The 72,089-nt window shown below is 44.8% G+C and overlaps 1 protein-coding gene across 1 annotated transcript; it reads left to right on the top strand.

Moving 5' to 3' along the window:
• Nucleotides 1-16,401: 16,401 nt before the first annotated feature.
• Nucleotides 16,402-60,751, top strand: LOC124711547. The gene is made up of 3 exons (XM_047241683.1): nucleotides 16,402-16,458; nucleotides 50,686-50,853; nucleotides 60,575-60,751. Exons 1-3 carry the CDS (start codon nucleotides 16,402-16,404, stop codon nucleotides 60,749-60,751), a joined length of 402 nt encoding a protein of 133 aa, XP_047097639.1.
• The last annotated feature ends 11,338 nt before the right edge of the window (nucleotides 60,752-72,089 follow it).

Here is a 72,089-nt window from a genome sequence, read left to right as displayed (position 1 = left end):
TTGATACACCCGGCACACTGTTTACATTGTGAATCCCGGAATATTGAATTCCATAACAATTTTCGAAATGGAATGCCCCATGCGTGTAACTCCAACCATCATTCCACGTACAATGTCTACTAATTCCCGTCGTGGGGCCATAATCACATCGGAAAGTCGGAAATCTTTTCCGCATGAATCACTTGAGTACAAATGACAGTTCTGACAGTGCATTGCCTTTTACACTTTGTATACGCGACAGTACCGCCGTCATGTGCATAACGCTATCCTATGACTTTCGTCACCTCAGTGATAATGTGCGGTGTGTCACATTTAATGTTCCTTTAATACATCTTCATCCATTTTACGATCCCATACGGTGCAACCGGTATTTAAAATCAAGAATTTCATTTCACAGTCTCTTGGAATTTTCGTATCCTTTTCCTTTAACTTCCCTGATTCGGCGTCAAAGCCCAGCGCAGGTCTTAAAAAGCGTATTCTTCTCATGGACTAGGTGATGTTTGAGTACGTTATTAATGACTCCTATAGGTTTTGTACACCTAGTGGCTTTTCGAGCTAGGACTGTCTCTTCCAAGAAGGACACTTTATCGCCTGAATAATGTGAATGTGTGCACTGTGAACGTGGTTCGATGAAGCCTCTGCCAGGCACTTCAGTGTGATCGAAAGAGTATCCATGTAGATGTATGCCGGTGAGCTTATATGGATGCTGCTGAGAAGAAAAAGTAGGTACCACGTAGGACAGGACCGGTTATGCCGAAAGCTAAGGCATTTACTCGGTGAAAGGGCTCAAATAGTAAACAATGCAGACTCTATAACAAAGCGTAAAAATAGCGACTGCCTTCCCCTACTATCTACTTCAATTTAAGTTTTTAAAGAAAATAAACTGTACAGTCAGATCCAAGATACTATTAAATTCTGAAACGATGTGGTAAAGAATAAAAGACCTTGTCATGAGGCTATCGACGTTCACAACATCTATTTGTCTTTAGAGATGCAGCAATACACCAAGAAATCTGATAAGTAAGTTGCTGATGCCGAGCCCTACAGAAAATCTAAAGGTCAAATTCCATTAACATAGTAACGTTAAATAAGTATCTACGAAAAAATCTTGTAGAATAAAATATTTCATTACAAACGTAAGTTTTGGTAGTCTGTGCATCACGTACCACGAGCAGGTGAATAAAATTCTGAGACGTCGTATTCAAGACTGACGTCCTAAGACCATCACTTCCGACCATGGCGAATACTACTCATTACCATGAACGAATCACTTAATCAGCTAATCAGTGAGAGCGCATGCGCTTCTCCGATACTGATGACGATATCTTCCTGTCCACTGTTGACCTTCTCTCGCTGTTCTGTGTGTTATCTTCTGCTGTAGAGCCAACGGATGTAGATAAATATGCCTTCAAGTAATCTATCAGGCATGCGAAGCGATGATTTGCCATCAGTTTATTGCCTCCAATATCTACAAACGTAATTCAATTATTAGGCTCACCGCTACGGCAGCTGCCCACACTTGTGAACGTCATTAAGTAGCGACTAGGAGCGGAACAACATCTCGCACTTGTTCGCTTCTTCTGTAAATGTCGATGAGAGACCTTTCTCTCGACGTGTGATAATGGTGACACTTTTCTGAAAATGTTATTTCTTCTGCGAGCGCCGTTCAACTAAAACTATTACCAAACTGAAAAGGGAGAGAGGGCGGCGATGATTTTGATAGTGAATGTACTGTCCCCCAACATACGCTGTACAGTATTTACACGCACATGCTTGGCTGAGATAGCTTAAGGGGCCACAGTGTACTCGTTGTTCGCAGATACTTTCAACAAAAGCTCCTCATATTAAGAACTGGATCGGCCATTACTACTTCTGTCCGATACTGTGGAATTAGGAAAGTTGTTCGGAGAACTCTGAAGAGAGTATACTATTAACACAAAGATTTCCAATTTCTGTCGACTAAGGGAGGACCTGGACTAGACGTTATATGGCTCTGAACACTATGGGACTTAACATCTGAGGTCATCAGTCCCCTAGAACTTAGAACTACTTAAACCTAACTAACCTAAGGACATCACACACATCCATGCCCGAGGCAGGATTCGAACCTGCGACCGTAGCGGTTACGCGGTTCCCGACTGAAGCGTCTAGAACCGCACAGCCACACCGGCCGGCTAGACGTGATATGGCAGCAAGCATACAGTAAGGTGGGTGGCAGGAGATGCCTTTTTTGCTTTTTTGTGTGCCTTCCCAGACGTCTCTTTCAGTTGGGTTCAAATGGCTCTGAGCGCCATGGGACTTAATATCTGAGGTCATCAGCCCCTTAGAACTACTTAAACCTAGCGAACCTAAGGACATCACACACATCCATGCCCGAGGCAGGATTCGAACCTGCGACCGTAGCAGTCACGCGGGTCCGGACTGAAGCGCCTAGAACCGCACGGCCACACCGACCGGCCCAGTTGGGAATGTACGAAGTTTAAAAGTCATCGTTTCTGCTTTCGGATTCAACATCGACATCTAGACATCGATCACCGTCAGTAATCCGGCCGATACACTCCTGGAAATTGAAATAAGAACACCGTGAATTCATTGTCCCAGGAAGGGGAAACTTTATTGACACATTCCTGGGGTCAGATACATCACATGATCACACTGACAGAACCACAGGCACATAGACACAGGCAACAGAGCATGCACAATGTCGGCACTTGTACAGTGTATATCCACCTTTCGCAGCAATGCAGGCTGCTATTCTCCCATGGAGACGATCGTAGAGATGCTGGATGTAGTTCTGTGGAACGGGTTGCCATGCCATTTCCACCTGGCGCCTCAGTTGGACCAGCGTTCGTGCTGGGCGTGCAGACCGCGTGAGACGACGCTTCATCCAGTCCCAAACATGCTCAATGGGGGACACATCCGGAGATCTTGCTGGCCAGGGTAGTTGACGTACACCTTCTAGAGCACGTTGGGTGGCACGGGATACATGCGGACGTGCATTGTCCTGTTGGAACAGCAAGTTCCCTTGCCGGTCTAGGAATGGTAGAACGATGGGTTCGATGACGGTTTGGATGTACCGTGCACTATTCAGTGTCCCCTCGACGATCACCAGTGGTGTACGGCCAGTGTAGGAGATCGCTCCCCACACCATGATGCCGGGTGTTGGCCCTGTGTGCCTCGGTCGTATGCAGTCCTGATTGTGGCGCTCACCTGCACGGCGCCAAACACGCATACGACCATCATTGGCACCAAGGCAGAAGCGACTCTCATCGCTGAAGACGACACGTCTCCATTCGTCCCTCCATTCACGCCTGTCGCGACACCACTGGAGGCGGGCTGCACGATGTTGGGGCGTCAGCGGAAGACGGCCTAACGGTGTGCGGGACCGTAGCCCAGCTTCATGGAGACGGTTGCGAATGGTCCTCGCCGATACCCCAGGAGCAACAGTGTCCCTAATTTGCTGGGAAGTGGCGGTGCGGTCCCCTACGGCACTGTGTAGGATCCTACGGTCTTGGCGTGCATCCGTGCGTCGCTGCGGTCCGGTCCCAGGTCGACGGGCACGTGCACCTTCCGCCGACCACTGGCGACAACATCGATGTACTGTGGAGACCTCACACCCCACGTGTTGAGCAATTCGGCGGTACGTCCACCCGGCCTCCCGCATGCCCACTATACGCCCTCGCTCAAAGTCCGTCAACTGCACATACGGTTCACGTCCACGCTGTCGCGGCATGCTACCAGTGTTAAAGACTGCGATGGAGCTCCGTATGCCACGGCAAACTGGCTGACACTGACGGCGGCGGTGCACAAATGCTGCGCAGCTAGCGCCATTCGACGGCCAACACCGCGGTTCCTGGTGTGTCCGCTGTGCCGTGCGTGTGATCATTGCTTGTACAGCCCTCTCGCAGTGTCCGGAGCAAGTATGGTGGGTCTGACACACCGGTGTCAACGTGTTCTTTTTTCCATTTCCAGGAGTGTACATCGATATTGTCTAACTTCGAGGTAAATTACAAATTTACTGCATGGATAAAAAGCAATATACACATGTATGAGACGTCGAATTTGTTATACAATAAGAACAGTTCTAATAACCATAAATATACACAACTTTTTGCCTGTTGGTTTTAGAGACAATATTTTTTAAAGAGTTGCTGATACTGTGTTTATGCCGATCTTGAGAGCAGTCTTCCAATGCTGACGTTCTGACTATATCACGCAAAATCTGTGTACAGTTACTACATCTTTGGACTGGTAGTACGGATGAAGCGAGTCTGAACTTCTAATGGCGCTTTTTCAGACCTTCAACTGTGATGGTAGGTCCATTTCTGGTCCAGTTGGCAGTGTTTTGTTTCGTGTTATTTTGAACAGATACAGGCATGTCCTTGATGGTTTTGATTGCTACTGAACATACTAAATATCTTGAAAGTGTAAGTTACGGCCCTTTCACTGGCATTTTAAAAATGAACCTGATAATGTGGTTTGCTATTTTTTCCCTCAGTCGGAACTTTCCAACCAGCTTTCTCCAATTACGACATTCGAGTCATACATTTTATTGATCAGTTACTGTGACCTATGATATATTCAATTCATTCATTATTTTTTATGTTTCCTGTTTTTCGCCTACAGACTTGAGTAATAATCACAACAAAATATATTAAACGAGAATATAATCTTTAGAGGTGACTTTCCTGGATAAAAGTTCCTAGGATTTCTTCATGAGTTAGATTTGTATGTAAACTCTAGCTTTCAACAACATCTCCTGTCGTCGTCAGTAGTTATCTGTCGTAATAATGGACCGTGTGATACTATTGTAGTTGGGTGGTGTGCTCTTTCAGCCGGGCAACGCACGCCCACACACGGCTGCTGTAATGCATCGAGCTACTCGTGTTGCAGAGCAACTGCCCTGGCTAACAATCTCACCGGATCTCTCGCCGATATTGAACGTGTATGGGGCACGATGAAGAAGGAACTTGCTCGTTCTCCAGAGTTTCAAACACCCATTGCTGAATTTCAACAAAAAGGGCAAGGTGATTGAGGCAAACTGTAGCAGGAAGCCATTGGGTACCTTTATGATGATTGGCATGCGAGAATTCATGCTTGCACTTCAGACAGAGTATTGATAGGACTGTCTGGACATGTTTAACAGTGACACGTGTGTTTCATTTGGTCAGAAATTCTTATCATGTGATGAATTACAATGAAGACCTACTTGTTACATGACTATTCAACATGACGACCGTTTTCTTGAAGGAGTTGCAGTTTCTTTTTTCCAACAGCGTATGTATTCAACAGTGTACTAACAAAGATAGATTCAATTGTTTATTTATCAAGGGTGTTAGTGAAGGTTTTTTACGAAACCTTTCGATACTTTCACGTTTGTTTCGCTCACGATCTGAAAATGTTCTTTATGTTGTACCCACAGGTTGGCAGGTTCCTGTTTCACAGACGGAAAGTGAATACGTTGCCACAACCGAGACACGGTTGATCGGTCTCTTGCCTTCTGCATCTTTTCTTTCCCTTCTTTGTTCTTACTGGAAGCAATCACATCCGTTAAATTTATGGGTATGTTACCCTACTGAACAAGAACCAAAAAAGGTAAAACAGAGGAAAAATCGTTAAGTCGTAAATTTTTGCACATTACTAGGAGGAAGTGTGCTGGACGACAAACTAGAAAGCCTGACCAGTGGCATGTGACTCTTCGGATGGGAATGAGGCGAGTAACGGAAACTTTTGATGTTCTTCTCGATTAACTCGAAATCCGCTGCTCCTAACGAAAATATTTACAGTACAGAATTAAAACACATTAAATTACTCGTATCAACCTACCACAACACACCAAATTGAAGCACTGCCGACGCACTGCACATTATCACCGTCCAGTGGTTATTTCGCACAACATGCGTTAACACTACATGGAAAGCAGATAACAGGTATGAATACCACTGACGCAAGTAACGCATAAGGACAGAAACTATGCAAATCTCTACACAGCTAGAGATGACATTGATTCTTAGTCATCCTGTACGGCATCTGTAGTGTTTTTCCAGTAAACACGTCTTTCCCACCCGATTTTCAGTTCACAGACACAATATACCTCCCCAGCATTTCCTGTCCAGTTCTCTTATGTGAGTTGATAAGCACCGAGCTCTTTTTTATGTACTGGAGCTATTTTCAGTTTAATAAGTGAGTACTTATTTCGATTGTTTCGAACACTGTAACGTAAAAATGTCTGAACAGTTGCCAGAAATTCAGTAAATTATTTTGTAAGTTCCCTTTACTTAACTTTTATTCAACCTTTACCAATTTCTACTGAAAGAACATCACCTCAAGCCACTTCTCCCTGTTTTGTAGATCAATTTACTGAAACAATTTGAGCAGCCGTCTTCGGTTGTTTGCAGATGACGCTGTCGTTTATCGACTAATAAAGCCATCAGAAGATCAAAACAAACTGCAAAACGTTTTAGAAGAAATATCGGAATGGTGCGAAAAGTGGCAGTTGACCTTAAATAACGAAAAGTGTGAGGTCATCCAAATGAGTGCTAAAAGGAACGCGTTAAACTTCGGTTACACGATAAATCAGTCTAATCTAAAAGCCGTAAATTCAACTAAATACCTAGGTATTACAATTACGAACAATTTAAATTGGAAGGAACACACAGAAAATGTTGTGGGGAAGCAAACCAAAGACTGCGTTTCATTGGCACGACACTTAGAATATGTAACAGACCTACTAAGGAGACTGCGTACACTACGCTTGTCCGTCCTCTTTTAGAATACTATTGCGCGGTGTGGGATCCTTACCAGATAGGACTGACTGAGTACATCGAAAAAGTTCAAAGAAAGGCAGCACGTTTTGTATTATCGCGAAATATGGGAGAGAGTGTCACAGAAATTATACAGGATTTGGGCTGGAAATCATTAATAGAAAGGCGTTTTTCGTTGCGACGCAATCTTCTCACGAAATGGCCGGCCGCGGTGGTCTAGCGGTTCTAGGCGCTCAGTCCGGAACCGCGGGACTGCTACGGTCGCAGGTTCGAATCCTGCCTTGGGCATGGATGTGTGTGATGTCCTTAGGTTAGTTAGGTTTAAGTAGTTCTAAGTTCTAGGGGACTGATGACCACAGATGTTAAGTCCCATAGTGCTCAGAGCCATTTGAACCATTTTCTCACGAAATTCCAATCACCAACTTTCTCCTCCGATTGCGCAAATATTTTGTTGACACCGACTTACATAGGGAGGAACGATCGCAAAGATAAAATAACGGGAATCAGACCTCGTACGGAAAGGTATAGATGTTCATTCTTTCCGCGCTATACGAGATTGGAATAAAAGAGAATTGTGAAGGTGGTTCGATGAACCCTCTGCCAGGCACTTAGATGTGATTTGCAGAGCATCCATGTAGATGTAGATGTAGATGTAGATTTAGGAATGGCAGACAGTTTTCCTGAAATATCTTTGGAGGGGGGCGGGAGTAAGAACCGATTTTGCGGTGACACTCAACTACATCATAAGAGCTAAATATCCCGGAACATGGAACCAAACATTAATTGTCAGGCGACACTAATAAACTACTTACGGTGTTCAGTAAGTAAAGCAACAAATTTATTTCCTGAAAGCAGGTTGATTTCTTTCAGGGCAAAAAACATCATGTTTTTCCCCACACTTTTGGCTACAAACCCCTGTTTTTCAACGTAATCTCCGTTCACTGCGACGGCCTGAAGCCACATTACTGGGAGGGTCTGTATGCTCGCATGTTACCACTCTTTTGGTCAACGTCGGAGGCAACGTCGTGCTGCCTCAGTAAACTGCCCCTCATCCTCATACTGCTTCCCGTGGAGTGCTTCGTTCATTGGGACAATCAGATAGAAATCGGAAGGTCCGAGATCCGGGTTGTAGGGCCGATGAGACAGAACAGTCGAACGAAGATTTGTGAGCTCCTCTCGGGTGTGCAGACTTGTGTAAGGCCTTGCGTAGTCATGCAGAAGGAACAGTTCGTTAGCGAAGCGCACGCTCAAGTCGTTTCTTCCATTTTCTGAGGGTAGCACAATAAACTTCAGAGTTGACTATTGCACATCAAACAGAATGGTTCCTCCAGAGTCCCAGAAGATCCTCGCTGTGACTCTACCGGCTGACAGTGCGGCTTCAAACTTTTTCTGCCTAGGAGAAATGGTGTAGCGCCACTCCAGGGATTGCTGTTTTCCTTCCTGTTCGAAGTGCTGAACCTATGTCTGATCACCTGAGACGATGTTTGACAAAAATTGTTGCCATCAGCCTTTTAAAGCGCAAGCAGTTCCTCACAGATGGTCTTTCTTGCTCTTTGTGGTCTTCGGTTAGACGGCGGGACACCTAACGGACACACACCTTTAAAAGAGTACCCCATCTGGTACACGGTTATGTCCGCACCATCAACAGAGTAGCGAGGTTGCTGGTTGTGATCCGTCGATCTCCTGGAATGAGAGTGTGCGCACGTACCAACACCACAAACGCGGCAGTTGTGTGCGGCCGGCCTGCATGCAGGAGATCGCACAGATTTGCGCCACGTTTTTGCGATGAAGATAGAAGCCTCGCCCAACAAGTGACCATACTTTTGTTCACTGCCAGATTTCTGTAGACGTTCTTTAAGTGCCTATGAATACCTGAGATGCTCTGGTTTTCTACATCTACATTACACTCCGCAAGCTACCTAATGGTGTGTGGCGGAGGATACTTTCGGTACCACCATCTGATCCCTCCAACTCTGTTCCACTCGCGAATAGTGCGTGGGAAGAATGATTGTCGGTAAGCCTATGTATTGGCTCCAATTTCTCGAATTTTTCCTCTTGGTCAATACGTGAGATGTATGTGGGGGGAAGTAATATGTTGTCGGACTCTCATTGAAAAGTTAAAAGCGGTGGCTCGTTATTTTCAGGCTACTATTCCTTGCTGTAGGGGCTGTAATTTTTGATATTATTGTCTAAAGCAGCAAGATAAAACAGAGGCCACTACATCCACCACATCAAGTGGATTTAGTGCTCACGTACTCACACTGAGCCGTGAACACTTCCCAGTTTATCAATGGGGAATAGTTTAACATGATTACTACTGTTATCGGTGCCATGCGTGCAATGGTCGTGCCAGGCGGGCGATATTGAATCTTTATACTTTCGTTAGTGTCGCGAAACCTGCACGACCTTATAAACGATGGCTGTATTATCAAATAGGGTCCAATTTACTAAAGGGGGGTGTTGCAGGCATGCAACGACCACCACCATGAATCAGCCAAAGACTAAGAAAGATGCTACCTGCGTGAATCGCTAGGTAGCCTCCCATACTAAAGCAATAAAACCCGCAAGACGCGAAACTATTCAAAATGACCTATCAGGTTCCCTCCGGGCCGCAGGGCGAGAATCTACGGTGCACGTCGGCGCTCATGCTTACCGAACTTCATCTCCTGGAAGCAGCACCTCCGGTCTCCGGCACGATCACACTAGAACTGACCTACTGCCCCTTTTGTCCACTCTCCACCCGCGGATGGCGGTCGGCGCGTACCCGCGAAAAACGGGCGCGCACCTGAACTGGCCAATCATAGGGCCAGAATCTCACAGGGAGGCGACCTCGTGACATTAAAATCGAGCAGAAATAGCAGTCACAAGGTTGGTAAGGTAGGTTGGGGAACTGAGAACAGGAGAATCTTTGACCACTACTGAACTTTCAAACGACACCACGTGCTACACTGGCGATCGGAAAAGGGATGGGAAACGGGGAGCCATCATGGCTGCTAGGAAGACTGCTGCCCTCGCCCATAAATAAAGAAAATTTCTAGCGCCAGGCTCCTCTCACAGATCAGTGTGAGACAAGCTGTAAAAATGGTCAAATAGAACCCACAGAAATTGTTAATATTACCTGAATTATTATTTTACCGAGTACCAGAATGCTGGGATTAGAAATATGAAATACGAGCACTGAATGGTGAATGAGGTGCACGTCTTTCAAAGTGCTGTCCCGGAATTTCAATAGCAAATCTCTCCGTGACGCACAACGTCGCTCTTGTATCGTCTGCCAGTGGAGTTGGAAGCATCTCTGTAACGCTGTCTCGCCAGCTAAACGATCCCGTGACGAAATGCGCCCCTCTTCGTTGGATCTTCTCTAACTCCTCCATTAGTCCTACCTGATAGGGATCCCAGATAGATGAACAATCTTCAAGAATCGGGGAAACAAGCGCCTTATAAGCGAATTTTTTCGTGGATGAGTTACATTTCCTTAAGATTCCTCCGATGAATCAGAGGCTGGTGTCTGCTTTTCCGACTATCTGTTTTACATGGTCATTCCTCTTAAGAGAGCTCTGGATAGATACGCCTAGGTATTTTATGACACACGCTGTCTCCAGCTGTTTGTCATCAATAGCAATAGTGTAGCTGTACAGTACTGGAGTTCTTTTCCTATGTATGCGCAATATGTAACATTTGAAACTGTGTGCCGTACCGAGACTCGAACTCGAGACCTTTGCCTTTCGCGGGCAAGTGCTCTACCAACTGAGCTACCCAAGCACGATTCACGCCCCGTCCTCGCAGCTTTACTTCTGCCAGTACCTCGTCTCCTACCTTCCAAACTTTACAGAAGCTCTCCTGCACAGTTTTAATCTGCCAGGAAGTTTCATACCAGCGCACACTCCGCTGCAGAGTGAAAATCTCATTATGTTACATTCATTTACGTTCAGGGTCAACTGCCAGTGTCTGCACCATTCATCAGTTCTGTCCAGGTCGTTCTGCAAATTCTTACTACCTGCTGTCGTTGATACTTTGCTATAAACAACTGTATCATCTGGGAATAGCCTTAAAGGTCATCCGACGCTTTCTACTAGATTATTAGTACATAAAGTCCGAGAACACTTTCAATTATTTATTGCACAAGAACTAAACATTGCACAGATGTCAAACGTATTGCATTTTGAAGATTATTTTTTTTTTTTTTTTTTTTTTTTTTTTTACAATCATTCTATATGTGAACCATGAGTGACCCGGCAGACGTCAATAGGGTAATGGAATTCTAGCCATACCTGTCCGAGTATGGCATCATCGACTGTGGCAGTCGCTTCCCGTATTCTCTCGCGGAGCTCTGCTACAACACATGGTAGAGGCGGTACATACACCAGATCTTTAACGTGTCCCCACAGAAAAAAAGTCACACGGAGTGAGATCTGTTGATTGGGGAGGCCATTTCATGAAACAGCTTTCCCCTTCTGTAGCACGGCCGATCAATCGATGCGGCAGCTCCGTGTTCAGGCACCCACGAACGTCACCATGCAAATGGAGTCGAGTCCCATCCTGCTGAAAGATGAACGGAGAGTCCGATTGCGTTTGAGGCATCATCCATTGCTGCAACATGTCCAAGTAGGAATATCCAGTGGCAATGCTCTCGGCGAAGAAGAATGGCCCGTACAGTTTTCGACGTGAAAAGGCACAAAAATCATTTAAATTTGGAGAATCACTTTCAAATTCAATGCATTCGTGTGGATGCTTTGTGTCCCAGATTCGACAATTATGTCTATTCACTTTCCCATTATTGTGAAAAGCGACTTCATCACTAAAAATTAAGCGATCGACAATGCCACCCCCATCCTCATTTGACCTGTTGCAACTGAGAACAAAACTCAAAACGGTGGTCATTGTCGTCGTCACTGAGCTTCTGCACTAGCTCCCATTTGAATGGTTTCATAGACAGCTTCTGTCGCAGGACTTTCCACACTGTCATTGGAGCCACTTCGAGTTCACAGGATGCACGACGCATGTATTTCTTTGGACTCTTTACGAATATCTCTCGTACGTGCTCCATGTTCACTTCCCTGACACTGGGAGGTCCGCTTCTCTTTGCTGGGCACAAGCAACCCGTCGTGCAATGTTTGGTTCTTGTGCAATATATATTTAAAAGTGTTCCCGGACTTAATATAAACCCTGTATATATTGTGAACAGCAACTGTCCTATGAAACTTCCCTGTGGTACTCCGGATATTACCTGCCGATTTTTCGCCAAAAGAAACTCACTGCCAGCTCTCGGCTTAGAATGCATCTCCGTTATAGGTGCCATTTTGAAGGCTATGTATAGCATCCTGCCTCCGGCATGGATGTGTGTGATGTCCTTAGGTTGTTGTTGTGGTCCTCACTCCTGAGTTTCATGCAGCTCTCCATGCTACTCTATCCTGTGAAAGCTGCTTCAATTCCCAGTACCTAATGCAACCCACATCCTTCTGAATCTGCTTAGTGTATTCATTTCTTGGTCTCCCTCTACGATTTTTAGCCTAAACGCTGCCCTCCAATACAAAATTCGTTATCCCGTGATGCCTCAGAACTAACCGATCCCTTCTTCTAGTCAAGATGTGCCACAAATTCCTCTTCTCCTCAATTCTATTCAATACATCATCATTGGTTATGTGGTCTACCCATCTAATCTTCAGCATTCTTCTGTAACGCCACATTTCGAAAGTTTCTATTCTCTTCTTGTCTAAACTATTTATCGTCAATCTTTCACTTCCATACATGGCTACACTCCGCACAAATACTTTCAGAAACGACTTCCTGACACTTAAATCTATACTCGATGTTAACAAATTTCTCTTCTTCAGAAACGCTTTCCTTGCCATTGCCAGTCTACATTTTATATACTCTCTACTTCGAACATCATCAGTTATTTTGCTCCCCAAATAGCAAAACTCCTTTACTGCTTTAAATGTCTCATTTCCTAATCTAATTCCCTCAGCATCACCCGACTTAATTCGACTACATTCCATTATCCTCGTTTTGCATTTGTTGATGTTCATCTTATATCCTCCTTTCAAGACACTGTCCGTTCCGTTCAACTGCTCTTCCAAGTCCTTTGCTGTCTCTGACAGAATTACAATATCATCGAAGAACCTCAAAGTTTTTATTTCTTCTCCATGGATTTTAATTCCTATTCCGAATTTTTCTTTTGTTTTCTTTACTGCTTGCTCAATATACAGATTGAATAACATCGGGGACAGGCTACAACCCTGTCTCACTCCCTTCCCAACCACTGCTTCCCTTTCATGTCCCTCGACTCTAGTATCTGTCATCTGGTTTCTGTACATTTTGTAAATAGCCTTTCACTCCCTGTATTTTACCCCCACCACCTTCAGAATTTGAAAGAGAGTATTCCAGTCAACATCGTCAAAAGCCTTCTCTAAGTCTACAAATGCTAGAAACGTAGGTTTTCCTTTCCTTAATCTATCATCTAAGATAAGTCGTAGGGTCAAATGGTTGAAATGGCTCTGAACACTATGGGACTTAATTTCTGTGGTCATTAGTCCCATAGAGCTTAGAACTACTTAAACCTAACTAACCTAAGGACATCACACACATCCATGCCCGAGGCGTGGAAGTTCTTGTCAAAATTACTGTGTGATCTGATTTGTGAGTAAAACAAGTAAAACAGTAGCAATTTTTCTAGTAAGCTAATACCACCACTTTCAAAGTAAGTTAGAAATTAGATTAATAATGTTGCTCACGCAGCATATGTTCGCTTTATCAGGCAACAACAAAGTTATTGAGTGTGGATGGTATCGACAGAATTGAAATAATGAAGTCACTGCAAAAAAGTCATTAATTTTGGCACTTATCTTGAATGGATTCCCAAGTACATTTCATCGAAGTTGTTATGGCTCATCTTGTTGATTCTAGGGTGATTCCACTTTGACTGCTAGAAGGTCCAGATCTGTATTTTAGCAATATTTGAAGACCTAACAAATGCGTTTTTCAGAAAATTCTTATTGATCAAACAATCCCAGATCAGAACAATGGTATGGAAGAAATAATTTTTGACTTGGTGTTCACGATCCACATTTTTATTAAACTTCTTGTAAATTCACATATACTTCTTCATGATTGTCACGTTATCAAGAAAACAGTTTTGTATCAATATTTAATTTCCACTTCAACCAAACACAAGACTTGACTGTTCTTTTACAAAGCGAAATAACAACTTAACTTCTGCAAAGTGAAGCAAAGACTGCTCTGCGCGCATTCGCGCCAAAACGGTTACAAGTCAGTCAAAGATTATGACAGTCTCACGGAAATGAATACATACAAGAACCATATCACTGTAATATATCGATACATCGGAGTACCTATACATTAATAAAACCAAATGTGAATATTATCACAAAAATATGTCTGTTACTTCGCAGAAAAGTAGTACGATATTGCTGGTATCGGGAACTGGGGTTGGTGTGCCGTAATGGTCACGTAAATAAAGAACCATTACAACGTGCAAAACACACTGGTGTGCAAAACCTTACAACGAGAGTAAATTTCGCATGACATGTCACTACGCAGTAACATAGCTCGACAAAGCTTAGACAGTGCTAGAAACAAATGTTACATTGTAGTACAGAAGGTAACTGGGAAAAATTGCTATGAGATGAAGAGACATGCCACTTTCATTCTAATGCAATAATTACACTGAAATCACTGCGATTTGTGAGGGACCAATGGACATTACGAAAGGAAGGGCTTTGTTCTCAACAGGGTGTATGATCATCACAGACAACAGAGCATGCTCTGCAACACGGTCCGAAGCTGGCCACAAGGTTATTAGTAAAGAGCTGTAGTGGTAGGGCGTTCCATTCCCCACGGGCGCTGTTAACAATTGCTGGTTGGTTGGTGGTGAATGTGGATGTGCTGCAGTATATCTGCCCAACGTGTACAAGTGCTTGATGGGAGGGGCATGCCAGACCTTTCGCTGAATATCCTCTGGTCCCACTTACGTTATCCGATGTGATCGTAGAGTTTCATCCATGTATACGAAGTCAAGGCCGAATGGACCACTGAAAAGACGCACCTGGGCAAGGAGTATAGTATCACAACGTTGACCTTTGAGTGTACCGTGTTCAAAGGTCTGTGAAGGTGCCAAGAACATAGGGACTGGCCCAGCAAGGAGTGGGGCCACGTGCTCTTACTAGATGAGAGCAGATACAGTCTGCTTAGTGATTCTGGATGAACGCTCATACGTCGAGAGGTCAGAAAACGTAATTGTCGAAATTTCTCATTTTGGTGGTCCAAGTATTTGGTGTGTGGAGGCGTAAGGTTGCATGGGCATACTAACCACCTAATCTGGAGAAAACACACACACACACACACACACACATACACACACACACACACACACACACATACACTTGGAGGGTGTAAAGGGTATAAGATATTTCTATTTGTGAATGAGAAGGGTATACTGAACAACATTACACCATTATTAACGTCATTTGCAAACCAATGACTATAGGTAGTTGCGTCGTCCTGTAGCCAACCACAAACATTTTTCTGTGAAGTCATTACTCGTCTCGTTTCGCAGTGGAATAAACGTATTAACAGTTATGGCGATTACTTTTAATATCGTGAGCAGCTTACTTAACTTTTTTCCATGTGTCTCGTTTTCATTTGACTGCGAATTATGCGTAAACTAATGCTCTGGATAGTAATTTACTATACTACTCTCAGTATCATCTCGACATTTCCCCGTTGAAGCTCTTTAATTCGTTGTATAAAATCTCCAGACTCTCGTATATAGTCATCTTCAACTTTTTTAGTCATGTCTTCCTCAGTTGCGTGTAATATTACGGTATATTGATAATTTTTTCTTATGGACCGTCTGACAGTAACTGAATAAAACACAATTTTAGTGTCACACGCGTTTCGCCTTTATTTTCTGCAAAGCATCATCAGTGACCTGGAATATGTAGATATATTTGCTATTTAATTTACAGTTTTGTCACTGTACCTATAGGTTATAAACAATTCTGGTGGTTGGTATTTCCTGTTAAGTAGTAATGTTTTGAACTGTACTTACACGTTGCGTGCACAATTTCTTACATATTAAGCTCCTGTTGCATTTTTTTGTGTTCTTCTTCTTATGAATGCAAATTTGCGGTTTTTTCCCACATTCCACAGCACTATGAACTGAACGCTTCTTTCAATGCAATGTTTTGGTTTCTGTTGCCGACTGTCAAATGCTTCTGCCAAAGATCGAATGTTATTGCCAAACTTTCGAGTGTAATTAGTAAAAAATAAGTAAAAATTATCAATATACTCGTGTATAATGTTTGCCCTTTATGACGTGTGGATCTATATTGCTGTTTAAGTGGCCCGTATCACAGACCTCCGACGTTATTTATACTAAACAACTCGCCCGTTTTCAGTTACACTTCAATTGAGCAGACGTCTTAATGCAAGTGTTAAACATTTTAGAAGGAATCCAGTGTCTGATACCCTCGAATATCCATATTTGTCTCAGCTTCTAACTTAACTTCTTGGACTTTTCAAACCCTTTAACAAATGTAAAAAGGAATAGCAAACATAACTCCAGTTTTAAAAATCTAAAAATATTGTATGTTGATAAACATCTTCTCTTCCAGACATGGCTCTCACGGAGGTTGTCAAGGGCCCACCCTTCATAATTAAAGCTGTCACACTGGTGAGTTTTCTTCGACCATCAATGTTCAGAATGCTACTTCCGAAAATGATGATTAGTTTTAACAAGTAAAACTAAAAATTAACAACGAAGGCTACATGTTACATTAATTACCAGTCGTAAACGAATCTACAGGCAAGTACTACACGTTTTATTTACGCTATCGACTGATATTACTATAAATATAGTGTACCTACCACTAGCGAACATTCACGTGTGAATTCGTTTAGGAGATATCCACGCTGTCAGTAACGTGCCAGTGTGTTCAACGTAAATCGTAAATGTAAGGTTTCAGCAACTCAAGTGTTGATAAAGAAAATTATTGTTTAGTTAACAGCTAGATACTAAAAGCTGTAATGTACTGCCTGAAAGCACTATGAAAACACTTTTCTTGACGCACTACACTGATTAAAAATATAGCTGTTTGTAGCCGTTAGTTCAAGTTAATTACAGGAGGTCCTAGGTTACGAGGTTATAAGCAATTTCTGGCTGTAAGGGCCTATTGCATGCCTGAAGTGGTGTACTTCTCCATAACTTTGCGATACGACCTGATGTGTCTTGCGAACTTTTGCCTGAATGCCTGTTTCCTTTACTTTCTCGCAAGCGGTTTCCCAGTTACCACCGAATACTACATTCCTAGTCAACAGCAACTTTGGGCGCTCATAGTTCACTTAATAATGAATCTGTTTCTCCCTGTTTATTACTTTCAACGAATGTCAACAGGGGCTGCAGTGGCCTAGAGGGTAGTGGGTTCGATTCCCGCCAACGGGTCCCAAGTTCAAATCCTGGGAAGGGGATTTTCATCGTTGCAGTCCACCCAGAACAGCTTCAGATCCACTCATCCTGCTGTCGGAATGAATACCAGAGGCCTTTTCCATGTGAAGAGTACGGACAGTCCAGGGACTCACCAACAACCAACCCTACTCCTACTGCCACGGCGTACAGAAAGGAAATGTATTCAAGTGGAGTCTGCCCGATAGGTCGGATACGGGTGTGCCCCACAGGAAACAAAAATGAACTTCTTCGCTGCAGTTAGCGTATAATAATGACGCAGCCATTGCACAGAACTGGTATCACATACTGTGGCCTCTAGTGCGATCTACCTGTTTGAGCTACTGAACGACAGTTTTCTATTCGTAAATATTTTTTCTCTCTTTCCCGAAGTTAGAAATCATCAGGCGAAAGGCGTGCTTGTGGCTAAAAGTGAAGCCTCTAGAGGCTCTTTGTGCATTGCTTTAGATACCTCAAGTCGTGTTCATTACGGTTATCTCCAAGTAAACGTTTGTACCCAAACGCATTGAATTGGTGCATAACTTCATAGAGTTTTTCCATAAGGTTTGTAACCACAACAGATGCACATAACAGACACTGTCGTCATAAATAATACATACTCCTTTACTCTTCACAACAGTCTACCAGCGCTGGGTAACTTTTCGATTCCGCGGTTGTAGACGTCATGTGGTTTCAAGGTGAAACCATGTTCGGAGCTCATATTCATCTGTAAAGGAAGTTCCTTGAAGGTTGTTTGTTGTAACCGCGACAGGAACGGTCGCGGGGGTCGCCGCTAACGAAAGCGCAGTGGGACCGAATGGGAGCGGCCCGCGAACAAACAAGACTGACGAACGAGAACTGAAGGACAAGCACGACGACAGACAACCGAGCAAGACACCGAGATCAACAACAAAGTATTAAGCAACGGGGTCACAAGAGATAACCTCACGAAATCAAAAACAACGTCCGCTCGTAAACGGGGAGTAAGGACACGCAACGTAAACACTATGTCTGTAAGCGAGATATCAACCGACTCAACGCGAATACCAGACTGACTCGCTGAGTTTTTTTTCCTTTATTGTATTTGGATTCCCCCTGAAGAGGGCGGGCTAGCAGCAGCTTATTACGCTGCTCTGCAGCCTACAGACTTTTTAAAACGTAAGAAGAAGATAAGAAACAATAAACGCAGGCGAGAAAACGCTGACTGAAATTATAAAACAGCGGAAAATTGCTGAAAGTTAAAACATAAAGCAAAGGGTTGGCAAAGCTAATAAAATATACAGGAAGCAGAGAGGGAACATAGTAGACAGACAATTAAAAAACATGGCGACAGTCTGGTTTCTGTTCGCAAGAGATATAAAAATCACACCCAGCGACAGTATGATGTCCGTTCGCAACACTTCGGAGAAGACACACAACACTGAACACTCACTGTAAACACTGTACTAAAATGTCGGCACAAAGATAACACACAACACACCATAGCCGAGAGCAGATGGGGGTGGGGGACCTGGATAGTTGGGGGGGGGGGGGGAGGAAAACAAGGAGGGAGGAGAGGAAAAACGAAAGGTGGGGGAACCAAAGGAGGGAGAGGACTCATAAGGGGGGAGGGGCAGGGCAGACGCGACAGGGAATGGGAAAAGGCAGAGGAGGGAAATGCAAAAGGACTCAGGGGAGAGAAGGGGGCAGAGATAGGCTAGGTGGGGAAAAAAGAGGATGGAAGGGGGGAGAGGGAGCCCAGGAAAAGGACAGAGGAAAGGAGAGGAGGTGAGGATCAGAGGTGATAGGAGGGATAAATGGAGGGAGAGAGTGTATCATCTGGGAGGGGGAGTTGATGGAAGCCACCTTGGGAAAGGAGATGGTGTAGAGATGGAGGGTAGGGGGGACACAACAGTGAAGACATCATAGGGAGTGGGGATGGGAGAGGAGAGGAGCAAGTAGAGGGTGAAGGGGATCAAGACAGTGGGAGGTGTAGAGGATGTGGATATGTTCGAGGAATAGGAGCAGATGGGGGAAAGGAATGAGGTCATAGAGGATCCGCGTGCGGGACGGGAGGCGTATACGGAAGGCGAGGCAGAGTGCATGATGCTCAACGATCTGGAGGGACTTACAGAATTTGGGGAGGGGGGGGGCAGATATCCAGGTGGGACTGGCATAACAGAGGATGGGACAGATTAAGGATTTGTAGGTGTGGATGATGGTAGAGGGGTGCAACCCCCATGTCCAGACAGAGAGGAGTTTGAGGAGTCGGAGGCAGTTGTGGGCTTTGGATTGGATGGAGTGGAGATGAGGGAACCAGGTGAGGTGACGGTCAATGGTGAGGCCAAGGTAGGTGAGGGTGGGGGTGAGGCGGGCAGGACAGGTTCAGACGGTAAGGGAGAAATCCAGGAGACGGAAGGAGCGAGTGGTACGACCTGATGATTGCCTGGGTCTTGGAAGGATTGATTTTCAGGAGCCACTGGATACACCATGCAGCAAAAAGGTCAAGGTGATTCTGGAGAAGGCGTTGGGACCGTTGGAGGGTAGGAGCGAGGGCGAGGAATGCGGTGTGATTGGCATATTGCAAGAGGTGTACTGGAGGGGGTGGTTGGGGCATATCTGGCGTGTACAGGTGGTAGAGGAGAGGGGAGAGGACAGAGCCCTGGGGCACACCTGCAGAGGGATAGAAGGTGTGGGAATTGGCATTATGGATGATAACATAGGAGGGGTGGCGGGAGAGGAAGGAGGCTATCAGACGGATGTAGTTGACAGGAAGGGCGTAGGTTCAAATGGCTCTGAGCACTATGGGACTCAACATCTTAGGTCATAAGTCCCCTAGAACTTAGAATTACTTAAACCTAACTAACCTAAGGACATCATACACACCCATGCCCGAGGCAGGATTCGAACCTGCGACCGTAACAGTCCCGCAGTTCCGGACTGCAGCGTCAGAACCGCACGGCCACCGCGGCCGGCGAAGGGCGTAGGTTTGGAGTTTAAGCAGGAGACCGGGATGCCAGACACGGTCATAGGCCTTTTCGAGGTCAAGGGAGACAAAAATGGCGGAGTGATGGGAGTTAAGCTGGAGGGAGAGGAGATGAGTGAGGCGGAGGAGTTGGTCATCGGCAGAGAAGAAAGGTCGAAAGCCACACTGGGTGCCGAGGAGGAGGTGGTTTTGGTGGAGGTGGTTATGGATACGCCAGGTAAGGATGGATTCCAAGAGCTTGTTGAACACCGATGTGAGACAGATAGGACGATAGGAAGAGGCATCAGATGGAGGCTTGTTGGGTTTGGAGAACATCAGGATACGGGAGGTTTTCCACAGGTCGGGATAGAAGCCAGTGGCAAGGATGACATTGTGGAGGGTGGCAAGGACTTAAAGGAACGAGGGAGGGCAGTGTTTGAGGTGGCGGTAGGTAATGCAGTCGTGGCCGGGAGCAGTGTTGCGTTTAGTGCGGAGTGTGAGTGTCCTGTAGAGTGATGGGAATGTTAAGTTCAGATGGTGGTCTCGCTGAGTGAGAGGTAGCCGCCTAAATACACGACAGGGTATGTCGCTATTGGCCACTGGGATCACGTGCTCCGCAGTTGCGCTGTCACGTTAGTCTCGGGCCAGGAGCTCGCGCAGCAACGGCTTACGGTGCGACTGCTGCAGAGACCTCTAGTGGTCATCGAGTTTCGAGCCGTATGGAGCAGATTCGAAACCAATGGCGCTTGGTACTAGATTGTTCAATAGAGAGTGGGAAAGGTGAAAATGTGAGGGCGCAAGATCAGGTGAATAAGGTGGGTGCGGAATGACTTCCCAACCAAAGAACAGTGTTTTTCTGAGTCTAGCTGAATGCAGGCGGTCTTTATCGTGGAGTAGCATCACTTCGAGCAGTATTACAGGCCGTTGTTATTGGACTGCATCTACAAGACGTCTCAGTTGCTGACAGTAAATTTCAGCAGTGATGGTTACACCTCGGCGAAGAAATTCATAGTACGCCACGCAGTCGCTGTTCCATCAGATCCATGATATTATCTTTTGTCTGCGCAAGCAGGTCTTTATTCGTGCAATTGCTGCTTTATTTGGGCTCAACCATACCTTTCTTTTCCCATGTTAGCATTAAGACACCATTTCTCGTCACCAGTAATGATACAGGACAGTAATGGTTGGTGTTGATCATAAGTCAATTGACGATAAGCAAGCAAAACACATACGGCCACACGCTGATTTTTGTGATTTTGGCTTAGAGCATGCGGTACCCATACACCGGATTTATTAATCTTCCCCAGGTCACACGATGATGGAATCATCAGAGATCATCAGATTCTCTAGTTCTCGAGTACACTGACGTGGATCATTGCGGATTAACATGTTTAAACGATTTCATCCGACCGGGAAGATCTTCCTGAATGTCGAGAGTCACTAAAGTCAGGAAGATCCTCCTCAAAACTTGAAAACCGTTTTGTTGCCGTGCTCTGTCCAGTGACATTGTCCCCGTACATGGCGCAAATATTTCTGGCTGTCTCCACTGCTCTCATCCCTCTACTGAAATCAGGCAGAAAAATATGTCAGAAATTTTCCGGTTTATCCATTTGGCACTCCATTTTCTAGCGTCCACAGCTCCACTCACTGTCTCCAAATGAGAAAGTGACAACATGTACACCCAAATAGCAGTGAACTACAAACAAAAAATAACAATTGATAAATGAACCCACAGACCCATAGCAATCGGAATACCAAAAATACAAAACAAAAACCCTACGAACGTATGCACCAAACTAATTCGAGCTGTACAGCGACGATGCAACAGTGTTTGACAGTTAGTCGGTGGACCCTAAGAACATTAAATTTGATTATAGTGTGACATTTATAGGAGCAATATTTATCGCAACAGTGGGATCAGGTCGAAATGTTTGTCAAGGTATTCCTCCAGCAGTCGGTATCTTGGTATGGAGTTGTGGGGTACATATACATATGCACTCGATAAACCATGTTTACGTATGTAGGTGGTGGAGGGTACCACTACGATTTCCCTATTCCAATCACGAATGGCGTGAGGGGTGAACCAGTATCGCTAAGCCTCCGTATGAGATCGAATTTCTCTTCGTGCCGATTTTGGGAGATTCATGTGAGAGGAAGTTGTAGAATTTAGGAACACGTGTCATGGTGGAATATAATGACTTTTCTGGAGACTAGAAATCTACTCTGTAGGAATCATCATGGGTTTCGAAAAAGACGATCGTGTGAAAGCCGGCTTGCGCTATTCGTCTACGGGACTCAGAGGGCCAGAGACACGGGTTCCCAGGTAGATGCCGTGTTTCTTGACTTCCGCAAGGCGTTTAATACAGTTCCCCACAGTCGTTTAATGAACAAAGTAAGAGCATATGGACTATCAGACCAATCGTGTCATTGGATTGAAGAGTTCCTAAATAACAGGACACAGCATGTCATTCTCAATGGAGAGAAGTCTTCCGAAGTAAGAGTGATTTCAGGTGTGCCGCAGGGGAATGTCGTAGGAACGTTGATATATGACCTTGTGGATAACATCGGAAGCTCACTGAGGCTCTTTGCGGATGATGCTGTAGTATATCGAGAGGTTGTATCAACGGAAAATTGTACTGAAATGCAGGAGGATCTGCAACGAACTGACGCATGGTGCAGGGAATGGCAATTGAATCTCGATGTAGACAAGTGTAATGTTTTGCGAATACATAGAAAGAAAGATCCTTTATCATTTAGCTACAATATAGCAGGTCAGCAACTGGAAGCAGTTAATTCCGTATATTATTTGGGAGTAGGCATTAGGAGTGGTCTAAAATGGAATGACCATATAAAATTAATAGTCGCTAAAGCAGATGCCAGACCGAGATTCATTGGAAGAATCCGAAGGAAATGCAGTCCGAAAACAAAGGAAGTAGGTTACAGTGCACTTGTTCGCCGACTGCTTGAATACTGCTCACCGGTGTGGGATCCGTACCAGATAGGTCAGATAGAAGAGATAGAGAATATTCAACGGAGAACAGCGGGCTTCGTCACAGGATCATTTAGAAATCGCGAAAGCGTTACTGAGATGATAGACTCCAGTGGAAGACTCTGCAAGAGAGACGCTCAGTAGCTCGGTACGGGCTTTTGTTGAAGTTTCGAGAACATACCTTCCTACGTATATCTCGCGAAGAGACCATGAGGATAAAATCACAGAGATTAGAGCCCACACAGAGGCATACCGACAATCTTTCTTTCCACCAACAATGCGAGACTGGAATAGAAGGGCGAACCGATAGAGGTACTCAAGGTACCCTCCGCCACACACCGTCAGGTGGCTTGCAGAGTATAGATGTAGATGTATATGTAGATGTAACGCGACCCGCCAGGAATCCCTTTTCTGTGGTGTCCTCTTCATCAAAGACTACCACTTGCAACCAACGTCTTCAATTATGTGTATGGATATATTCTGATCTCTGCCTTCACGTAAAGTTGCTACTCTCTACAACTCCCTTTCGTGCCATGGAGGTTATACCGCGGTTATTCTCTGAACCCTCCACAGATTTCGTACCATCCTGACCCTTCTGCTTCTCAGCGTTTCTTTCCTCGCCGATTCTGTGGGGAACCTCCTCTTTTCTGATCTTATCCCTTTACATAATTTTCAACATTTTTCAGTAGCACCACATCGTAACCCTTTGTCTTCTCATCCAGTTTCTCCACAGCCCATGATTCACTTCCGTTCGATGCTGCGCCCCAATCGTACCTTTACAGTAAAATCTTTCTCTAATTAAGTATAATGTTTAACACTACTAGACATCTTTTACAATCCCTTTAATACACTGTCCAGTCATATTAATGTAACCACCTGCCAAAAGCCTGAATAACCAATTTTTCAGCGTGGACCGATGCGATAGCTGCAGGAAGAGAGAGTCATTGGGGTTCTGGAAGGAGCGGACGTCTACATCTACATCTACATCTACATATACATACATGCTCCTCAATCCACCATATCGTGCGTGGCGGAGGGTACCTCATACCACAACTAGCATCTTCTCTCCCTATCCACTCCACAAACAGAACGAGAGAAAAATGACATCCTATATGCCTCTGTACGAGCCCTAATATCTCTTATCTTATCTTTGTGGTCTGGCCGCGAAATATAATTTGGCAGCAGCAAAATTGTTTTTGCAGTGAGCCTCAAATGCTGGTTCTTTAAATTTCCTCAGTAGCGATTCACGAAAACAACGCCTCCTTTCCTCTAGAGACTGCCACCCGAGTTCCTGAAGCATTTCCGTAACACTCGCGTGATGATCAAACCTACCAGTAACAAATCTATCAGCCCGTCTCTGAATTGCTTCTATGTCCTCCCTCAATCCCACCTGATAGGGATCCCAAACGCTCGAGCAGTACTCCATAACAGGTCGTATTAGTGTTTTATAAGCGGTCTCCTTTACAGATGAACTACATCTTCCCAAAATTCTACCAATGAACCGAAGACGACTATCCGCCTTCCCCACAACTGCCATTACATGCTTGTCCCACTTCATATCGCTCTGCAATGTTACGCCCAAATATTTAATCGACGTGACTGTGTCAAGCGCTACACAACTAATGGAGTATTCAAACATTACGGCCTTCTTTTTCATATTCATCTGCATTAATTTACATTTATCTATATTTAGAGTTATCTGCCATTCTTTACACCAATCACAAATCCTGTCCAAGTCATCTTGCATCCTCCTACAGTCACTCAACGACGACACCTTCCCGTACACCACAGCATCATCAACAAATAGCCGCACATTGCTATCAACCCTATCCAAAAGATCATTTATGTAGAGAGAAAACAACAGCGGACATACCACAGTTCCCTGGGGCACTCCAGATGATACCCTCACCTGCGATGAACACTCACCATTGAGACAACGTACTGGGTTCTATTACTTAAGAAGTCTTCGAGCCACTCACATATTTGGGAACCTATCCCATATGCTCGTACCTTAGTTAGGAGTCTGCAGTGGGGCACCGAGTCAAACGCTTTCCGGAAGTCAAGGAATATGGCATCCGTCTGATATCCTTCATCCATTGTTCGGAAGATATCATGTGAAAAAAGGACGAGTTGTGTTTCGCAGGAGCGATGCTTTCTAAAGCCGTGCTGATGTATGGACAGCAACTTCTCTGTCTCAAGGAAATTCATTATATTCGAACTGAGAATATGTTCGAGAATCCTGCAACAAACCGATGTTAAGGATATTGGTCTGTAATTTTGAGGATCCGTCCTTCTGCCCTTCTTATATACATGCATCACCTGTGAATGTGGAGCCAGGCCGATTCCAGTACCGTGGGCAGTTCTGCTAGGTTTCTCGGCTAAGAACCATGGCCGAAACTCACCGATCCAGCTGGTCCCACATGTTCTCGATTAGGTATGAATTCGGGAAGTTTAGTGGCGAGGGGAGTACGGTAAACCCATCCTCTTTCTCTGTGAGCTGTGTGACACATTGCATTGTCCTGCTGGCAGATGCCATCGTGCCGAGGAAACACAAACTGCATGTAGAACTGGGCATTGTCTACAAAGATAGATGCACAATTCCGTTGATCCTTTGTGTCTTCCAGAATTGGGAAAGCACCCAGATAATGCACGAAAACATTACCCAGACCGTAAGGCATGCAGTGTGCCTGCTTTCGGACGTTTCGCGCCATACACGCCAATGGCCATCCATCTGATGGAACATAAAATGTGATTCATGTGGAAAAGCCACCTTTTGCCACTTGTTGGAAGGCCGGCTCAGTAACGCTGTGTAAATTCCAACCTTCGTCGCCAGCATGGTTGCATGAACCAGCTACCTGTGTCGGAGGCCCATACGCACGAATGAACAGTCGTTGAGGAGACACTGTTGCTAGCCTCTTGGTTAGTCTTGGCCGACAGTTGCTGAACAGTTCCACATCTATTCGCCCGTAAACATTTCCGCAGGCGTCGTTCCCCCATTTCATCCTTGGCCCATAGTGCACCGCAGCTGCATTGGTGATGGTTTTGGATGCCACCATTTTCCCATCATCGGTATTCTTTAACCACGGTGGCGCGCGAACAGTTTACAAACTTAACCGTTCCGAAAATGTTTCCACCCTCGTTTCGAAAGCCAATGATCATGCCCTTTTAAACACCAGACAAATCGCATTACAGCAACGACTACCCTGTTTTTGTGTCCCTCTGACACGCTTTATACAGGGTGAAAAGTATTTAAACCGACAAACTCTGGGAGGTTGTACGGGACATCAAAACAAATATTTTTTTCCCTAATGTCATTTTTTTCCTATGAGGAGCATTTAAACCGGGAGAGGGAGATTTCTCTGGCGGCAAATTAATTAAATCAACAAACATTTTTCCATTTTTTTATGACCAAGAGACAACACATTAACACAACCCAATTTCAATTACAGTAGATTTTCAAAAATTCCTCCATTGATACGTAAACAAAGGTTACACCGTCGAATCATTTTCTGTCTGACACGGGAAAAAACCCCAGGAGTATCCTGAATTGTTCCTGTTGCTGCTACTATCTGGGCAACCAGATCCTCTTCTGATGCAACAGGAGTTGCGTAAGCAAGGTTGCGCATCTCTCCCCACACAAAAAAGTCCAGAGGGGACATATCTGGGGATCGAGCAGGCCATGGTACAGGACCACCTCTGCCAATCCACGTTTCTGGGAACCGTCGGTCCAGGAATCGACGCACACGACTACTGAAATGTGCTGGCGCCCCGTCATGTTGGAACCACATGCGTTGTCTTGGAGGGAGCGGGACGTCTTCCCGCAATTCTGGCAATGCTCTGGCGAGAAAATTGTAATAGTGCCTGCCATTTAATGGCCTAGGTAGCAGATACGGCCCAATTAAACAGTCCACAGTAACACCGACCCACACATTAACGAAGAACCGCACTTGATGAGCGCTTGTAACTGTGGCATATGGGTTATCCTCACTCCAAACATGCGAATTGTGCATGTTGAAGACTCCATCACGCCCGAACATTCCTTCATCAGTAAACAACACAGAGGATGGAAATGTAGGATGTATTTCACACTGCTCCCGGTACCACTGAGAAAGCCGTGGTTTGGGTGGATAACCAACTGGTTCCAGGTTGTGGACACGCTGTTAGTGAAATGGACATAACAATTGCTCTCGAAGGACTGTTCTTACAATCGTCTGATTCATCCCCGTGTTACGTGCAGTTGCACGAGTGCTGTTGAAGGATCCCGCTCCACATACTGCAAGACTGGTTTCTCAAATTGCAGCGTTCTTACCGTACGACGGCGTCCCTGTCCAGGTAATCTGCCAAATGACCCGGTCTCACGCAGACGTTGGTACACAGCAGTAAAGGTCGTATGATGCGGGATACGGCGATTAGGATATTTTTGTTGATAAACTTGCTGTGCAGCTCGTCCGTTGTGGTGCGCTACGTAGTAAGCACCAACCGCATCAGTGTACTCACTCCATCTCTATCGCTCCATTAGTAAATAGAGACAATGCACTACTGTACTGGTGGACAACAGTTGCCTACAGCTGAAGAGCGTAATAAGGCCTCTAACAACTGAAGAGCGTAATACGGCCTCCACCGGTTTAAATAATCCCCATAGGAAAAAATGACATTAGGGAAAAATATTTGTTTTGATGTCCCCTACAACCTCCCAGAGTTTGACGGTTTAAATACTTTTCACCCTGTGTACCCTCCACTTCTAGCGCTACCACCTACCGTCTGTGTGTGGTTATTTCGTTAATGTGACTGGTCCGTGTGCTACGTGAGCGCTAATTTTGATGCTAAATTTATCATAAATTACATTTCTGCTAATCCTGATTACTTTCTTTTTTCGGTTTACTCCCAGTACATATAATGTGCTTAGCAGACTGTTCATTCCACGCGTCCCGTAATTCTTTCTCATTTTCACTGAGGATAGCAATGCCATCATAGAACCTTACCGCTTTTGCCTGAAATTCAATCGTACTCATGACTCTAACTTTCATTTTCGCCATTGCTTCTTCGATGTACGGATGAAACAGTAGGGAAGAAAGACTACGCCTCTGTCTTACACCCTTTTAAACCCAGCTACATCGGTCTAGGCCTTCCGTTCTTATATGTTCCTTCTTGGTTCTTACAAATATTGGGTATTACCCGTCTTCCCCTGTAGCTTACCTGAGGATTTCTAACATATTGCACCATTTTACATAGTCAATAACTTTTTCTAGGTTGACAAATACTATGAAAGTCTCCATATTCAGAAAGAGATTTTCACTCTGCAGCAGAGTGTGCACTGATATGAAACTTCTTGGCAGATTAAAACTGTGTGCCGGACCGAAACTCGAACTCGGGACCTTTGCCTTTCGTGGGCAAGTGCTCTTCCTACTACATACAGTCGAATCACTGATACGCAGAATCGGTGATGTACCTCGTTCCAAACAGGGACAGACAAGCTGTCAGGCAGGTGATCGTAATGTTTTGGCTCATCAGTATATATATTACTGAAGATCGTCAGATAAGCACAGTATCCTTGCTGTACTCCTTTGTGATCATTCACTGTGTTGTTACATTCCCCATATCTATGACATTTTCGGTAGTTGTGTATAGACTCTTAATAGCATTTATGAGGTGAGGTGGGTAACCTCGTTCAACCACGATACTCCATAGCATTTCTCCATTCACATCATCTAATGCTTTCTCAGAACCACAAAAGCATGATGGGTGCCCCTATTGAACTCTCCTCGCTGTTCAGTAACTTCTTGCAGCGTAAAATCATTGTCAGTAGTTCCTCGTCCTTTTCTAAGACCTGACTGTTCTTCAGATATTAGCTTTTCGACGCTATTTTTAAGTCTTGCTTTTAGGACTTTGGCATTAATTTATATACTGATTCCAGGAGGCTTATATTTCGATAGTTACCACCTTTATTTTTACGACCCTTTGTAAAGATGGCCATTACTTTGGCTTTCAGCCAGTCCTTTGGTACTTTCTTATTTCTCCAGTACTGATAAAATGTGTCAAGAAGTCTTAGATGTAGGAATAACCCTCCATTTTTCCACATTTACATACACCAGTAGCTTTCCTATTTTTTGTAGCTTTTAGAGGTTGCGACAGTTCTCTCGTATCAATATCGTCTATGCCTTTTATGTCATTAAGTTCAAGTAACGTCCCAATTATAGTACGCCTTACAATCCAGTATCTGATTTCGATATCTGCCTGGCCATGACCATCTAACAGGAGCTTTCCCGTACCTCCCAACCTTTTCCAACTATACCTTCTTCTTTTGTGATTCCTGAACAGAGTATTCGCTATTACTAATAGATTTGTTGCAGTACTCAGTCATTTCTCTCTCCCGTCCGTACTTCAAAGACCATGCTCTCTCGTAACCATTGCTTCTATTCCCTCCCCTACAACCGCATTCCAGTTCCCATGACTATTATATTTTCAGCTCCCTCTAGGTACTGAATGTCCCATTCAATATCCTCATATACGTCGTCTATCTCTTCATCCTCTGCTTGCAATGTCGACGTGCGTATCTGATCTATGCTTATCAGTGTAGGTTTATTGTCGAGTCCGATGATAACAACCCTATCACTAAACCGTTCACAGTAACTCACTCTCTACCCTGTCATCCTGTTAATAATGAATCCTACTGTAATTATACCATTTTCTGCTGCCGTTGATATTAACCTAGTCGTCTGACAAGAAATCCTTGTCTTCTTTCCATTTCACTTCACAGACCGCCCCATTCCTCCCCCCCCCCTCCAACATTTAGATTAAGCGTTAGCGTTTTCCGTCTCAGATTTTCTAGCATCCCTATTACGCTCTAACTTCTGACATTCCACGCCCCGACTCGAAGACAGCTACCCTTTCATTCGTTATTCAATCTTTGTCTTATTGTTACCTCAACTTAGGCAGTCCTCTGCCGGAGATCCGAATCGGGGATTAGTCAAGAGTGCTTTACTAATGGAGAGATCATAATGACACTTTCCAATTACACATTCTGTGTCTCTAATGTAGAGGTTTTCATTGCCTTCCCATTGTTGTGCCACTGATCATTGGTCTTTCTTCCGCATATTAGGGACGTTTAACCACCCCAAGAGCAAGAGAATGCCCTAAACCTCTGTCCTTTCCTCCGCCCTCTTTGATGAGGCCGTCGGCAGACCAAGGATGACTTCTTATGCCGGAACACTTTGGCTGCCATTCCTAACGATTTTCATTCAAAATAAATCAGTGGCGATGATCGAAACTGACAAAGAGAGCAGGGGTCACAATCCGAGGACTGGCCACCATGTCCCATTCCCACGTCTAGGGACCGACGAAAGCGAAGGGAACGTGGTGCAGAGGTCAAGGCAAATCAGTTCGCCACATGGTTTTTCGGAGAAGAACATTGCAGTGACCAGAGAATAGCAAGTACTAAGAGTGCAGCACGCATTGATCAAATCCTCATTGTAGGAAAGCCCCAACTCTGGATTCGGTTAAGCAAAACACAACAAAGAAAATTAGAGAATATTATCTGCATTTCGGATTGCGGACAACAGCACAATGTTATTCGTTAAGAAAGTTCCAAAAGTAAATTACAACTTTCTAGCCGTCAGCAAACAAGTAGTGAAGTACTTGTCCACAAATCAATTTCATGGAGGTCCATCTTTCTTTGTGGGAAGCATCCGAGTTCGGAACGAGGAGCAGGTGTGGAAAGTATCCGAGTCCAGAATGAGGAGCAGGTGAGGAAGTATGTGGTGGGGAGAGGCACGGCATTTGTCGCACCAAAAACCAGACACCTGTCGCCGTTCCGCACACCACGCGTTGTCCGCGTCCAGAAAATCAGTGGCGGCACATCACATGGCAACAGGGTGTCTGCAAGATGAATCCCCCGAAAGCGTGACTGGCACACTTGTTTCCGTTGATGGCCTAGCGGTTCTAGGCGCTTCAGCCCGGAACCGCGCTGCTGCTGCGGTCGCAGGTTCGAATCCTGCCTCGGGCATGGACGTGTGTGATGTCCTTAGGTTATTTAGGATTAAGTAGTTCTAAGTTCTAGGGGACTGATGACCTCAGATGTTAAGTCCCATAGTGCGCAGAGCCATTTGAACCATTTGCTTCCATTGATTGTACCACGCAGACTGAACGTCAATGGCAAGAGAACTAGCGCACACCGATCCCCATATGGCTCGCCAGTCGACGTAGGGATGCTGCTGAAGAAAGCCATAGAGCGCCTTCGTGGACACCAAGCGCGCTGGCAGTATCGCAAAACGGACATAGCTGAGTTCGAAGAAAAAATGGGGAAAGTAAAAGAAGGGCACCGAGACGTCCGAAAGTTGGATATGGGCTGAGAGAGAGCGTGGTACAAGGATCTCCAGCAACAGGTCGGTAGGGCACGTGGAACAATGGTGCCACAGCACCATTTGAGCACTGACAAAAGGGGCTATCGCTCTGTCAGGAACATGACACAGGCCTAAACTGTCCCTGTACCGGCCGGCCGCTGTGTTCGACCCGTTATAGGCGCTTCAGTCCAGAACCGCGCTGCTGCTACGGCCGCAGGTTCGAATCCTGCCTCAGGCATGGATGTGTGTGATGTCCTTAGGTTGGTTCGGTTTAAGTAGTTCTAAGTGTAGGGGACTGATGACCTCATATCTTAAGTCCCATAGTGCTCAGAGCCATTCGAACCATTTGTCCCTGTACCGCCGGAGGGTGAGGGTGTCGTACTTTACCTTGGACAGCAAGCCGTGACAGAGTATGAACTCAGTGTCGCTACCTTGAGGTGGGCCATGGATTGGAGAATGGGCAGTGTCTGTGCCATGTGAGGGATACGTGACACCCAATGTACTTATGTATGTATCCATGCAGCAGATCGAGGGTTCTTAAACGTTGATATAGGCGCCCAGCTCGTAATTGGGGCAGTAGGCGCCGACAGTTAGAACAATCCTGCGCCACAGAGCACTCGCGAACTATAGTTTTAAGCATTGGATAGCAGCCTTTACATTTCACATCTAGGTTTAAGGTTTAACTATTTTTGATTGTCTTTAGGTTTATCTGGTGGAGTTATTGTTACGTTTATTTGAGACAGAGAAGTTGCTGTCCATGCATCAGCACGGCTTTAGAAAGCATCGCTCCTGCGAAACGCAACTCGCCTTTTTTCACATGATATCTTGCGAACAATGGATGAAGGGTATTAGGCGGATGCCATATTCCTTGACTTCCGGAAAGCGCGTGACTCGGTGCCCCGCTGCAGATTCCTAACTAAGGTACGATCATATGGGACTGGTTCCCAAGTACGTAAGTGGCTCGAAGACTTCTTAAGTAATAGAACCCAACGAGTGTGAGCAAGAGTGACTTACGTCTCGACATAATTATCTCTCGACAGCGATAGAGATCGGATGTTACTGGTACCTCCCAAAGAGGTTTGAACAGGGAAAGTCACGTACTCGGCCGTCTGTTTAAGCCCTGCAGTCAGCTGCCAAGTAAAGACCTTTGTGTTACTGTTCAGAAACGTCAAACGGCGATAGTCGCATAAATTTGATGTACCGCGAGGCTTGTTGATGGTAATGGGGATACCGTTGAGGAGACCGTCGAGGATACAGTCTGGGATCTGCACGATAGGCAACATAAGGTATCGACAAATATCCGTCCACACCGACGCCAGTATGGGACGAAATGTCCGATAAAACTCCAGTGCGAGGGCGTTGGCGATGGGTGACTTGTTCGTAGAACCCGCCTGGATGGCATCATGGACTTCGTCTTCCATGACGTCGACAAGCAGATCCATCGTTGCATCCCCACGAACCGAGCCAAAGAAGAGTCGGACCATCACGGTAATGTAGGAAGGGTGGTGACGTTGGGCAGAGTACAGCATCACGTTATGTGGGTCGAGGGCAGATCCCAAATCGGTTTGCATATTTAAGGGCCGCCTGTTATCAGTCGTAAGAACATTAACTGAAGTCTTCCGATGGTGGCGCCGTTCCGCTATCACACGGTAAACAGACGGACGCTCCTGTGCTAGCCCGTCGGGTGTGCAGGCCCCGACCACAGCTCCTCCGAAGCAACATCGAGAGAGGCCAGTGACCAGTGCCTTGGCATGATTCGCCATCGCCTGACGCTCTGGATAATACGGTTTCATAGTACATTCCCAAATAATGGTGAAGTAGAAATCCTCCCTTCCGCATCAATCAATGCCTTGCGGAAGGCAGGCTTCGCGCAGAGGACCCACCATGGCAGGGCATATTGACACGCATCGCAGAGTCGACGACAGGCTGTCCGCATGGTCTCGATGAGCTGCCGACCTGACAGTCGGCTGAAGTGAGATGGATTGTGTTCATTTTCCACGGTCCCAGGCCGGACTACACCCTTTGGCGGAAGAGATTGAAGGCACAAACATGCGCGTCGTGGCGACAGAAAGCAACAGGCCAGACTTCAACAGCCTCCACCCTACCAGCAATACTGCGAGAGATATGAGCACGATCGAGGCGACTTTGAAGAATGTATAAGCCCCAGACGCTCGACATGAACATCCCCAAGAGTCCACAGAGTGAAGTTGCGGTGCTGGACAATTGCAGCAGCTAGAGAGTGACGACGTAGTTGGTTTTTGGATGCCCGGGTGGATTTGAAGTAACCTCACCCCAAGGTCAAGGCGTGCTGCCGATCCAGAAGGAGGCGCGTGACCGTCTCAGAGAAGAAAGTTCTTAATGGCGACCCAAACCAGATGGCGCATAGACATCGATCCTGACACGACCAAAGATGAGAGCCATACATCTCGCATTGGGGAATAGGCAACTGCATGAGAAACGATACTGTCACGTAATAGGATTACTAACCCACTACCAGTAGGGGAAGCATGAGAGACTTGTGCCATAAAGCCATGGGTAGTAAAAAAGTCGCGACATGCACCTCCTGAAGAGGGCGCCACCAATGTTCGTCACAGGGTTATTTGGTAAGCGTGATAGCGTTAAGGAGATGTTTAGCAAACTCAAGTGGAACTATTATTAAGATCGAGCTGGCTGCATGGGCCATCGCCCACGCCAAGCTCGAAGGCCGCGCAGAGGAGTTAGAAAAGGAGAATGAAAGATTAAGAAGGCAACCAACGAAGACTTGGGCTGGAGTGGTCGCGCAAGCACCGTCAAAGCCACAAACTACGAAAGAAACGGTCGTCAAGGTGACCAAGCGGCCAGACACAGCGGTCTTCCTCAGAACTCTACCAGGCCAAGACACGAGTGTGAAAAAAATACAAGAGTTGCTGACCAAAAGTATGGATCCAGCAAAAGATAAAATCAGAATAAATAAAGTTAAACCTAGTAGGAACTCAGTGATTGTGGAGGTGACTACAAAGGAAGACAAAGAAAAATTGTTAAAGAATCCCAAGCTGAACTTGGTGGTCAAGTGTGAACCGCCGAGAAAAAGGAACCCTTTGGTCATCCTATACGATGTACCAGCAACAATGACAAAAGAAGAACTGTACCAGACTATAAAGGACCAAAACTTTGACCAAATGAATGAAAATGAGTTAAGGATTTTTTTAAGCTGAGATTTAAAACGGGGTCTCGGGATCGTGATGTCGTACATCACGTCGCCGAGGTCACAGCACAAATGTGGAAGCAGATAATAACAATGGGCAGACTGTATGTTGGCTTCCATGCCATTAATATTAGGGACTACCTTGTGGTACCTCGTTGCCATAATTGTGGAGACCTGGACCACATTCTAAGGCACTGCACCAGGGGGTCGGCGTGCTCCAGGTGCGGCGAAGTTGGTCACACATGAAAAGAATGTAAAGCTGCAAGTGTATGCATTCCCTGCAAGAGACGTGGGAAGAAAAGCTGCGGAGCCTCAGGACGAAATTGCCCTACGTACCGCATGCTGGAGCAGAGACTGATATCCAGAACGGACTATGGCTGAGTACGTCAAACAAAACAGGATACCAAAGCGAAAATCCCCTAGCAAAAGGAGGAGGGATGCCATCAGGGCAAATAGGTTCAAAGAATTTATAAAGTCTCTTTCGAGAAATCCGATAACTGAGACAGCTGACAAAAGTATCCAAACAGATCCGCCGAAAATCGATAAATGTATCCAGACGGAATCTATCCCTATGGCTACTCCCTCCTCTCTCAGCAGGGAAGTGAAGCCGATAAAACACCAGCAACGGCAAAGGCATCCTGTACCTGTAATCCCAATAGATGAAAGCAACCTGAAAGAACAAAAGCCTGTGCAAGAGAGCACAATAACAAGCTCTCAAGACACCCCAGTGGTAAGACTACCGCCAGTAGATCCGGTTCGGATATATCCAAATCTAGAATGTACCATGCAACTGGCAAGATTGGAGCAGCCGGCTACCCTGACCATTGCCTTACGACATGTGGTCCGCGTAGGACACGAATATGGAAGAAGAATCACCTTCTCGGTAATGGAGGCTGTAGACAAAATACAGCTTAAGTCAGTGAATCTCCCCACCGACTTCGGAGCCCTGCGAGACTTACTAAAGAAAGTATTCGAGAGAAGAGGAGAAAAATTTGACCTAAAGGACATTTACGAACAGTCAGTTCTGGCTAATGGACGTATTACGTTTGATTGGAACAAGACATGGCCAGAAGACCACATACATACATACTTTCCGTAGATGACAAAAATTACCATTGGCCAACTCAACACACATAACAGTCGACTTGTAATGCAGGAGCTACGTAAGGAAGTGGAGGAGAGGAGGCTGGATGTGCTCTGTCTACAAGAGCCGTACTCCCTAGCTGGAAAAATTGCATTTGTAGCCGCGACGTGGCAGGTCATCAGCCAAGGAGATAATCCGAAAGCGCCAATAATAATCACGAACAAAGCCCTGAAAGTACCTACACTATCACAGTTCACTAATAGTCACTGCAATGTCGTGGAGCTGCTATCTCCCGGTGGAACAATAATACTAACTAATATGTACTTTCAGTACGGGGATGACATTGAAACACATCTTCACCATCTAGCTACAGTAAGCACGGCATTGCAAGGACGAAGGATGATAATCACTGCTGATATCAACGGAAAATCCCCCCTGTGGAACAGCGGCACAAGGGACACCAACGGAGAGAAAGTAGAGGATTTTATCATGGCATCACAACTAGTGATAGCTAACAAGCCTGGCAATCCTCCAACCTATGCCGGGGGAGGAGGACCAGGCACGAACATTGACATAACTCTAGCCACCCCCAATGCAATTAACACAATACAAGATTGGAAAGTAGAAGAAAACGCTACCACAAGCGACCACAACCTAATAACATTCATTGTAGGTGGAAGAGTGTCCCGCTGGGCCATGGGGTGGGAAACGCAGTTTAATTACAAAAGGGCTGATTGGGAACGACTAGCGAGGGAGTGCGTCATTCCTGCTTTGCCAGAAGGTGGCGCACACTCTGACATAGACGTAAACGACCGAGCAGAGGAACTGACCAATGCAATAACTAGCGCGGTGAAAGCTGCCGTACCGACCAGGAGGAAGGCCATAGCAGCCTCTCCATAACCATGGTCGCCTGAACTCGAGGATATGAGCCGGTCTGTTAGAAGGTTGAGAAGATATTACCAGCGCAGTATCGTCTGGCCGGAACGGCAAAGATGGCTGATGCAGTATCGGGAGGCTAAACTTCGTTTCCAGAAGGAACTCCAGGCTGTTAGAATACAAAGCTGGGAAAACTTCGTCCAGAGCCAATTGGCATTGGACCCCTGGGGTACACCATATAAATTAGTACGAGAGAAGATCCACTCTCCACTGGAATTATCAACAGTCAGGCACGGGGACAGGATGACGGAATCCTGGCAGGAAACTGCTGAGGTCCTCCTCCGGTCCCTGCTGCCTGATGATAGCGCGGATGGGGAATCTGATCAGCAACAACAACTAAGACATGACAATCTCAACGAATACACCAACAATACGGCAGTCTACCCTTTCTCGGAGGAAGAGGTGGCTGCCCACATAAAATCACTTAAAAGGGGTAAAGCTCCCGGGCCAGACGGCATTGTAGCCGAGGTGGTGCAGTTCCTAGCTCCCCAGCTAACTGCACCACTCACTCACTTATATAACGAGTGTCTGATACAACAAAAAATTCCAAGGGGTGGAAGACCGCGAATGTAGTTATTATTCGGAAAGGGTTAGATAAAGATCCAACAAATATAAAATCCTATAGACCAATCTGCTTGATTAACATACTAGGGAAAATTTTAGAAAAGTTACTAGCTGACAGACTGGCTGCACATCGGGTGCTGCGTGGGGTGAGCGACAGGCAGTTCGGCCTCAGGCCTGGGCGATCGACATCTGATGCAATTGCCCTGGCTGCTGAAGTCTGTGGCTCTACCCCACATTAAGTACGTGGTGGGCATCATGGTTGACATCAGTGGCGCCTTCGACAACCTGTGGTGGCCTTCGCTCTTCTCCTGCTTGCGGGAGAAGGAGTGCCCAGGGTTGCTATATGGTTATCTGAGGAGCTATTGCGAGGAACGGGAGGTCTGGCTATCATCTTCTGGCGAGAGAATTGGAAAATCTATAACAGAGGGCTGTCCTCAGGGTTCTGTGTTAGGGCCCCTGTTCTGGGACATCCACATGGAGCCTTTACTAGACGCCCTACAACAAAGTGAAGAAGTGCTAGAGGTGATAGCCTATGCAGGTGACCTCCTCCTGTTGGTCGGCGGCCGCAGCTGCGAAGACATTGAACCTAAAATAGAGAGTGCCCTGGACAAGTTACAACTGTGGTGCCAAAACACCAAAATGACGGTTTCACCAAGTAAGTCCACCTACTTACTACTGAAGGGACAATTAATCCGTAACCCGACTGTACGAATCGAGCGCTCGCCGGTTCTTCGGAGACGTGACGCACGATACTTGGGCATCATCATTGATGAGAAGTGGAATTTTGGGAAACACATCGAAACCGTAACCCAGAAAGCCCTCCAAACACTGAAAAACCTCATATCCATAGGACATAAAAGATTTCATCTTCCACCTCATCTCATAAGACTCTATCATAATAGTATATTAACATCGATAGTGGGTTACGGCTCGGGAGTCTGGGCACACAGGCTCACGAGGGTGGTGCTCGCCATGACAGTGAGAAGGGTTCAAAGGAACATGATACTTAGATCGGTAGGGGCTTACAGAACATCACCAGGGGGAGCACTACTAGTCATAATGGGGCTTTGCCCCCTGGACATTAAAATCAGGGAGCAGGCTGCATGGTTCTGGATTAAGAAGGGAAATGTAACAAAAATAGAGGAGATCTTAGGCATTGGGGTAGGGGACAAGGGTGAGATTCGGCAAAGGGGGGTACAACTATGGCAAGAACTGTGGGACACGGATGAAACAGGGCGCAGGACATACGAGTTGATTCCAAGCATTAGAGAACGGCTAAAAATGAAATACTTTGAACCCACAAGAGGACTAATCCATTTTCTCACTGGACATGGGCCTTACCCGGCATACTTATGTCGGTTCGTGAAAAGGGCCACACCCGCGTGTGAATGTGGTGAACCGGAGGGCACTCCCGATCATGTGATTTACGAGTGCCCCCTCTTCAATGATGTTGCTTCCACACTACGTGGCCAACTACCCGACCATGACACATACCACCTGATAAGACAAGAAGACACCTTCCAAACACTGAATAGACTTGCCAACGAGGTATCACAAAAAGTTCTAAGAGAATACATGAGGGAACAAAACTAAATAGCACAGATTACGACAAATACGCGCCCTACTCCCGTACCTCCTGTGCGTGGATAGGCCGACCCTATAGTCTGGAATCCGCCACGTACGGGATTAGGGGGAGGGGGGAATAAAAACAACCAGGATTTGACAATGCACTGGAGTTGACTTAGGATAGAATTAGTTAGTAGAAATTAGACTAGAAATCTAGATTTAGGAACCTGCAGCGATTAACATCCTGGCCTGCCCAGTGTCAGCGGGCACGCTCATCGGGATTAGCTCGATGGGCAAGGCTATAAAGTAGGTTTGTACATTGCTGACACATCTGTGACGCTGCAGGAAGTAGTGTGTAGGTTTAGTTAAAAAATCTTAGAAGTTAAAAACAAATAGGTGTATATAGCTGCCCATTGTAATTAGATTATAGCTGTAGCTCACGACTTAATATATTGTAATTAGCTGCTAATTGTAACAACAGTAGCAAGTAAGACCCACTAATCAAATAAGGTAGTGGGTTATGATCTATAAATATTATTGTTGATGGTAAATAAAGATTTTTTTTTTTAAAAAGACTCAAGTGGCAGACTCTGCAAGAGAGGCGCTCTGCATCGCGGTGTAGGTTGCTGTCCAGATTTCGAGAGGGTGCGTTTCTGGATGAGGTATCGAATATGATGCTTCCCCCTACTTATACCTCCCGAGGAGATCACGAATGTAAAATTAGAGAGATTCGAGCGCGCACGGAGGCTTTCCGGCAGTCGTTCTTCCCGCGGACCATACGCGACTGGAACAGGAAGGAGAGGTAATGACAGTGGCGCGTAAAGTGCCCTCTGCCACACACCGTTGGGTGGCTTGCGGAGTATAAATGTAGATGTAGATGTAGATACAGCATTACATGGAGTAATGCTAGTTTATGGCGCACGCGAATTTTATTGTGTTTGACTGTGGCCATGCGACAAGTCTGAAAAGCTGCCATCGAAAGGAGGGCAGGAAATGCAAACAGGACGTACAGGGCACTCCCCGCTAGGCCCCTGTGATGGGGAGGAAGCCGACCTCACCAAGGGGATTCCATTGCCCTGTATACCTCCCAAACGTCCATGCTCAGCATCGACGTCGCCCACCCAGGAGACGGATGTCTCACTGGTCCGGTTCAGTGGAACGCTTTCAGAGGTGCGCCAACAGATAGCATGAGACACAGAAAAGGGGACAGCCGCATCAGATGCAGAAGGGAAGGATCAGTGTCCATAGGTGGATGCTGACGAGATGTGAAGACAGGGAGAGACGTCGCTCCATCTACTTCCAGGGCGTCGGAGGATAGTGCATTATCAATAGGAGAGTCGTTGGCATGTGGACACACATCACAAAGAGTACAGCGCTGTCTCTTCAGTTTTCTCGGCGATCAGTGCTTCCTAACATGTTGTTCCATGACGGAGTGCGAACGGATGTCGTCCAGCATGTGGCCAGACGGCAGAAAGCCGGTACAGCTCCATGATCAACTGATCAACAATTATGGGGTCGGGACAAACGTCTCGTTGCTGCTGATGGCCTCCGGCAGGAGTGTAGGGGAGACAGGTAAAACGTCCATCGCTTCGTCAAGAGGAGTCGCCGCTGGTGCTGAATGATTCAGAGTAGGCACAACAGGAGGTAGTCCTGCAGGGTGACACAGTGGGCGCCCCAGGTAGAGAGACGTCCCCGAGCGGCGTCTGAACCGGTCTACATAGGGGACATCCACCACAGAAGTGGCCTTCCTGGCCATAACCTGAACAAGTGCGCGGCTGGCCATCGTACACGACTACAGCCCTTCAGCCGGCAGTAACAAAGTAAGAAGGCGTTTCTTTCCTCATTTTAATTTCTGTCTGACGGTCATCATTGAGGACACGGCAGGTTTCGAACGTCTTCCGCGTTTCAGTGACGTGACTGACGACGTTGTTGCAAGGTTGAAAGGCGGCCATCACAACATCTGACGGCATCCCAAACGGGAGTACGAACATCCTCAACGCTCGGAGGCCAAAGCCACCGTGATCAACCGCGACATTCCCCCCCCCCCACCCCCCCCACTGGACATTTTTTTTTTTTTTTTTTTTTTTGAGTCACCAGTCTTCTGACTGTTTTGAAGCTGCCCGCCGGAAATCTCTCTCCTGTGCCACTTTCTTCATCTCAGAGTAGCAGTTGCAACCTACGTCTTCACTACTGGATGTATTCCAGTCTCTGTCTTCCTCTACAGTTTTTGCCCTCTACAGCTCCCGCTAGTACCATGGAAGTTATTCCCTGATGTCTCGCCAGATGTCCTATCATCCTGTCCTTCCCCTCGTCAGTGTTTTCCACATATTCCTTTCCCCTCCCACTCTGCGCAGAGCCTCCTCATTCCTTACCTTATCAGTCCACATAATCTTCAACATTCATCTGTAGCTCCACATCTCTAACGCTTCGATTCTCTTCTGATCTGATTTTCCAACAGTCCACGTTTCACATCCATAAAGTTCTGTGCTCCAAACGTACATTCTCAGAAATTTCTTCCTCAAATTAAGGCCTATGTTTGATGCTAGTAGACTTCTTTTGGCCAGGAACTCCCTTTTTGCCAGTGCTGCTCTGCTTTTGGTGTCCTCCTTGTTCCGTCCGTCATTGGTTATTTCACTGCCTAGATAGCAGAATTTCTTAACTTCATCTGCTTCGTGACCATCAGTCCTGTTGTTAACATTCTGGCTGTTCTCATTTCTGCTAATTCTCATTACTTTTGTCTTTCTTCGATTTACTCTCAATCCATATTCTGTACTCATTATACTGTCCATTCAGCAGACAATGTAATTCTTCTACACTTTCACTCAGGATACCAATGTCATCAGCAAATCGTAACACTGATGTCCTTTCACCTTGTATTTTTATTCCACTCCTGAACCTTTCATTTCTTTCCGTCATTGTTTCTTCGATGTACAGATTGAACAGTAGGCGCGAAGGACGACATCTCTGTCTTACACCCTTTTTAATTAGAGCACTTCGTTCTTGGCCGTCCGCTCTTATTATTCCCTCTTGGCTCATGTACATTTGTACATTACCCGTCTCTTCCTATAGCTTATGCCTATTTTTCTCAAAATTTAAAACATCTTGCACAATTTTACGATGTCGAAAATTTTTTCCAGGTCGACGAATCCTACTAACCTGTTTTGATTTTTCTTTAGCCTTGCTTCTATTATCAACCGCAACGTCAGAACTGCTTCTCGGGTTCCTTTATCTTTCCTAAAGCCTAACAAACTAATTTTCTTTTCCATTCTTCTGTATATTATTCTTGTCAGCAACTTGGATGCGTGACTTTTAAGTGAAAATCACTGACTGTGCTGCGTGAAGGCAGTGGTTGGTTTGCATTGTTGGAGTAATATTCGCCATTGTAGCGTTGGGCAGTTGGCTGTTAATAGCGCGTAGCGTTGCACAGTTGGAGGTGAGCCGCCAGCACTGGTGGATGTGGGGAGAGAAGTGGCGGTGTTTTGAGAGCGGATGATCTGGACGTGTGTCCATCAGAAACAGTACATTTGTAAGAATGGAGGGCAGCGTGCAGGGTAAAAATCGTAAAGGGAGACCAAGAGATAAATCCACTTAACAGATTTAGAAGGATGTAGGTTGCAGTAGGTACTAGGAGATGAAGAACCTTGCACAGGATGGAGTAGCATGGAGAGCTGCATCAAACCAGTCTCTGGACCACACCAACCAACCAACCCATGGTTTCTTCGCAGTTACCTTCCTTGGTTCTATGTTTCCCTTTCCAACTTCTGTGATTGCCATTTTTGGAGATGTCCATTCCTCTTGAGCTGATTGCCTACTGAGCTATTTCCCAATGGCGTTTCTATGGCCTTAGAAAACTTCAAGCGTATCTCGTCATTCCTGAGTATACCGGTATCCCACTTCTTTGCACACTGATTCTTCCTGACTGATCACCGAGATGTCAGCCTACTCTACATCGCTACTACATTGTGTTCTGAATCTATATTTGCTCCTGGGAACGCCTTTCAATCCAGTATCTGCTTTCGGAATCTCTGCCTGACCATGATGTGATCTAACTGAAATTTTCCCGTATTACGCGGCCTTTACCAAATCCCTATATGTCCGTTAGAGTATCAGAACATAAGATCGTTAATATGGCGCCGCACTAACTCGGTGCACAGCTCTTCACTAGACAGCTTTATGTTTCCAGTGGTACTAACGTTCCAAAAACGAATTCCGAGAAGATGCTGCGCCGGGAGAAGCATTTCGTCCAATATAAACTGCTCTACTTCATATTCTTTTGGTCGTTCATGGCCCAAAGGACGAGTAAATTTAATTGTGGCTCGGCGTTAGGAAAATGCATGATGCTCGATGAATTCAGACACGAGGAATAGCCGCTACGCAGAAGTAAGCAAACGTGTGCTCGTTCGCAAGCAGCACAACAGGCGAGAAACAAACCGCACGTGCTCGCCTCACCACTGCCAAAGTCATACTATCCCTACACCACACGTGTTCAATCAGTAAAAAATGGGATTCGAAATCCTCTGTTCATTCTCTTAGTAACCACAGTTGCATCGAAAAGGAGGATAACGGAGGGAACGCCGAAAATCTGCATTCGGTCTTCAGAAATACACTACTGGCCATTAAAATTGCTACACCAAGAAGAAATGCAGATGATAAACGGGTATTCATTGGACAAATATATTATACTAGGACTGACGTGTGGCCGGCCGAAGTGGCCCAGCGGTTATAGGCGCTACAATCAGGAACCGCGCGACCGCTACGGTCGCAGGTTCGAATCCTGCCTCGGGCATGGATGAGTGTGATGTCCTTAGGTTAGTTAGGTTTAAGTAGTTCTAAGTTCTAGGGGACTGATGACCTCAGAAGTTAAGTCCCATAGTGCTCAGAGCCATTTGAACCAATTTGAACTGACGTGTGATTACATTTTCACGCAATTTGGGTGCATAGATCCTGCCTTGATACGCCTGAGCATTGAGTCAAACACAGCTTGGATGGCGTGTACAGGTACAGCTGCCCATGCAGCTTCAACACGATACCACAGTTCATCAAGAGTACTGACTGGCGTATTGTGACGAGCCAGTTGCTCGGCCACCATTCACCAGACGTTTTCAATTGGTGAGAGATCTGCAGAATGTGCCGACCAGGGCAGCAGTCGAACATTTTCTGTGTCCAGAAACGACCGTACAGGACCTGCAACATCCGGTCGTGCATTATCCTGCTGAAATGTAGGGTTTCGCAGGGATCGAATGAAGGGTAGAGCCACGGGACGTAATGCATCTGAAATGTAACGTCCACTGTTCAAAGTGCCGTCAATGCGAACAAGAGGTGACCGAGACGTGCAACCAATGGCACCCCATACCATCACTCCGGGTGATACGCCAGTATGATGATGACGAATACACGCTTCCAATGTGCGTTCTGCGCGATGTTGCCAACCACGGATGCGACCATATTGATGCTGTAAACAAAACCTGGATTCATTCGAAAAAATGACGTTTTGCCATTCTTGCACCCATGTTAGTCGTTGAGTACACCATCGCAGGCCCTCCTGCCTGTGATGCAGCGTCAAGGGTAACCAAAGCTGATAGTCCATGCTGCTGCAAACGTCGTCGAACTTTAGTGCATATGGTTGTTGTCTTGCAAACGTCCCCATCTGTTGACTCATGGATCGAGACGTGGCTGCACGATCCGTTACAGCCATGCGGACAAGATGCCTGTTATCTCGACTGCTAGTGATACGAGGCCGTTGTGATCCACCATGGCGTTCCGTATTACCCACCTGAACCAACCGATTCCATGTTCTACTAACAATCATTGGATATCGACCAACGCTAGCAGCAATGTCGCGATACGATAAACTGCAATCGTGAAAGGCTACATTCCGACCTTTATCAAAGTCGGAAACGTGATGGTACCCATTTCTCCTCCTTACACGAGGCATCACATCAACGTTTCACCAGGCAACGCCGGTCAACTGCTGTTTGTGTATGAGAAATCGGTTGGAAACTTTCCTCACGTCAGCACGTTGTAGATGTTGCCACCGGCGCCAACCTTGTGTGAATACTCTGAAAAGCTAATCATTTGCATATCACAGCATCTTCTTCCTGTCGGTTAAATATCACGTCTGTAGCACGTCATCTTCGTGCTGTAGCAATTTTAACGGCCAGTAGTGTAGTTTGACCGCGGAAAATCGTAGCTGGGTCCCTCATTTCAAAACATCTTGGGAACTTCGAAATGCCAGATACTGAGATAGCCGTTCGCCGAATAGAAAAGCAACTACAATCGCTAAGTAGTAGAAAGGCATCATGACCAGATGAGATACTTAAAAGAATCCACAAACATTGTGCAAAAGAACTTGCTCCCCTTCTGACAGCAGTTTATGTAGATCGCTGCAGCAACGAAGGGTACCTAGCGGCTGGAAAAATGGAGCTGGTCATTTCCATTTTCAAGAAGACCGTACGACAGATGCTCGTTATTATAGGCCTATAACATTGACGTCAGTCAGTTGTAGAAATATGGTACACATTTTATGCTCAAGAACTATGATATTTTTGGAGAGCGAAATCACTTGTCTACAAATCAACACCGATTTAGCAAACAGAGATCTTGCGCGTCTCAACTAGCTGTGTTTCTCCATGAGATCCGTAGAGCAGTAGACTACAGCGCTGAGGTTAATCCCGTGTTGCTTGACTTCAGGAAAGGAGTTTGACACTGCCCCACGCTGCGGTTAATAAAAAAATAGGGAATTATCGAATATGGGACCAGAACTGAGACGGGATTCATGACTTCCTTGCAGACAAAACGAGTCGCCTTTAGCGTAACAAAACTGACAGATGTAAAGGTAACTTCTGGAGCACCCCACAGAAGTGTGATACACTGTTATTGCATATAAATGATCTATTAAAAAGCGTCGGAAGCTTTTTAAGAATGTTTTCGAACGATGGATGTCTATAAGAAAGTAGTCAGAAGACTTACAGATTTGGAGAATGATCTGCAAAGGATTGATTACTGGTGCAGGCTCTGGTAGTTGACGCAGAACGCGAATAAATGAAACATATTGCGCATACGTAGGAAAATAAATCCACTGCTGTGCAAATGGCTCTGAGCACTCTGGGACTTAACTTCTAAGGTCATCAGTCCCCTAGAACATAGAACTACTTAAGCCTAACTAACCTAAGGATATCACACACATCCATGCCCGAGGCAGGATTCGAACCTACGACCGTAGCGGACGCGCGGTTCCAAACTGTAGCGCCTAGAACCGCTCGGCCACTCCGGCAGGCACTACTGTGAAACTGCACTATTGATGACAAACTGCTGTAAAGCAGTATCCACGTTAAAATATCCAGGAGTAACTATCCAGAGCGACCTCAGGTGGAGTGACAGCGTATCAGTTATTGACGCCAGAAGTACCCTTTGCCATTCACCGTTTGGTGGCTTGCGGAGTGTTACGTAGATGTAGCAGAGAAACTCACGGCGAAGCTACCTTGCGAGAGTGACATAAACCGAAAAAGACAGAAAATGAAATACGATGCTGGGTTCAAATTAAAATTAAACTAACGACGCTCTTATGATTTTAAACGACTCTCAAAAACTGTAAATTTTGCTGATGGCAGAAACATTAATTAAGAGCTCAAGATCAAACCATACCTGACATGATTTAGATGCCAACTAAATAGGGATTGCGTTCACTGGAAACTTTTAAGATCTTTATATACAAAAAACATTTATATTCTTCGGTTACAAGCAAATAAAAATATTGTGCTGGCACCCGCTTACAAATATAACTTAATGACAACTTAATGGTCGTACTTTGAAACAAATGTTGCAGGCAGTACCCTATTTGTCCAGTTTGATAATAAGCCTTTGTGCACTCACAAATAGTTTTTCATTGAGTTTAATTGCACATGAAGTCGCTAACTTATTTTATGAACTGTCACTCACTGTTATCCAACAGTTGGTAATGTAACTGAAAAAAATCCATGAGAAATGAACAGTGAGAATATTGTGAGAATTAGTTACTAAATTTTCCAAGGGGTCCACAAATTACCTGAAGAAGTAGATGCCAGAACTGGAATCCCTACAGCGACGTAATTCTCCATACGTATTGTAAATATACTATTGTTCTTACAGTATTTAGATATCTGCATTTTTGAGAGATAAACCTAAAGATAATCAAAAATAATTAAACCTTAAACCCAAATAAGAAATAACCTTTATAACACGGAAAATTCCATAACTACCTAACTTCAATAAAACACCAGCAAGAATTATTCTACCTGCACACATAAATAATAACGCCTTAAACAAAGCGTGAGCCAATAAATGAAAGAATGCAAGCTTTCGATAACCTGTAGCAAAAATTCTTATTAATAAACCAAGTTGTCTTAAAGTAGAAAGAGCAATAATCTTCCTTAAATCAAATTCAAAATTATCACCCATTCCAGCCATAAATATACACTCCTGGAAATGGAAAAAAGAACACATTGACACCGGTGTGTCAGACCCACCATACTTGCTCCGGACACTGCGAGAGGGCTGTACAAGCAATGATTACACGCACGGCACAGCGGACACACCAGGAACCGCGGTGTTGCCCGTCGAATGGCGCTAGCTGCGCAGCATTTGTGCACCGCCGCCGTCAGTGTCAGCCAGTTTGCCGTGGCGTACGGAGCTCCATCGCAGTCTTTAACACTGGTAGCATGCCGCGACAGCGTGGACGTGAACCGTATGTGCAGTTGACGGACTTTGAGCGAGGGTGTATAGTGGGCATGCGGGAGGCCGGGTGGACGTACCGCCGAATTGCTCAACACGAGGGGTGTGAGGTCTCCACAGTACATCGATGTTGTCGCCAGTGGTCGGCGGAAGGTGCACGTGCCCGTCGACCTGGGACCGGACCGCAGCGACGCACGGATGCACGCCAAGACCGTAGGATCCTACGCAGTGCCGTGGGGGACCGCACCGCCACTTCCCAGCAAATTAGGGACACTGTTGCTCCTGGGGTATCGGCGAGGACCATTCGCAACCGTCTCCATGAAGCTGGGCTACGGTCCCGCACACCGTTAGGCCGCCTTCCGCTCACGCCCCAACATCGTGCAGCCCGCCTCCAGTGGTGTCGCGACAGGCGTGAATGGAGGGACGAATGGAGACGTGTCGTCTTCAGCGATGAGAGTCGCTTCTGCCTTGGTGCCAATGATGGTCGTATGCGTGTTTGGCGCCGTGCAGGTGAGCGCCACAATCAGGACTGCATACGACCGAGGCACACAGGGCCAACACCCGGCATCACGGTGTGGGGAGCGATCTCCTACACTGGCCGTACACCACTGGTGATCGTCGAGGGGACACTGAATAGTGCACGGTACATCCAAACCGTCATCGAACCCATCGTTCTACCATTCCTAGACCGGCAAGGGAACTTGCTGTTCCAACAGGACAATGCACGTCCGCATGTATCCCGTACCACCCAACGTGCTCTAGAAGGTGTAAGTCAACTACCTTGGCCAGCAAGATCTCCGGATCTGTCCCCCATTGAGCATGTTTGGGACTGGATGAAGCGTCGTCTCACGCGGTCTGCACGTCTAGCACGAACGCTGGTCCAACTGAGGCGCCAGGTGGAAATGGCATGGCAAGCCGTTCCACAGGACTACATCCAGCATCTCTACGATCGTCTCCATGGGAGAATAGCAGCCTGCATTGCTGCGAAAGGTGGGTATACACTGTACTAGTGCCGACATTGTGCATGCTCTGTTGCCTGTGTCTATGTGCCTGTGGTTCTGTCAGTGTGATCATGTGATGTATCTGACCCCAGGAATGTGTCAATAAAGTTTCCCCTTCCTGGAGCAATGAATTCACGGTGTTCTTATTTCAATTTCCAGGAGTGTAGTTATACAATCAATTAAAAGTAAAAATCAACCACAATTATTAGTATTTACATGTTATTATTAAGCAAGCAGAAATAAACATCCAGCAGAGTAGAAGCTTTCCTGCTAATTTCATTACTTATGTTTATAGTCTTTAATTTTTCTAAGGATGAGCATAGCATTTTTGTCACCGTTTATGTGACCTGAAGAAGTATCTTCTAACAGGTACTTCTCGCACTTAATGCATTACTCAATTTATTATTCATATCTGCCATATTTCTTTCATAAAACGGTCTTTGGAAAGTATAAGACATCTAATGGAGCATACATCATAATTTATTTCTATCAGTGAATCGTTTACTTTTTTTTACAATTTAAAACGTCAATTTAAATCTATTGGATGTTTTTTTTATTTACTTATTTATATAGTGCACAACACATACAGGACTTCAAAGTACTGCATACTATAAAAATACACTGAGGTGACAAAAGTCATGGGATAGCAATATCCACATATACAGATAAAGTACACGAGATATAAGACGACAGTGCATTAACGGAGCTATCATTTGAAGTCAGGCGATTCACGTGAAAAGCCTCCCGACGTGATGACGGCTGAACGACGGCATTTAACAGACTTTGAACGTAGAATGGTAATGGGAGATAGACGCGTGGGACATTCCGTTTTGGATATCGTTAGGGAATTCAGTACTCCGCGATCCACAGTGTCAAGAGTATGCCGAGAATACCACATTTAAGAAATAACCTCTCACCATGGAAAACGCTGTGGCCGACGGACTTAACGACAGAGAGCAGCGGCGTGTGCACAAAATTGTCAGTGCTAATAGACAAGCAACACTGCGTGAAATAACGGCAGAAATCGATGTGGGACATACGATGAACGCATCCGTTAGTACAGTGTACCAAAATTTGGCGTTAATGGACCAGCACAACATCGCCCATATGGAATCTCCTGTGCTCGTAATCATATCGACTGGACCCTAGACAACTGAAAAAAAAATCCCGCTGCCTGGTCATACGAGTCACGATTTCAGTTGGTAAGAGCCGATTGTAGGTTTCGAGAGTGGCGCAGACCCCACGTAGCCATGGACCCAAGTTCTCAACAAGGCACTGTGAAAGCTGGTAGTGGCTCCATAATGGTGTGGGCCGCGTTTAGTCGGAATGGACTGGGTCCTGTGGTCCAACTGGAACGGTCATTGACTAGAAACGGTTATGTTCGCCTGCTTGACACCATCTGAAGCAGTCCACAGACTTCATGTTCCCAAACAACGATGGAATGGGTCCTCTGGATGTTCGGTTACTTGAAAACCATTTACAGCCGTTCATGGACTTCATGTACCCAAAAAACAATGGAATTCTTGTGGATGACAATGCGCCATGTCACTGGTCCACAAATGTTCACGATTGGTTTCAAGAATATTCTGGACAATTCGAGCGAAAGATTTGGCCATACAGATCGCCCGACATTAATCCCATCGAACATTTATGGAAGATAATCCAGAGGTCAATTCGTGCACAACATCCGGCACCTGCAACAATTGAACTGTTATAGAAATTATGGGTGGTTATAGAGGCAGCATGGCTCAATATTTCTGCAAGGAGCTTCCAGCGGCTTGTTGAGTCCATGCCACGTCGACTTGCTGTACTACGTCACACAAGAGGAGGTCGACAAGATATTGGATGACCATGACCATGACCATGACCTTTGTCACCTCAGTGTACGTCTGTTAGCATTTCTATATGAACATAGTCTGTTTGCACCTGCGTCTCACTGCATATTGACATGAATGAATTACCTATTGGTCTTTGTACCATAACAAACTGTGTATCACTCATGCTGTAAATATATGATTGAATCTACTGCCTACCAATACATTTGCGTCCAACAGAAATAAATGTCTTGAAAAAATCACCCTGAACAGGATTTTTGTATGTTGTCTATACGTAGCCCACTAATATTTGTATGATTTCTTTTCAGGTTATATCCATTATCATAGCCTGTCTCACAACTAACCAGCAAGTTGGCTTAGGTCCTTCTACTCTTGTGCGTACGGCAGTTGTCGACGGCACGATAGTAGCTTTTATCATTCTAGGTATCCTAATCCTCATTGGCTATTTAATCGGGTCTCCTCTACACCTCTACCTGGTGAGTTTACCGAAAAACATTTTCTCTTCGGCTAGATTCTAAGTTAGATGCAGTTTTTCTTTTTTCTACTAAACGTGTGACATTTATGTATATCTGAAGAAATATCGACTCTACATATAAGCTGCTAGGCAAAACGTTATCGTCACTCAACACTTTGACGTAAAAACACTTACAAATACGTCAGATTACAAAACTGACCGTTAATAACATTGTTTTGAACGTTTGTGCCGTGTTTTATTTGATATTACCTAAACATAAGTACATATGGTAAAGACGCAGGCTTAGAGACATATTTACACGTTTATTGTAATATGCTGATGATAATTACAATACATAATGGTAATGAAAGAATGAAGTGTTATTTCCTGTACAGAAAGATGGATTTTCAATTTTTGTGTGGGGAGGAATCTTACAGTCATCCAGATGTTCACTTTCTCCTCTGATATCTGTTTTGCTGTAGACTGTTTTGACTTTTCTAAACAAATTTTACACTCTTCAGGGTGGAGGGAAAATCATCATGTCTAAAGCAGAACTCTGATTATAATGTAAAGTAATATATAACATATACATGGACACAGGCGTACCTTCAACTTAACACGCTGGCAACGTTACCAGTTATAAGTGTACATCACCAAATACATCCGTTTGGAATTTATTTCAAAAGAATGGGAATAAATGGTTATTCTACGCAACAACAGTATATCAGCTGACGTCCTCCTCTCTTAATTAAAATAGAAGAGGAAAGACGTTATTCATTCATTTGTTTCTTACAGTGTACTATATCTACGTAATTCTTTATTGAGATTGAAAGTACAATATTCATTATTAAAAAGTAGAAATAGGAATAATACGTGATACCCATCTTCATGTTTGTTGTTGACTACTCTTTAAACCATAACAGAACTAATTGGGTCCGAAAGACACCATGCCTCTTTTATTTTGCGCGATGAAGGGAGATGGCTTTGAAAACAGTCGACTCTCAGCTTCCATCAGTCTTCTAATACTGGAGGTAACGACCTGTAATATTGCTGTTTCAAGTTGAAATAACAAAAGATTTTTTTCGTTTGGGTTCTACCACACCAAAATTTATGTAGCTATCACCTTTAAGGTCAAGTCCCACTCAGTTCCTCAAATCTCTTCCTATCTTTTGTTTTATAAGAGTTGTCATTAGCTATTAGTCTTATTACACGACCTGATAGATATAAATAATTTTTTATATCACAATGGCTTCACGATAACTCTCTAACAGATATCTTACTGATGCTGAAGTTCTTGCTCAATGGTTTTCACTTCTGCGATTTAGAAGATGAAATTGGCCCTTAGTTAAATGATATCATCATGTTTCTGAGCAAGAGTCATACAATGATTTTTAAATGAACACACCGCCATTTCATTGTATTGTTGTGTATTTAATTACTATCCAGGTTTCGGCCTTTTATACCATTATCAAGTGGCTGAGTTTATATCATTAATACCTACTGCAGGACATAGAGCTCAAGATACAAATCAAGTACATGAATCTGAATCCGACGAGTGTTCATATGGACTTTCTGAAGGCAATGAAATCAAAAATCCAGATCCTTAAACAAGGTTTGGTTTTGGAATGTAACGGAGTAAGAATGTAACCATGTATTCGAAGTGGAGTAAAAATATTACTGTTCCCATTCCAGGTCTGAAAAGTATTTCTAGAAAATCTGAATCTACAGCTATCTTGGATGTCTGGTATTTGTTTTGACCCCCTGTTGAATATCATATTGTTATACACGAAGGGGAAGATAAAAGCAATAAGAGACAGTTTTAGGAAACCACATCTATCTTAGGCAAAAGCGATATTTCTGAAAAGATGACTTTTATGTTACTGTTGTATTAGGCAAATAAATGAAGTCATGCCATGAATGTGTTTTCACATTGTTTGCTTCATACAGGGCTAGTAGGAACGTACTTCGTCACAGTTTTTGTTAATTTGTCTTCCTTGAGATCAGTGGTACTCTGCTAAAACATTTCTAAAAGAAATCGTGTAATTGTACTGTCGTCACGATCAAGATATGAGCCCATAAATGTAAAGCTAGATGTGGCAGACGACTAAAGCCACGCTTAAGGTTGGGTTGACAACCTGGATCAACCGTGCAGCAGTTATTCAGTATCCTGACGAATCACACTTAACATTGCTTTGGTAAAAGCTGTCAGTAGTGTGAGGTGCAGAGGGAATATATTATAGGACGTAATGTCCGTCTTTCGAAGTAGCACTGAATTCACTGTATTACAATAGCGTCAGACAACTAGTCCGACAACTTATATGTGAAAAAAGTATTTTAGATTTCCGGGCTACAAACACAGACAAACAACCGACCATTATGACTTTACATAAACGATGGTCACGAAAGGCAAAATAAATAATAAATAAAACGTGGAGAGTATTTTTCTTTGCTCTGACAAGCAGTCCACTATCAGCTTACTTGAAGGACGAACTGAGAACATTTAATTTACATCTGCAAAATCAGAATAATTGTGCGTAAAACTGGAAGACGTCATAGAAAGGCGGCCCATATAAAATCGTACCAATTGAAGTATTAAATGACGTCAGAGACATACCGTGGTTTATTTGTGCGATTCAGAGGATGTTGCGAAAACGAAGACTACCATACCTTCTCTATAAATGAGACTACAGGAAAATCTTTAAGGAGGGTTGTATGTGACATTTCAATAATTCTCGCAGTTAAGTCACGGGGGGAGAGCCATCATGTAATAAATCAAGCCTGTACTGAATTTTTACCTCCAACATCAATATAAGATACTACCTAATTTATGGTCCTATTTGAACTTAGTTTTCTGGTACACGGATGAAACTTTGTCACATACGTATTTTTCCGTTTGTATAACGATAACTATTTATGGTACTATATTATACCACGAAAATTAGTTTTCCAATAAATGTCAGAAACACCCGATAGAATATTATCATTTACTCTTATTTTGCAAAGTTATTTTAAGCCATTTAAGACAATTGTATGTATTTATATTGTTATTGACTTATAGTCAACATATGATTAAGTTATTAACTTAATATAAAGCCAATAGCTTTAGGGATATTTAGTCCAATTTTAGAATGCTGTTATTACCTGTCACTTTCATAAATCTCTAAAAGGATTTAAATTTTGGAAACACAAACTTTAAATTCAGCATTAATTGTACATGGAATTTCATGGAACCTTTCAGAACTAACCGCGAGATATATACTACTCTTGTTTGACATTAATTCGGTCACACTCGTTCTGCATCGGAGGACGTGAACACGCTGTGAAGGTCTTTGACTTGTGGCTAAAAAGACATTGTACCTCTTCGTAACTTTTATGTGTATTCCGAGTTTACATTTTCCTTGTGATTTTGGACAGTATCTGTGATCACGGACTGATTAATGTTAAATAGAAATAAAACACCGTAGTCAGAAAACAAGTTATTAAGCTTCTGACATGTCATTTCAATAATGCGAGATATGTCAAAAGTAATTACACAGCAGTATTTCTTGTCTGCAACAGAATCTTAGACTGACGAGCCAAAACATTATGGTCACAGCCAGTGTGAGACTGAATGCTTGGCGTTGTGGGCACTTGGAAGTGGCAAGGGTAGTGTATACTCGGCACAGAGGTCAGTGAGGCATCACTATGGACACGGGCTTCAGATGTGGAGGTCCACAAACATTAGCGACTATGACAAACGGCCCACTGTTATGGCCCGGCACCTGGCTAAGAGCATTTCGGAAACGCCGCAAATCGTTAGCTTTTCGCGTTGTAATGTCGTCAATATCTAGGAAAAATGGTTGAGGGATGGTGACAAGGTAGTGGACGTCAATGTCTGGTCACGGAACGGGGATGTCGGAACTTGCCCGTACTGCAAAGGAGAATTGGCGGCGATCTGTAGCATACCTAAAAACAAACTACAATAATAGTGCGGGCACACCCTTCAGTATGAATTGTTAAATATATGGCACCACAGCAGACGACTCTCTGTGTTCACAAGGTGACCCTACAGTAGCGTCAGTTACGACTGGAATGGACACGAGGTCGTAGAGTTCAGTGTGTGGATCAGTGGAAACGTGTCCCCTGGTCGGATGAATTACATTCTTGTTGCACTAGGTCGATGATCGTGCTCGGATACGCTGTCTTACGGGGCAACGTGTGCTCGAAACGTGCAGCACACCATAGACACCGGCGAGTGGGAGCAGTATTATGCTATGGTGGACATTCACTTGGACTCTATGCGATCTGTGGTAGTAATCGACGCCACCATGAATCCTGTGGACTACGTTAACATTACTGCAGACCACTTACATCGTTATCTGCTTCCTAACGTGGCCATTTTCTGCTGAAACTGTCCACTGATATATTTCAGAGGTTGGTTGTTGGGTTGTTTTTGGGGGAGGACACCAGACAGCGAGGTCATCGGTCTCACCGGATTAGAGAAGAAAGAGGAAGGAAGTCGGCCGTGCCCTTTCAAAGAAACCATCCTGGCATTTGCCTGCAGCTATTTAGGGAAATCACGGAAAACGTAAATCTGGATGGCCAGACGCGGGATTGAACCGTCGTCCTCCCGAATGCGAGTCCAATGTGATAGCCACTGCGTCACCTCGCTCGGTTCAGAGGTTGGTATGCAAATTCCCTTGATCGAGTACTCCTTAAGTACACTGCTCTGTAATTACACATCTCCATTAGGTTTCCCAGAGTCTGCTGTTCGTTTCGGTTTCACCCTTTTTATGTGGTTGCTGGTGGTTCTGATGACTGAAAACCTTAGAAGATGGATGCGCGAGTTTAGAGTCTCTGTTAGGAGGAATTTGCCGCTATAAATCTGTAGCACTTCGGCCAGTGGCTCGTTGGCATGTAACGAGCCTGGCATTCTCATCCCCCTGCTAGCTCCCTAGAAGGGATGAGGAGAATGAAATCGTTCATAAAATATCGAATTCTTCGCCGAAGCACTTTTAGCCAGATAAGAAATTTCTAGGCACGTGTGCCTCTCTCAAGGCGTGTAAGTATTTGTTACGAGGCCTCGGAGTAACGTCCAGTTCAAACTTTCAGTATACGTCCTCGTAATTGACTCACCCTGTCATTTTCGACGGTGCCCTCGTGCGCTGTGCCCACATGCTGAGCTTCTCATTTTACCATTTCAGAATCACTTAACGGTGCGGGAGAAATCCTCTGGTTCCTGGTGCCTGCCTCTGAGCGGCTGCCTGAGGTATAACGTGATGAAGACGAGTAGAGGATTGTTTAAACGCTGTTACGGAGTTTTCATTCATCGGAACCCGAAATCTCCACGCTCATTGGGCAATCATTTTCCAGTTCCGGCAGAAAGAAAAGCAAGTTTCAGCCAGCTCTTGGAGAACTCAATGCTTGTAAGGTTGTTGTAGAGAAAACACTTAGCTTCAGACCTTCGTTCAGTGATGACTCCGCTTGAGGCCGGATGAGTGACTGAAGAGCAGGACCTTGCTACCGCCGAAAACATGTCTGTACTTCAGCTCTAACTGTAAGTACTAAAGGAGGTCTGAAATCATCTCTTCTAGTCGCTGCTGCGGCCAGCCTGTTTATGGTGAAATCTTCTCCGGTTATCAGCCGAGTGGTGGCGTCGTCTTGTCTCAACGTTTCGATGAGTTTCGTACCCATCATCTTCTGGCGAAGTGTCGGGATCCTGCACTCACTCACTCACTCTCATCTAATACTTTCCCCTCTTTAGGGAAGTGTGTGGGGTAGTTTGTAGCCTTGCGGCTTTTATTCCACTTTGTACTTGCGTGTGTGTTTATTTCTGTGATTTTTGGGTATCTGCGTGATGTGATGATTGTTCTGTGTGTGTCTGGTACTTGCCTGGGGTTGGCGAGATGATTGAAATTATGGGGGAGTGAGGAGGATGAGGACTTATATATAGGGATGTTCTCTTCGGCTTACAAGGGGAGGCCGCCAATTGTGAAATTCAGATTCGATTCACACTGCGCATAATAAAAGCTCATGGCCAGAGGTGTAAAGTGGCAATGCACCAAGATACACTTCTCAGCCGTTGTCGAGAAAATCGACAGTTAAAAGAAACCGTTGCGGTGAAATACTTTCTACGCTTATTAATTTTTTACAGCGTCGTGGCGCAGCGGTAAGCGCTCGGGTTCGTAATCCGAAGGTCGCCGGATCGAATCTCGCGCCATACAACATTTTTTTTATTATTTGTTTTTTGTAATTCAGATGTAAACACACACACACACACACACACACACACACACACACACACATAAACTATTAATGAATTGCTTATGCATGTTGGTGAAGGCGGATCGCTCTCCAATTGTACCGCCTCCATTTTTCCGTTTGTTTAACAGGGTGTACCAAAGCTCTCACGTACGCACTGATTTTCGACGATGTTACAAGTTGCGCTAGGGACCGCATCTACCTTCTTTCGAAGTTAGCAGGCAACTACGCTGTTATGCTGCGGCTAGTTTCGGCCCATTCAACATCTGTCCTTCAAGTGTAACGAGCGAGTAACGGAGTTTATATTTAATACCTGCCACACCAAATTTGTGTTCGTGGGGTCTCTATTCTAATTCGAACGATTGACTTACACTATACGTATTCGTTTCGTAATATCGTTTCTACGTCTTCCGTGAACTATACGTGGTAAACATTATGAAGACAATTAATAATATTTGTGAAATACAACTTTGTTTGCGGAAAACATAATGATGTTCGAAGTCGCCAGTTCTTCCACGACAAACGACTTTCAACAACTTATTATATGCATAATTGTTGCAACTGATTGCCGGGAATTATATATATATATATATATATAATTTGGATTAAACAAATACTAATCTTACCGCTGCGCCACGACGCTGTAGAAAACTATCAATCGTGGAGAGTATTTCACCGCAACGGTTTCTTTTAACTGTCGATTTTCTCGACAACGGCTGAGAAGTGCATCTTGGTGCTTTGCCACATTACACCTCTCGCCATGAGCTTTTATTATGCGCAGTATGAATCGAATCTGAATTTCACAATTGGCGGCCTCCCCTTGTTAGTCGTCGAAGATCATCACTGGACGTTTGTGCTTGTCGCGGGACATGTCATACCGACCTTGGGAGTGGATGAGGACGTTTCCTGACCTGGAAGAGCCTTCACCGAAGGCCTTTGCCAGATCTTGGAAACTCTCTTTTAGGAGTGGAATTTCAGCTGCGGCGTGCAGATCGTCCATAGGGAATCCGAGGGGTAGACGTGATGCCCTCCCGAGGCCGCGGTTCTGCAGCCTCTGGAGTTTGTCCAGGTGCTGCTTCGCCGCGTATCCCCAGACAAAACATGTATATTCCATCACTAGTCTTGTCAGGGCCTGATACACATTCACACCCACAGAGCAGGGAAGGGAGTTGCTTGAGTTGAGGACTGGGTATAGGATGGACTTTCTGGCATAGACCTTCCTGTGGACCTCGTCTATGTGGGGTTTCACGTAAGACGAGGGTACAAGGTTACGCCAAGGTATTTGGCGATTCTGCGCCAGAGAAGTTGGGTTCCGTTTAGGTGATGGTTGGGGGGGGGGGGGGGGGGCGTTGAGGAGGTCCGCGCCTTCTGAGCCTCCAAGTCATCAGCATAACCTGTCTGTGTCTTTTCAGAGTTGATGGTAATGCGCCAACGACGGGCCCAGGTTTCTGTGTCATCTAAAACCCTTTGTACCCTACAGATGACCAAGTCCTTGTAGAAGGCTGGTCGGGATGCTGTGTTCTGCATATCTATATAGGTGCTTGGCCGTCGTCCGCTACTGTAAACCGGCCAATCACGTTCCTCTGGAAGGGGATACCGCGTCGATGGGGGTTATTATTATTAATGGATCTTCTTCTACATCTACATACATACTCCGCAATCCACCACACGGTGCGTGGCGGAGGGCACCTCGTACCATAACTAGCATCTTCTCTCCCTGTTCCACTCCCAAACAGAACGAGGCAAAAATGACTGCCTATATGCCCCTGTACGAGCCCTAATATCTCATAACTTATCTTTGTGGTCTTACCGCGAAATATAGGTTAGCGGCATAAAATTGTACTGCAGTCAGCCTCAAACGCTGGTTCTCTAAATTTCCTCAGTAGCGATACATGAAAAGAACGCCTCATTTCCTCCAGAGACTCCCACCCGAGTTCCTGAAGCATTTCCATAACACTCGCGTGATGATCAAACCTACCAGTAACAAATCTAGCAGCCCGCCTCTGAATTGCTTCTATGTCCTCCCTCAATCCCACCTGATAGGGATCACAAACGCTCGAGCAGTACTCAAGAAAGGTCGTATTAGTGTTTTATAAGCGGTCCCCTTTACAGATGAACCACATCTTCCCAAAATTCTACCAATGAACCGAAGACGACTATCCGCCTTCCCAGCAGCTGCCATTATATGCTTGTCCCACTTCATATCGGTCTGCAATGTGACGCCCAACATTTAATCGACGTGACTGTGTCAAGCACTACACTACTAATGGAGTATTCAAATATTACGGGATTCTTTTTCCTATCCATCCGCATTATAATTTACATTTATCTACATTTAGAGTTAGCTGCCATTCTTTACACCAATCACAAATCCTGTCCAAGTCACCTTGTATCTTCCTACAGTTACTCAACGACGACACCTCCCCGTACACCAGAGCACCATCAGCAAACAGCCGCACGTTGATATCCACCCTATCCAAAAGATCATTTATGTAGATAGAAAACAACAGCAGACCTACCACACTTCCCTGGGGCACTCCAGATGATACCCTCACCTCCGTTGAACACTCACCATCAGGGACAACGTACTAGGTTCTGTTACTTAAGAAGTCTTCGAGCCACTCACATATTTGGGAAACAACCCCATATGCTCTTACCTTAGTTAGGAGTCTGCAGTGGGGTACCGAGTCAAACGCTTTCCGGAAATCAAGGAATATGCCATCCGTCTGATACCCTTCATCCATGGTTCGCAAGATATCATGTGAAAAAAGGGCGAGTTGCGTTTCGCAGGAGCGATGCTTTCTAAAGCCGTGCTGATGCATGGACAGCATGTTCTCTGTCTCAAGGAATTTCATTATATTCGAACTGAAAATATGTTCGAGAATTCCGCAACAAACCGATGTTAAGGATATTGGTCTTTAATTTTGAGGATCCGATGACAGTGGGTAATTCTCGCGTTTGAGATCAACAAACGACCATTCCAGGTGGTTTCTCAATCTGTTAGGCACGACAATTTGGTATTGTGCATTCCAGGGATGTGCTCCGACCACACCCAACATTCCGCAGCTTGACATCTTCGTCAACGCCGACGGCATCTTCCAGCGTGATAACTAACACAGTCACGGTGCCAGAGTCCTGCTACAGTAGTATGAGGAACGTGATAGTAACTCCTGTCGTAGTTTGGCAGCCGAATTCACTTGTTCCGAGCACGATGGAACACATTTGAGACGCTGTTGGGACCAACTCTGCGCCTGGAATCTACTGGCCCGTTAATTTCCTTGTTGTGTGAAATATGTGTAGACATCTGGTGCTACACGGTTCCGGGAACCTACCAGGCATCCATGCCACGCGAAATTAAACACTGATTACATTTCAAAGGTGGATCAACACGCTTCTAAACTGATGGTCGTAATGTTTTGGCTCATCGGTGAATATTATTAATAATTACTAGTTTCGTCTTAAAATATTGTAGCAGAATAATAGACAAAATTCTTATTTTTCAGATACTACTTTCTTCAGCAGCGGGAGCTATATTGTTCTTGGTATCTGGAGGACTTATGTTGGATTCATACGTCCGAGATACTTATAAATATGGTGAAGTATGCGGTGCAGGAATACTAGCCCTTATTAATGGACTCGTTTACGCTGGTGATGTATTTCTGACATGGAAGTACAGCTAGATACTACCCACCCCGTGTTAATACGTGGCAATACGTCTTAACAGTGTGTATATTAGAATTATCTGCTGTTCTGGTGAGGAGCACCCAGAGCTGTTTGAAACATCATCATATGAACTTGACCGAAAGCACCCTCAGCTTAATTTCCTAACCGTCTCTTCACCTAAGACAGATATTTGTTTTCAAACAGTTACATTTATGTATATAATGTGTTGAATAAGTTATTAAACAGTAGTATTAAGATGTGTCGTTAAGTGTTTATATCAAAAAGATTTCATTCAGGTTTCTTCTCTTGCTCTCATATTGATTAAATTATTAGTCAAGCAGTCTTGATTGAGAAGAACTGATCTCGAAGTACCTTTACATATGGAAACATTTTCTTACAGAGATAGTCATAAGGTGTCCTACTAACATTTTCAGTGAGATGACATGAGCAGTCGTAGCCAGTTTGTGAGCGTTGGATATTCTCTGTCCACAGACCTCCTTTTGTAATTTTTATGTCTAACGAAAGAATGAAAATCTGAGTCTACAGAAAATTAGCTAATAAGAGTGTGATGTTATATTCAAAGAGGTCATAATGTAATGCTTTCCGATCCTCCCAAAATTGTGAAAATCTCTATATATAATTTCTGTAAGCTGATTTTTCTTTAAACTCATTTTCTTCAGAAAATAAAGTAGACCTGCTACATGTTTTACTTTAAACAGGTTACACTTTATGTAGAGGTCTAACAAGAACAAAGTTTTGAATACGGAATCACCTTTTCCTTTATTTCTTGATACGTGCTTCTTGAGAAGTGTTGTATACCTATATCGTCTATGACAAGAACTAAGAAAGTTTCAGCTAGAAACATTCATGTGCCTAACCCAACGGACTGAAAGATAATGGTACGTACACTTAAATTGTAGCAGTGTATTTACATTGTTCATGATGACTTACTTATTAAAGCCTTCATTCCCCCATTATATTCTGTAGGTTACATAATTTTACAAAAACTATAAGGGATGTGCCAACAGCCTTACGAGTAGGTGGCAGCTCGTGTTACAGCAGCGCCACAGGTGAGTACAGTGGGTTTGATTGTGAATTACCCTACTGGCCATTAAAATTGCTACACTAAGAAGAAATGCAGATGATAAACGGCTATTCATTGGACAAATATATTATACTAGAACTGACATGTGATTACATTTTCATGCAATTTGGGTGCATACATCCTGAGAAATCAGTACCCAGAACAACCACCTTTGGCCTTGATACGCCTGGGCATTGAGTCAAATAGAGCTTGGATGGCGTGTACAAGTACAGCTGCCCATGCAGCTTCAACACGATACCACAGTTCATCAAGAGTAGTGTCTGGCGTATTGTGACGAGCCAGTTGCTCGGCCACTATTGACCAGACGCTTTCAATTGGTGAGAGATCTGGAGAATGTGCTGGTCAGAGCAGCAGTCGACCTGTTTCTGTATCCAGAAAGGCCTGTACAGGACCTGCAACATGCGGTCGTACATTATCCTGCTGAAATGTGGGGTTTCGCAGGGATCGAATGAAGGGTAGAGCCACGGGTCGTCACACATCTGAATTGTAACGCCCACTGTTCAAAGTGCCGTCAATGCCAACAAGAGGTGACCGAGACGTGTAATCAATGGCACCCCATACCATCACGCCGGGTGATAACGCGAGTATGGCTATGATGAATACATGCTTTCAATGTGCGTTCACCGCGATCTCGCCAAACAAGGATACGAGCATCATGATGCTGTAAACGGAATCTGGATTCATCCGAAAAAATGACGTTTTGCTATTCGTGCACCCAGATTCGCCGTTGAGTACACCATCGCAGGCGCCTCTGTCTGTGATGCAGCGTCAAGGGTAACCGCAGCCATGGTCTCCGAGCTGATAGTCCATGCTGCTGCAAACGTTGTCGAACTGTTCGTGCAGATGGTTGTTGTCTTGCAAACGTCCCCATCTGCTGACTCAGGTATCGAGACGTGGCTACACGATCCGTTACAGCGATGCGGATAAGATGCCTGTCATCTCGACTGCTAGTGATACGAGGCCGTTGGGATTCAGCACGGTGTTCGGTATTACCCTCATGAACCCACGGATTCCATATTCTGCTAACAGTCATTGGATCTCGACCAACGCGAGCAGCAATGTCGCGATACGATAAACGCAATCGCGATAGGCTGCAATCGGACCTTCATCCAAGTTGGAAACGTGATGGTACGCATTTCTCCTCCTTAGACGAGGCATCACAACAACGTTTCACCAGGCAACGCCGGTCAGCTGCTGTTTGTGTATGAGAAATCGGTTGAAAACTTTCCTCATATCAGCACGTTGTGTGAATGCTCTCAAAAGCTAATCATCTGCATATCACAGCATCTTCATCATGTCGATTAAATTTCGCGTCTGTAGCACGTCATCTTCGTGGTGTAGCAATAGTAATGGCTCGCAGTGTATTTTTGCGAGCTCCAAACACAAGTGACTTATTTTCATTTACCTTTGTGCTTACTAATTTAATTCGTGAATTTCTTGAGTGTTTCTGTGCTTAGTTGCGACGGTCGTGCGTTTTAATAACTGTGTAGTGTATGTCTCCGCCACATTTAGCACGGGTAGGGTCTGTGATTGCTGTGTTAGGATGCAGGCTGAGTTGGTGACCCTTCACTCACAACTCCAAACGGTGCTCACTTCAGTGACGAAGCCTGAAGCTGTTGCCAGTGGACATCATCGTGCAGCATCGAAGATGGAGATCTAATGAACGTCCAGCATGTGCCAAGAGTCCTATATGTGCCTCCTACATAATACGAAATTACACACTAAATGTACATACTACCTGTGAAATAATTTTATTCAGCCTGTTCATTTCAGTCAATGTGCTCTTCAGTGTTTAATTATCTACAGTAAATGACATGCATCTATTTAGCAGAAGTGGCATTAGCTCTGATCGGTATTATGCAGTCATTATGTGGTTCACTCTAATTACACTACTGGCCATTAAAATTGCTGCACCACGAAGATGACGTGCTATAGACGCGAAATTTAAACGACAGGAAGAAGATGCTATGATATGCAAATGGTTAGCTTTTCAGAGCATTCACACAAGGTTGGCTCCGGTGGCGACACCTACAACGTGCTGACATGAGGATAGTTTCCAACCGATTTCTCATACACAAACAGCAGTTGACCGGCGTTGCCTGGTGAAACGTTGTTGTGATGCCTCGAGAAAGGAGGAGAAATGCGTACCATCACGTTTCCGACTTTGATAAAAGTCGGATTGTAGCCTATCGCGCTTGCGGTTTATCGTATCGTGACATTGCTGCTCGCGTTGGTCGAAATCCAATGACTATTAGCAGAATATGGAATCAGTGGGTTCAGGACGGTAATAGGGAACGCCATGCTGGATCCCAACGGCCTCGTATCACTAGCAGTCGAGATGACAGGCATCTTATCCGCATGGCTGTAACGGATCGTGCAGCCACGTCTCGATCCATGAGTCAACACATGCGACCATGGCTGCGGTTACCCTTGACGCTGCAGCACAGACAGGAGCGCCTGCGATGGTGTACTCAACGACGAACCTGGGTGCACGAATGGCAAAACGTCATTTTTCGGATGAATCCAGGTTCTGTTTACAGCATCATGATGGTCGCATCCGTATTTGGCGACATCGCGGTGAACACACATTGGAAGCGTGTATTCGTCATCGCCATACTGGCGTATCACCCGGCGTGATGGTATGGTGTGCCATTGCTTACACATCTCGGTCACCTCTTGTTCGCATTGGCGGCAGTTTGAACAGTGGACGCTACATTTCAGATGTGTTACAACCCGTGGCTCTACCCTTCATTCGATCTCTGCGAAACCCTACATTTCAGCAGGATAATGTACGACCACATATTGCAGGTCCTGTACGGTCCTTTCTGGATACAACAAGTGTTCGACTGCTGCCCTGGCCAGCACATTCTCCAGATCTCTCACCAACTGAAAACGTCTGTTCAATGGTGGCCGAGCAACTGGCTCGTCACAATACACCAGTCACTACTCTTGATGTTTTGTGGTATCGTGTTGAAGCTGCATGGGCAGCTGTACCTGTACACGCCATCCAAGCTCTGTTTGACTCTATTCCTAGGCGTTCAAGGCCGTTATTACGGCCAGAGGTGGTTGTTCTGGGTAATGATTTCTCAGGATGTATGCACCCAAATTGCGTGAAAATGTAATCATATGTCAGTTCTAGTATAATATATCTGTCCAATGAATACCCGTTTATTATCTGCATTCCTGCTTGGTGTAGCAATTTTAGTGGCCAGGAGTGTATTACAGATCTGTTTGGTAAGAATAACATTATATTTTTTAATAGGTTTGCATACCTTAAGATAAAAACAGTAGCTTTCTCTGGGGACAAAAGAAAAATAGGAATTTGGAAGAGTACAAAATGTGTTGTCAGGATTCTAAAACAAATCAGGGAAACCCTCCTTCTGAATTTCATTATGTCATTACTTGTAAATAGATAGATTGTGGCAGAGTATTGGTTATAAATAGATTTTAATGACATCATTTAGCAACAGAAACTCTTTGTCTCCAAGAGAAATGTATGGTAGAGTCGAACCTCTGTTTCAAAGTTGAAATAGAAGAAATAACTTTGCCCTGCACTCCTTAATGAGTTCATGAAGTTTAGTATTTGTATTCACTGTACAGCTTGGTGTACTGCCATTGCTGCCACCACCATTGGGGATTTTTTGCCATAACAATCGCCAGTAATGGAGGACGTATGTGCCTTCGTTCTACCAACATCAGTTAAGAGGGTTTCGTAATTTGAGGTAACAATCGCCAGTAAAAAAAATGATGTATAATCTTACGTATGTGTAATACCTAGATCCAAATCCTGACCGAATTTTTATTTGTACATGGTTGAAATTCGCAGATTCTAGGTGTTATGAAGGCTGTTAGCTCATGCAGAGTTCCTGCACTGCACGAACCCATCGTTCTTCCCCTCACAGAACATACAACTACGAATATAATAGAACTGCATGTTTAGTTCCTGGGATGCATTTGAAATTGTCGAACGCTCTTCCCAGGTCGACAAATCATACGAAAATGTCTATTTTTCTTAAGCCTTACTTCCATTAACAACCACAACGTCAGAACTGACTCTCTGGTGTTTTTACCTCTGCTAAAGCCAATCTCAACATCACCTATGAGATCCTCAGTTTTCTTTTCCATTCTTCTGTATATTATTCTTGCCAGTAACTTGTATGCATGACCTGTTAAGACGACTGTGCGGTAATGTTCGCACTTGTCAGCTCTTGCCTTCCTCAGAACTGTATGGATGATGTCTTTCCGAAAGTCTGATGGTACATCGCCAGTCTCATATATTCTACACACCAACATGAATATCCGTTTTGTTGTCACTTTACGAAGTGATTTTAGAAATTCCGATTGAACGTTAATGATACCTTCTGTCTTAATTGATCTTAAGTAGTCCAAAGCAATTTTAATTTCTGGTTTCAATACGGGGCCCCTGATGATGATGATGGAAGTCCCATACTCCGTGACGGAGCGTAGGGGAACGATGCGGGAGATCCGCACCGCTTTACTAGGCAAGGTCCTAATGGAGGTGGTTTGCCGTTGCCTTCCTCCGACCGTAATGGGTATGAATGATGATGATGAAGACGACACAACGACACCCAGTCATCTCGAGGCAGGAAAAATCCCTGACCCCGCCGGGAATCGAACCCGGGACCCAGTGCTTGGGAAGCGAGAACGCTACCACGAGACCACGAGCAGCGGACACGGGATCCCTATTAACTACTATTTCTTCTTCTATCACATCAGCATACGAGTTCTCCTCCACATAAATTCCTTTAATGCACTCTTTCCACCTGTCTGTTCTCCTCTGTATTTAACATTGGAATTAACGTTGCACTCTTAATGGTACCACCCTTGGTTTTAGTACCATGTGTCAATCCTTCCGACAATCATTTCTATTTCGAGATCTTCGCATTTTTCATGCAGCCATTTCTCCTTAGCTTCCATGCACTTCCTATTTATTTCATTCACAAGTGACTTGTAGTTTTATATTCACCAGTTTCGCTGCACATTTTTGTACTTTCTTCTTTCTACGATCAACTGAACTATTCCTTCTGTTATCCATGGTTTCTTCCCAGTTATCTTCCTTGTAGCTAATTTTTTCTTTCCAACTTCTGTGACTGCCCGTTTTAGAGATACCAATTTCCTCTTCAACTGCCGGCCGCTGTGGCCGAGCGGTTCTAGGCGCTTCAGCCCGGAACCGCGCTGCTGCTACGGTCGCAGGTTCGAATCCTGTCCCGGGCATGGATGTGTGGGATGTCCTTAGGTTAGTTAGGTTTAAGCAGTTCTTAGTCTAGGGGACTGATGACCTCAGATGTTAAGTCACTTAGTGCTTAGAGCGATTTGAACCATTTTTTAATCCTCTTCAACTGTACTGCCTGCTGAGCTGTTCACTAACACAATATCTATGTGTATATCCTCAGAGAACTTCAAACGTATTTCTTCATTCCGTATAGCACTCTTTGCACACTGATTCTTTCTAACTGATCTCTTAAGTTTCAGTCTATCTTTCATCATTACCAAATTGTGATCGTAGCTTATATCTGCTCCTGGGTACGCATTACAGTCCAATATATGATTTCGAAATCTCTTCCTGACCTTGATGTAATCTAACTGAATCTTCCCGTATCTCCCGTTCGTTTCCAAGTATACATCCTCCACTTGTGGTTCTTGAACAGAGAATTCACCATTACTAACTGAAATTTATTGCAGAACTCAACTAGTTTTTGTCTTCTCTCGTTCCAACTACCAAGCCCACATTCTCTCGTAACCCTTTCTTTCATTCCCACCCCCACAACCTCAGTCACATCAGTCATGAGTATTAGATTGTCATCTCCCTTCACATAATAAATTACCCGTTCAACGTCCTCACGTGCTTTGTCTCCCTCATCATATTCTGCTTGCGGCGTTGGCATTGAATACATGAACTATTGTTGCCAGCGTTGATGTGCTGTCGATTCTGATGCGAATAACCCTATCACCGAAATGTTCACATAAACTCACTCACTTCCCCACCTTCCTATTCGTAACGAATCCTACTCCAATTATACCACTTTCTGCCGCTGTTGATATTATCCTGAACTCACCTGCCCAGAAATCCTTGTCTTTTTTCCATTAAAATAACACCAACTACATCTAGAGTGAGCCTTAGCATTTCCCTTTTCACATTATTTAGCTTCTTTACTATGTTCAAACTTTTGACATTCCACGCCCTTACTCGTAGAAAGTTACCGCTTAGTTGCTCATTCGGTCTTTCGCTCGCGGTTATTTCCCCACCGTCAGTCCACTCCTGGAGATTGGAATGGTGGACATTCAGTTACAGAATACATAACCTGTGGAGTCACAGTTTGTGTCTTTAATGCAGTGGTTTCCACTGCCTTCTGCATCCTTCTTTTGCCAGAAGACTTCGTTCGCCATCTACATCTTACAAAAAGTTTTTGTTGAGGGCAACCGAAGCTGCAGTAACTCTCGTTTCATAAATAAACCGCTACCAGCTAGATTTGAACTTATGTTTAGAAGAGCACGACTGGTTTCGTGACATCAGATCACATCTTCAGGTGTACATCTACGAGATAGGAAACATACCATCGAGATTATGTTAAAAAAAAGGTACCTATCCTAATAACTTACGCTCTATGACAGCAATATAAAGCCACGCGGAGTGGCCGCGCCGTTTGAGGCGTCATGTCACGGATTGCGCGGCCCCTCCCGCCGGAGGTTCGAGTCCTCCCTCGGGCATGGGTGTGTGTGTTGTTCTTAGCATAAGTTAATTTAAGTTAGTTTAACTAATGTGTAAGTCTAGGGACCGATGACTTCAGCAGTTTGGTCCCTTAGGAATTCACAAACACACACACACACACACACACACACACACACACACACACATACACACACGCGCGCGCGCGCGCGCGCACACACACACACACACACACACACACACACACACACACACACACACAACAATATGAAATACTCACATGTCAGTAAAACGAGGCCCACGATACAGAAAGAAGGGGATTCAACCGTCTCAAAAAAAAAAAAATACTGTTACCCACAAGCAGGATGTCTAGATCAAATTATCAAATTGGCATGTTAGAAGTACATTAATCTACAATGAAAAGAGAAAAAATAGTGTAATATGGTGAAATTCTCAGCTAGTGATTTTAAAAGCTCGATGGTTAAGTACAGCGCTCTGCTACTATTATTTCAGGTTTTCTAATCGTACATGCAGTTTGAAGCATGGACTAGTTATGGACTATATAGTTATGACTAAAGCTGAAAGTGACATTGGGGACTATATAGTTATGACTAAAGCTGAAAGTGACATTGGTACTCTGCTTTCCGCCTATGCCAGTGATATTGTCTTATGGTGCAGATACGTTGACGACATGTTTCTGTCGTATAACGGTTGTAATGTGGAATGCTGTGATTTTGTTGATAAAATTAATGCTATATATGAAAAGTTACAATTTGCCATAGAACATAGTGTGGGACGATGGCTACCCTATCAAGATTTAAAAATTTCCTTACAGGATACAAGGACTGAATATGACAGTTTTAGAGGGATTGGGTTGTTTAGGGAAGGAGACCAGACAGCGAGGTCATCGGTCTCACAGGATTAGGGAAGGACGGGGAAGGAAGTCGGCTGTGCCCTTTGAAAGGAACCATCCTACCATTTGCCTGGAGCGATTTAGGCAAATCACGGAAAACCTAAATCAGGACTGCCGGACGCGGGATTGAACAGTCGTCCTCCCGAATGCGAGTCCAGTGTCTAACCACTGCGCCACCTCGCTCGGTGACAGTTTCAGAAAATCCCGTTACGTGTACAGTTAATCTTCGCAGTTCTGATGTTCGCCTTGTGCACAAGATGGTAGTTTTTAGATCAATGTTGTGTCGCCTTCACAGTTTACCCTCATTTAAGGAGGCGCATAATAGAGAAGTATTCTGTACATTTCCTATGTCACTGGACACGATTCTACTGATATAATGAATGTTAGTAAAGGTATAATGCGTAAAATGAAATTTCTAACTATAGGCAAATGGTAATGAAATCACATTACGGAAGCTGGACAAGGGGCACGGTGAGTTCATTAGTTACCATAGGACACCATACTAAGGCAAGATTTCACAGGAAGCAGGCAAAAAGCTTAAGGGCAACAAAGATAAAGCCAGTGTTCCCCATTCCACAGAATCTTGGCGAAGAACTGATAAATAAAGATGAGGCAGCTTATAGAAAGCACGACACTACTGCTGTATATAGCACCAGTTGCGACAGCTGCCCTTCCAAGTATGTGGGGCAGAGGATTTGGCATTAGGTTCCAAAAACACCAAAGTCTGAGGAATTCGATGTCTACTTTAAGTAACCACTTACGTGATTCTGGCCACTTGAAAACAGCTGCTCCTAATAATTTAAAAGCCTTACACAGAGGAGTAAAGAAGCAGACAAACATTCTGGAAGAGATTGAAATTAATGCAGAGTCTAAAGCAGTACCCTCAACATACCCTTCATAATCGGGTGGGGTTTAGACATTACAACATGCTACCTAAGTTTGCCTTTCATGGACATAACGTCATAATATTTGAAGTGCATGGTTACTGATCCTGGGCTTGTTATTTGCCCTTGCTTCTGGTATGTTTGGTTTTATCTATTTTTTGTGTTGAAATATCTTATAGTTTATGGCTCTGTTGTGTAACTGGGGCGTCAGTCTTTCCCATGATATTTGAATACGTGAGAAAGTGTTTGTAACTTTCCCCGCTATGTGTGTTGGCGCGCCCTCCATGGCACTCACGAGCACGTTGCCTAGCAGTGTACCGCTATGTGGTGACGTAGTTGGAGGTTTACTGTCTCCTACTTCCTAGTTTGTAGTGAGTTTTCTTAACCATAGATCTTTCAACGTTACCAGCTGGAATTTTTACCTTAATTTCTAATGTTGCTCTTTTCATTGTAGTTTAACATACTTACAAGACTTCAGTTTTTCAACCTCTCAGTTTGATTTAAACACCTTGCTTGTTGCAGGTAACAGTACTCTATTTTGGGAAGGTTGACCACCCTCCCCCCCCCCCCCCCATACTATACCTTTCACGTTTTACTGACATGTGAGTGTTCCATATTGGTTGTCAAGGAGCTGAAATTCATAAGGATATGTATCCCGTTTTTTTATCACAATGTCGATTGTATGTTTCCTGTCTTGTACGTGTACACCCGAAGGTGTGATTTGATATCACTAAACCGGCCGTGTTCCTGTAAAAATAAATTCACATACAGCTGAAAGCGATTTATTCCAGAAACATCTACATTTTATATATCACAAGGAAACTCACGTTTCTAATTTAGAAATCGCATTTCAACGTTGTTTGCTTGTGAGAAGACCGTCCAAAGCCTCATGTGAGAAGGAGAAAAGTCTACTGTAATAAACATTTCGAATGGATGAGTTCGGGAGGACCATACTCTATGCAAGGTCTGGCCTACATTTGTGCTCCTGGAGCGCGCATTCAGTGAGTGTAGTCAGGTCTGCTGAGCGCTGCGGCTTCCCCCACCACTACGCTATTCTGAGACAGCTTTATGCTGAAGGCTACACATGTGGGAAACTTATGAAGAGGTGTTTGCAACACAGTGTAGCTACTTCTAAGACACAAATACTGCAGGATACTATTACAAGCAGGAGTTTATCACAAGTGTATATTTTCAACTTTTTGTTTTCCTTCCAAAGCAGTAACTTTTGTTACTTGCTTAAATAAATACATTAGGTGGTGTTAATATAGCGAGCAGAAGTACATAAAAAGCAGTACTTACAGGCATTTAAAATTATGCTGTGATGTTTATAAATTCATACACATACACTGCGGCTACTAGACGGAGGGGTCCGACAGCCGATCAGCTCCAGTCATTCCACCAGGAAGGAGGTACATGGCTCGTGTTGTCTGCAGTTCAGTCATGCCTAGGCGGTCAATACCACGGTTCGATCACGTCCGCGTTGTTACTTTGTACCAGGAAGGGCTCTCAACAAGGGAATTGTCCAGGCGTCTCAGAGTGAACCAAAGCGATGTTGTTCGGACATAGAGGAGATACAGAGAGACAGGAGCTGGCGATGACATGCCTCGCTCAAGCCGCACAAGGGCTACTACTGCAGTGGATGAGCCGGCCGAAGTGGCCGAGCGGTTCTAGGCGCCTCAGTCTGGAACCGCGCGACCGCTACGGTCACAGGTTCGAATCCTGCCTCGGGATGTCCTTAGGTTAGTTAGGTTTAAGTAGTTCTAAG

This window comes from Schistocerca piceifrons, chromosome 8, assembly GCF_021461385.2.
Source record: "Schistocerca piceifrons isolate TAMUIC-IGC-003096 chromosome 8, iqSchPice1.1, whole genome shotgun sequence".
Lineage (NCBI taxonomy): Eukaryota > Metazoa > Arthropoda > Insecta > Orthoptera > Acrididae > Schistocerca > Schistocerca piceifrons.
The sequence above is the reverse complement of the archived record's forward strand: the minus strand, read 5'-3'. Positions and strand labels throughout refer to the sequence as shown.

Coding starts and splice junctions, on each gene's coding strand:
- LOC124711547 (XM_047241683.1), top strand. CDS start 16,402: ATGGCTCTCACGGAGGTTGTCAAGGGCCCACCCTTCATAATTAAAGCT. Junction 16,459..50,685: donor TAATTAAAGCTGTCACACTG/GTGAGTTTTCTT, acceptor ATTTCTTTTCAG/GTTATATCCATTATCATAGC. Junction 50,854..60,574: donor CTCCTCTACACCTCTACCTG/GTGAGTTTACCG, acceptor CTTATTTTTCAG/ATACTACTTTCTTCAGCAGC.